This window comes from Heterodontus francisci, chromosome 1 (assembly GCF_036365525.1).
Source record: "Heterodontus francisci isolate sHetFra1 chromosome 1, sHetFra1.hap1, whole genome shotgun sequence".
In the NCBI taxonomy this organism is placed as follows: Eukaryota; Metazoa; Chordata; class Chondrichthyes; order Heterodontiformes; family Heterodontidae; genus Heterodontus; species Heterodontus francisci.
In genome coordinates, this window is record NC_090371.1 from 41336645 (window position 1) to 41408733 (window position 72089).

Below are 72089 nucleotides of genomic sequence, written 5' to 3' on the forward strand. Positions count from 1 at the left end.
GCAGAGTCAGCATGGATTTACGAAACGGAAATCATGCTTGACAAATCTACTAGAATTCTTCGAGGATGTAACTAGTAGAGTTGATGAGGGGGAGCCAGTGGATGTGGTTTATTTGGACTTTCAGAAGGCTTTCAACAAAGTCCCACATAAGTGATTAGCGTGTAAAATTAAAGTGCATGGGATTGGGAGTAGTGTATTGCGATGGATAGAAAATTGGTTGGCAGACAGGAAACAAAAAGTAGGGATAAATGGGTCTTTTAATGAATGGCAGGCAATGACTAGTGGGGTACCGCAGGGATCGGTGCTAGGACCCCAGCTATTCACAATATATGTTAATGATTTAGATGAGGGAACTAAACGTAATATCGCCAAATTTGCAGATGACACAAAACTGGGTGGGAGGGTGAGTTGTGAGGGGGATGCAGAGAGGCTTCAAGGTGATTTGGACAAGTTGAGTGAGTGGGCTAATGCACAGCAGATGCAGTATAATGTGGATAAATGTGAGGTTATCCACTTTGGTAGCAAAAACAGGAAGGCAGATTATTATCTGAACGGCTATAAACCGAGAGAGGGGAATATGCAGCGAGACCTGGGTGTCCTCGTATACCAGTCGCTGAAGGTAAGCATGCAGGTGCAACAGGTGGTAAAAAAGGCAAATGGTATGTTGGCCTTCATTGCAAGAGGATTCAAGTACAGGAGCAGGGATGTCTTGCTGCAATTATACAGGGCCTTGGTGAGGCCACACCTGTGTGCAATTTTGGTCTCCTTATCTGAGGAATCTTCCTTATCTTGCTATAAAGGGAGTGCAGCGAAGGTTTACCAAACTGATTCCCGGGATAGCAGGACTGATGTATAAGGGGAGATTGAGTCGGTTAGGATTATATTCGCTGGAGTTCAGAAGAGTGAGGGAGATCTCATAGAAACCTATAAAATTTTAACAGGCCTTGACAGGGTAGATGCAGGAAGGATGTTCCCGATGGAGGGGGCGGGTGTCCAGAACCTGGGGTCATAGACTCAGGATACGGAGTAAACCTTTCAGGACTGAGTTGAGGAGAAATTTCTTCACCCAGAGAGTGGTGAGCCTGTGGAATTCGCTACCACAGAAAGCAGTTGAGGCCAAGACATTGTCTGTTTTCAAGAAGGAGTTAGATATAACTCTTGGGTCTAAAGGGATCAAAGGATATTGGGGGAAAGCAGGAACAGGTTACTGAGTTGAATGATCAACCAGGATCATAATGAATGGTGGAGCAGACTTTAAGAGCCGAATGGCCTACTCCTGCTCCTATTTTCTATGTTTCTATGTTTTTCATCACCCTATGCTAGTTTCTAAAATTTTCCCAATCTTCTGGCCTACCACTAATCTTCACAGCAATTTGATGCCATCCTTAACTTCCTTAGTTATCCATGAATGGTGCATCCTTCTCATAGAGTCTTTCTTTCTCCATGGAATATATCTTTGTTGTGAGTTATAAAGTATCTCCTTAAATGTCTGCCACTGTTTCTATACCATCATAACTTTTGACCTATTTTCCCAGTCCACTTCAGCCAACTCTGTCTTCATACGCTTGTAATTGCCTTTATTTAAGTTTAAGGCACTAGTTTCAGACCCACATTTCTCACCCTCAAACTGAATGTAAAATTCTATCATGTTATGATCACTCTTGCCTAAATGATCCTTTACTGTGAGGTCATTAATTAATCCTGTCTCATACCAGGTCTAAAATAGCCTTCCCCCTGGTTGGTTCCAGAATGTATTGTTCAATGAAACTGTCCTGAATACTCTCTACGAACTCATCCACCAGGCTACCTCTGCCAATTTGATTTGGCCAATCTATATGAAGATTAAAATTGCCCCGATTATTGCAGTACCTTTCCTACAAGCCTTCATTATTTAGAACATAGAACATAGAACATAGAACAGTACAGCACAGGACAGGCCCTTCAGCCCACGATGTTGTGCCGAACCTTTAACCTACTCTAAGATCAAACTAACTACCTACCCTTCATTCTACTATCATCCATGTACCTATCCAAGAGTCGCTTAAATGCCCCTAATGTATCTGCTTCTACTACCACCGCTGGCAGCGCATTTCACGCACCCACCACTCTCTGTGTAAAGAACCTACCTCTGACATCTCCCCGAAACCTTCCTCCAATCACCCTAAAATTATGCCCCCTGGTGATAGCCCTTTCCACCCTGGGAAAAAGTCTCTGACTATCCACTCTATCTATGCCTCTCATCATCTTGTACCCCTCTATCAAGTCACCTCTCATCCTTCTTCGTTCCAATGAGAAAAGCCCTAGCTCCCTCAATCTTTCTTCGTAGGACATGCCCTCCAGTCCAGGCAGCATCCTGGTAAATCTCCTCTGCACCCTCTCTAAAGCTTCCACATCCTTCCTATAATGAGGCGACCAGAACTGAACACAATATTCCAAGTGTGGTCGAACCAGGGCTTTATAGAGCTGCAGCATAACCTCGCGGCTCTTAAACCCAATCCCCCTGTTAATGAAAGCCAACACACCATACGCCTTCTTAACAACCGTATCAACTTGGGTGGCAACTTTGAGCAATCTATGGACATGGACCCCAAGATCCCTCTGTTCCTCCACACTACCAAGAATCCTGTCTTTAAGCCTGTATTCTGCATTCAAATTCGACCTTCCAAAATGAATCACTTCACACTTTTCCAGGTTGAACTCCACCTGCCACTTCTCAGCCCAGCTCTGCATCCTGTCAATGTCCCGTTGCAACCTACAACAGCCTTCCACACTATCCACAACTCCAGCAACCTTCGTGTCATCGGCAAACTTGCTAACCCAGCCTTCCACTTCCTCATCCAAGTCATTTATAAAAATCACAAAGAGCAGAGGTCCCAGAACAGATCCATGTAGAACACCACTGGTCACCGAGCTCCATGCTGAATACTTTTCATCTACTACCACCCTCTGATTTCTATGGGCCAGCCAATTTTGTATCCAGACAGCCAACTTTCCCTGAATCCCATGCCTCCTTACTTTCTGAATGAGCCTACCATGGGGAATCTTATCAAACGCCTTGCTAAAATCCATATACACCACATCCACTACTCTTCCTTCATCAATGTGTTTTGTCACATCTTCAAAGAATTCAATAAGGCTTGTGAGGCATGACCTGCCCCTCACAAAGCCATGCTGACTGTCTCTAATCAAACCATGCTTTTCCAAATAATCATAAATCCTGTCTCTCAGAATCCTCTCCAATAATTTTCCCACTACCGACGTAAGACTGACTGGTCTATAATTCCCAGGGTTATCCCTATTCCCTTTCTTGAACAAGGGAACAACATTTGCCACCCTCCAATCATCCGGTACTACTCCAGTGGACAGTGAAGACGCAAAGATCATCGGCAAAGGCGCAACAATCTCTTCCCGCGCTTCCCGTAATATCCTTGGGTATATCCCGTCTGGCCCCGGGGACATATCTGTCCTCATATCATTCAAAATTTCCAGCACATCCTCCTTCTTAACCTCAACCTGTTCGAGCATATCAGCCTGTTCCATGCTGTCCTCACAAACGACCAGGTCCCTCTCACTGGTGAATACTGAAGCAAAGTATTCATTTAGGACCTCCCCTACCTCCTCCAACTTCAGGCACAAGTTCCCTCCACTATCCCTGATCGGCCCTACCCTCACTCTGGCCATCCTCTTGTTCCTCACATAAGTGTAGAACGCCTTGGGATTTTCCTTAATCCTACCCGCCAAGACTTTTTCATGTCCCCTTCTAGCTCTCCTAAGTCCATTCTTCAGTTCCTTCCTGGCTACCTTGTAACCCTCTAGAGCCCTGTCTGATCCTTTGCTTCCTCAACCTTAAGTAAGCTTCCTTCTTCCTCTTGACTAGCTGTTCCACATCTCTTGTCATCCAAGGTTCCTTCACCCTACCATCCCTTCCCTGCCTCATCGGGACAAACCTATCCAGCAGTCGCAGCAAGTGCTCCCTAAACAACCTCCACATTTCTGTCATGCATTTCCCTGAGAACATCTGTTCCCAATTTATGCTCCCCAGTTCCTGCTTAATCACATTGTAATTCCCCCTCCCCCAATTAAATATTTTCCCATCCCGTCTTCTCCTGTCCCTCTCCATGACTATAGTAAAGGTCAGGGAGTTGTGATCACTATCACCGAAATGATCTCCCAGCGAGAGATCTGCCACCTGGCCTGGTTCATTGCAAAGCACCAAGTCCAACATAGTCTCCCCTCTAGTCGGCCTATCTACATATTGAGTCAGGAAACCTTCCTGGACACACCTGACAAAAACTGCTCCATCCAAACTATTTGCACTAAGGAGGTTCCATTCAATATTAGGGAAGTTGAAGTCGCCCATGACAACAACCCTGTTACTTCTGCACCTTTCCAAAATCTGCCTCCCAATCTGTTCCTCCGTGTCTCTGTTGCTATTGGGGGGTCTATAGAAAACTCCCAACAAAGTGACTGCTCCTTTCCTGTTTCTGACTTCCACCCATAATGACACAGTAGACAAACCCTCCTCGACGACCTCCCTTTCTGCAGCTGTGATACTATCCCTGATTAACAATGCCACTCCCCCACCTTTTTTACCTCCCTCCCTATTCCTTTTGAAACATCTAAACCCCGAAACATCCAACATCCATTCCTGCCCCTGTGATATCCACGTCTCCGTAATGGCCACAACATCGTAGCTCCAAGTACTGATCCATGCTCTAAGTTCATCACCCTTATTCCTGACACTTCTTGCGTTAAAATAGACACACTTCAACCCATCATACTGGCTGCAACTTTGCCCTGTCAACTGTCTAACCTTCCTCACAGACTCTCTGCACTCGGTATCTGCCTGTTCAACAGCTACCCCATCCACTGATCCATGGCTCCGGTTCCCATCCCCCTGCCAAACTAGTTCTTGATTTATACTCTGTCCTGCAGTGTAGATACTGTTAGGGGGCCTATGAATTACTTCCACCAGTGGCATCTCTCCTTTGCTATTTCTTATCTCCACCCAAACTGATTCTACATCTTGATATTCCGAGCCACGATCATTTCTCACTACTGTACTGATCTCATCCTTTATTTGCAGAGCTACCCCACCTCATTTTCCTTTCTTCCTATGCTTCCGAAATGTCAAATACTCTTGAATATTCAGGGCCCAGCCTTAGTCACCTTGCAACCACATCTCTATAATGGCTATCGTATCACACCCATTTATTTCTATTTGTGCTATCAATTCATCCATCTTGTTATGAATGTGTGCATTCAGATAAAGAGCCTTTTATTCTGTCTTTTTATCATTTTCTCCTACTCTGACCTTATTGGCTGGTGCTCTCTTATATTTGTATGCTCTGTCCCTTCTTATCATACTCTGCTTATCATTACCTGTATTGCTACCTTTCATTATTGCCTTGCCCTTTCTCATTAACCTTCTAAATTTCCCCTCACCTGAACCTCCCCCCCACTATTTAGTTTAAAGTCCTCTCTATAGCCCTAGTTATATGATTTGCCATGCCATCCCAATGGCACAGCTCCCTCTTTCCCCAGTACTGGTGCCAGTGCCCCATGAATCAAAATCCATTTCTCCCACACCAATATTTGAGCCATGTATTCAACACTCTAATCTTATTTACCCTATGCCAATTTGCTCGTGGCTCAGGTAGTAATCCACAGATTATTACCTTTGTGGCTCTGCTTTATAAATTTAACCCCGAGCTGCTCATATTCCCTCAGCAGAACCTCTTTCTCAGTCCTACCTATGCCGTTGGTACCCACATGGACCATGATAGCTGGATCCTTCCCGTCCCACCCATTTCCTCTCTCGCCCAAGGAAATGTCTTTAATCCTGGCACCGGGCAGGCAACACAGTCTTCAGGACTCACACTCTAGTCTACAGAGAACCGTATCTATTCCCTTAACTGTACTGCCCCCTACTACTACTACATTCCTTTTTACTCCACCCACGGTGCTGTGGTCAGTTTGCTCATCCTTCCCACAGTCCATATTAATTTCCTGCTTCTTGAACTCCCTCAAATCACTAATTTCACTTTCCAAACTTTAGCATATTTTTAGTCTCTCCCAATTGTTCCAGGCTTCAGTAACATTTTCTCAAAGCTCAATCTTCTTTATGTTTCCCACAACTCTTTGCAGGATCTCAACATGTCCTCTTCATCCCTCAACATATCTTCTCAACCCTTCAAAGTATTTGTTGCTTCTATGAAGTCTTTGCAGCATTGGGACTGAGTCTTCTGATACCCTTCAACAAGACCACAGGTCTTTACTCTTCCCCACATCAGAAATTTAATGGATTCCACGTCTTATTGTACTAGGAGGAGCAGTTGGAATATGTCCACAAGAACAGACTATTCTTGTAAATAAGGTGAAATAACATCTGGAATGAAAAAACTTCAAATATTGTGTTTTTGGCATTTTCCAGGAATGTAGTCTTACTGGTATTAAGATGTTGAATATATATTATATTATATGTTAATTATATTATTCAAATTGGTACAAGCATGCCTGAGTCGGAGCTGACATAGAATGTGGCTTGTGTGCCTGCAGAGATCAAAGTTATAGTTTGAACAATCATCATCTGCAAGCAGTTAATTCAAAGCTTGTTCAACTGAGTCAAAACCAACTCAGAGTAAATCCAGATTATAGACACCTATTATAAGATAATCATCATCTTAATGGCGCTGAAAGTGCAAAGGCTTTGAACAATTACATTCTATCCTGATTCCACCTTCCAACATTGTACTATTTCCAAACAGGGAATTTGCTTTTAAGTAACATACTTGTTGCCAATCGTACTTTGTCTTGTCGAGACAACTGTGACAATCTGATAAAATTAGATATGGTGAGTTACATTGTCTTGCTTCATACTTAAGGGCTGATTTTCCTCCCCCACCTCTGGGCAGAACAGCACCTGAAGCTTGGTCTGCCTGACCTGACCTAAACTTGTCTGCATTTCTGGGTTCAGATTAGTTTAATGGGCTAGAACCTTCCCAGAGCACTGGCCCACTTCTTGGCAGGGCCTTGCACCTGAAAGTAGGGGTGTAAGCTCAAGTGCTGTTGGAAGCCCAAAAGGTCTGCAGCAACAGCAGTAACGACTGTTGGCTCAAAGGCTTTCTGGCTGCTATCCACCAACTGGATCCAACCCCAAAGGTCTTCCTGCTGGCTTGAAAAAAGGTGCAGTACTTACATTTTTGGGCTTTACAATCTGAGTGCTGGAGATAAGCAGCAAGGCCCACTCCAATGGAGCATTAGGCAAGCAGAGACCCAGGAAGGCGAAGCAGGAGACATGGACAATATCACCTGTCTCATGACATACAATTTTGCTACTTGCTCCTCTTGTGGATGTAGATAGTCCACTTAAGGTAAACTCTGTAAGTAAGGGAGAAAGATAAAGGTGATAGCAACTGGACAGCATGGGTCTCCATGCCTTTTATCTCTGCCCAGAAAGTAAGCATTATGTGGTGTAAGGCAGGAACAGTTTGGGCTGTATAGTTTTCTCAAACTTGCTAAGTTGTGACTTTCCTACTCAAATTTTGTGGCTTCAAAGATGAAAGAGAATGCCAAAACTTTTTTAAAAGGCATTCAGAGGGATTTTGGTGTCCTTGTACATGAATTACAGAAAGTAAACATGCAGGTGCAGCAGGCAATTAGAAAGGCAAATGGATGTTACCCTTTATTCCATGGGGATTGAAGTATAAGAGTAAGGAAGTCTTGCTGCAATTATATAGGGCTTTGGAGAGACCACAGCTGGAGTACTGTGTACAGTCTTGGAACGGAATTTTATGGGCTCCCGGGAGACAGGCTAGGAGGCAGGGGGGCCCTATAGAACTGCAATGGAAGGTGAGGATGGAGGGCCTGTCACCTTCCCTTCACACTGCAGTTAAGTTTCACTAGATTGATTCTTGGATTAGAGGGTTGTCATATGAGTAGAATGGCTGCATATTCTCTGAAGTTTAGAAGAATGAGAGCTGATCTCAATGAAACATGTAAGATTCTGAGAGGGCTAGACAGGGTAGATGCTGAGAAGCAGTTTTCCCTAGTCTGGAAATAGAGTCATATGATCAAGGGGAGTCGGTGGTGTATTGGTAATGTCACTGAGCTAGTAGTCCGGAGGCCCAGGCTAATGCATGGGGGGATGGGTTCAAATCCCACCATGGCAGCTAGTGGAATTTAAGTTTAATTAATTAATTAAAATCTGAACTTGAAAGCTAGTTTCAGTAATGGCGCCATGAAACTATCAGCGATTGTTGTAAACACCCATCTGGTTCACTAATGTCCTCTAGGTAAGAAAATTACCTGGTCTGGCTTACATCTGACTCCAGACCCACAGCAATATGGTTGACTCTTAACTGCCCTCTGAAACAGCCTAATTGTCAAGGGAAATTAGATATGGGCAATAAATGCTGGCCTTGCCAGTGTCGCCCACATCTGATGAAAGAATTTTTTTTAAAAGGTTGGCCTTTTAGGACTGAGATGAGAGGAAAATTCTTCAGTCAGAGGATTGTGAATCTCAAGAATTCTCACCCCAAAGAGTTGGATGCTCAGTCGTTGATAATATGCAAGACAGAGACGGGTAGATTTTTGGACACTAAGAGAATCAAGCAATATGGGGATAGGGCGGGAAAGTGGAGTTGAGGTAGAAGTTCAGCCATGATCTTATTGAATGGCGGAGCAGGTTTGAGGGGCTGAATGGCCTACTCCTGCTCCTATTTCTTATGTTCTTATGAGCCCAATCCTTACCATCCATCCATATTGTACAGATGCTTTTCAGCAATCATAAATGTGGCTATGGCTGCTTTTCCCTTTCTCTAGCCTCAGAGCACTGAAATTAACTGTAGCAGTTAAAATCAGTTAACCTAGAACAAAGTAGGCAGGGCATCCACCCACTAAGATTAAGAAAGGGAAAATAACTTAAATACAGTGAAAGCTTGGCAGGGAGTTATAGTACAGTTGAAAGGGAAAATAATGCAAGACCATCTCTGGTTGATAGCCTCAGTTGAGTCAATGTGGACTGATATTAGCAGTGCTTTTTTTGCTATCATCAAGTTGATAATCTTAGAACAATGCCAGCACCAAAAGACACGTATAAAGACATAGGAACAGGAGTAGGCCATTCAGGCCCTCAAATCTGTTCCTCCATTTGGGATACTTGCCTTTATTAGCCTAGGCATAGAATATAAGAGCAGGGAGGTTATGATGGAGCTGTATAAAACACTAGTTAGGCCACACTTGGAGTACTGTGTACAGTTCTGGTCATCACACTATAGGAAGGATGTGATTGCACTGGAGATTGTGCAGAGGAGATTCACCAGGATGTTGCCTGGGCTGGAGCATTTCAGCTATGAAGAGAAAATGTAAAGGCTAGGGTTGTTTTCCTTAGAGCAGAGAAGGCTGAGGGGGATATGTTTGAGGTATACAAAATTATGAGGGGCATTGATAGATTAAATCGGAAGGCTCTTTTTCCCTTCGCGGAGGGGGCATCGATTTAAGGTAAGGGACAGGAGGTTTAGAGGGGATTTGAGGAAAAACAAATTTCACCCAGAAGGTGGTTGGAATCTGGAACATACTGCCTGAAGAGGTGGTAGAGGCAGGAACCCTCACAACATTGAAGAAGTATTTAGATGAGCATTTGAAATGCCATAGCATATAATGCTACGGGCCAAGTGCTGGAAAATGGGATTCGAATAGGTAGGTGCTTGATGGCTGGCACAGACACGATGGGCCGAAGAGCCTTTTTCTCTGCAGTATAACTATGACTCTATGACTCCATTTGATTATAGTATGGCTAATCTGTACCTCAATGCTATTTATCCATCTTTATTCCATATCCCTCACACCCTTACCTAAAAAAAATCTATCAATCTCAGTCTTGATAATATTGATTGATCCAGCATCTTGGGAACAAAGTACCAAAAGTTTCACTACACATTGTGTGAAAAATTATTTCTTGATTTCACTCCTAAATGACCAATTCTAATTTTAAGATTGTACCCTCTTGTTCCCGATTCTCCCACCAGAGGAATTAGTTTCTCTGTATGTTTAGTTTAATTTAGTGATACAGCACTGAAACAGGCCCTTCAGCCCACCGAGTCTGTGCTGACCATCAACCACCCATTTATACTAATCCTACACGAATTCCATATTCCTACCACATCCCCACCTGTCCCTATATTTCCCTACCACCTACCTATACTAGGGGCAATTGCTAATGGCCAATTTACCTATCAACCTGCAAGTCTTTAGCATGTGGGAGGAAACCAGAGCATCCGAAGGAAACCCACGCAGCCACAGAGAGAACTTGCAAACTCCACACAGGCAGTACCCAGAATTGAACCCGGGTCGCTGGAGCTGTGGTGCTAACCACTGCGCCACTGTGCCACTATTCTCAAGAATTCCGTTACCATGTTACAGACCTAAATTCGGTCATCCCCCAACTTTCTAAATTCAAAGGAATGCAAACCAGGTTTGTGTAATTGGCCCTGATAATCTGACCCTTTACTCTGGGATCATTTTGGTGAATCTGTGTTGTACATGTGTCGTACCTCCTTCCTGAGGTGTGGTGCCCAAATGTGATTGCAGTACATCAGATTAAGCCTGACCAAGGCTCTAGACAACTGAAGCATCACTTCCTCACTTTTATATTCATGCCATTTAAAATAAAGGCCAACATTCCATTATATATTTTTGATTTTTTATATCTATGCACTCGCTTTTAGTGATCTGTTCACATGGTCATTTAAATCTCTTTGCTCCTCCACTGCTCCAATTTGCCTTTCTCAGATCCAAGGTGGGCAACCTCACACAATTCCACATTGACCTCATCTGTTATAGTCTTGCCTACTCACTATGTTCCTTTGTTATGTCCTGCTTTGTTAGCCCCCATGAGAGAACAGTCTGATGACACTCTTTCTCAAGGCTCGCAGGTGGCAAAAGAAAGAACAAAAGAAAGACAGACTTGCATTTATATAACACCTTTCAGAACCTCAGGATGTCCCAAAACGCTTTACAGACAATGAAGTACTTTTAAAGTGTAGTGGTCGTTGTAACATAGGAAACATAGATTTTGTCCTCAAGTCCCTGGATTGGGGCCATTTAGCCAGACGGTGCTCCCACCTACTGAACTGATCTACAACAATTTGATTCAATAACCTTTGAGAGAGGACAGATGAAGAAAATAGGTGGAGAAAACACAATAAAATACACACTGAAGGCAATGTCTACTTTCTAACTATTACAGATTTCAATGAAAACAAAAATATTTTGTCTCTCCTTTCCTGCCTACCACACACATAGCAGAACAGAAACTGCAAGAACAGTTGTACTGGGCCCTGACATCAAGACGCCTCCGAAACTATGTTTGATTAAAAAAAAGAAATGCATAACATAATGCAACTCAAAGGTACATTCCAGCATGGTTATCATCAATCAAGGAAAAAGCTTACATTTTGTTGGCAGTGCATGTAGAAGCCAATGAACAGCCCTTTTGATAAGAATGTTTTCACATGCCTGAGGGGATGAGGTATTTGGAGATTAAACGCAAGCACTGATTTTTCTGTGCACCATGCAACATGTGAAGATGTTTTCACTTCTACATTTTAAAAGATATAAACTTTTTTTTCTGAATTAGCATACCCCTCCCCTGCCCTGAGAGTCTCCTGCTGGGGTATGGTGCCCTGTGCCACAGTGTTTATGCCTCAACAGCGATTGTTGGCAGCAGGCAAGGAAGGGGAATCAGGAACAAACCCAATTGTGTCCTCATTTGACGAGAACACATTTTGCAGCAGGGGTCAATAAATAGCAACCATAAATGGCAACCATGGTTGTTTTTTCCTTCCCCAGGTCAGGACAATTATAGCACAACATCCTAGCTCAATTCACTCAACACAGGCCTGTTGGGTGGTGGGAGGGGTGGTTTCTGCAATGCCTGGCCGAATTACTCACTGACTTTACCAACTGAGGCAGCAGGGGAACTCTCAAAATGTTCTAAAGTGTGAATACTAATAATAAATGAAATAAAAGCAAAATACTGCGGATGCTGGAAATCTGAAATAAAAACAGAAAGTGCTGGAAAAACTCAGCAGGTCTGGCAGCATCTGTGGAGAGAGAAGCAGAGTTAACGTTTCAGGTCAGTGACCCTTCTTCAGAACCGGCAGATATAAGAAATGTAAAAGATTTTAAGCAAGTAAGGTGGGGGTGGGGCAAGAGATAACAAAAAAGAAGGTATTGATAGGACAAGGTCACAGAATAGCTGACCTTCTGTGAGACTCTTTGAGACGCCTGGTGGTCGTGCAAAGCACTATATAAATGCAAGTCTTTCTTTTTCTTCTTTAATCTCTACAAACTCCTCCCAGGTATGTCCCATGACACACCTTCTGCTCCTCCAACACCAGATTGCTTCTCAATCCTCATTGCCCCCACTCAATCATCAGCACCCAGTCATTCGGCCATGATGCTGTCCTGCAGATTTTCTTCATTAAACTCATATGCTTCACCAACTTTCAGAAGCCTCCTTAGAATTCTTCTCTTTGACTATTTTTGTGTACTCACCCTAACTGGTTTTTCTTTGTTTTTCTTCTGCTTGGAGATCTCTACATTTTTTTTCCTTCTCTTCACGCTAAAGAAAGAAAGTCTTACATTTGTATAGCCCCCTTCACAATCTGAGGACATCCCAAAGTATTTTACAGCCAATGAAGTACTTCTGAAGTGTAGTCACTGTTGTAATGTAGGTGCTGTCCTGTAAAGTGCTCTGCAACATTGTCCGTTGTCCGAGGAGAGTTAGAGAAGTATAAAGGGGAGATTCTGCACTCTGATATGTTGCAATTCCCAGTCCATGATTTTCTGCCCATTAATGTTAGAAAATGGAAAAATCTCAGCTTGAGGTATGTGCAGTTTCTCGATATGTGACAGAGCTGGAAAATCTCCCCGTTAAACTGCTGAGTATTTTACTAGAAACAAAGAAAACTATGATCTTAACAGGTGATAAATGTCACATCTGAAAGTACTACAAGGAATTAGCTGTGGAAACTTTTGTAGTTAAAAATAAGAGACATATTAATGAGTAGAGAACACAAGCTTGTTATTTGCCTCCTTTGCTGATAAATGGCCTCAAGTGTGGAATATTTTCAGGTTTTATTACCTACACATGAATAAGCCTTCATTTAAACTACCCAAAAACAGACACATACAAAGTATATTTCCAAGGCATACTGTGTGAGCTCGGAACATTCCTTCATTCAAAGCTAAGTATTTCTTGATCATATAATTAGGTGCTTAAACTAATTAGTGAAATTGCCAGTTCCGTCAGTAGAATGGAGAAATATTTTTCTTTAAATTAAAGGCCCCCAAATCTCTTTCTCTTGCTGCCAGATACAGCCGTGCTAAGTGAGTAGATTTGATTGTTCTCTTGTTTACTTTTAACAGCATCAATAAAGTTTTGTTGAATTGTGCCCATCCGTCATAACTATGATCAATGCTAGTCTGCTTCAGACAGATGACTAGACAGCTGTGCACAGCTGAATAATTGATAATGATCCCTAGAAGCTCACAAGTATTTCATGTCATTAATCACAAAGACAAAGGGGCCCATTTTCAGACAACACGACCCGCTCACACATGTGCTTCGCGTCAACACCCCCAATTGTGCAAAGTAAGTTCCAAAATTCCTGAATTAGAGATTAGATTAGAGATACAGCACTGAAACAGGCCCTTCGGCCCACCGAGTCCGTGCCGAACATCAACCACCCATTTATACTAATCCTACACTAATCCCATATTCCTACCAAACATCCCCACCTGTCCCTATATTTCCCTACCACCTACCTATACTAGTGACAATTTATAATGGCCAATTTACCTATCAGCCTGCAAGTCTTTTGGCTTGTGGGAGGAAACCGGAGCACCCGGAGAAAACCCACGCAGACACAGGGAGAACTTGCAAACTCCACACAGGCAGTACCCGGAATCGAACCCGGGTCCCTGGAGCTGTGAGGCTGCAGTGCTAACCACTGCGCCACTGTGCCGCCCTTCTTCCATTGAAAGCAGTTTGGCTTCAAGACTAAGGGTGGTGATCTCTGCTGCATGCTGTTTCAAGTGATTATGGGCTGGATTTTCATTGCGGAGGCGGGAAACAGGAACCGAATCTGGTTTTGGGTCTGAAACCTGCCTCCTCTGGGAAGCTGATTCAGATTGCATTTTTCAAGTGGGAAAGCCCTCCTCTCTTAGCTCCTACTCCTTCCCCTCACTGTCCTCAAGGTCCACACCTCTCTGGAGGATCATATTATGGAGAGCGCAGCAGACCACTACAATGACTGAGACCCTTGCTGGAGGATATTGGAGGGCACCAGCCAACCGGTCCAGCACTGGAATTGCATCTTCATAAACCCAATGGCCTTCTCAATGGTTGGACTGCTGAGCAGATGGCATTGGTTCTTTCGCCTCTGTGCCTCTGTCTGGGGCTCCCATAGAGAGGTCAGTAGCCATGTTTTCAAGGGATTTCCCTTGCTCCCTTGGAGCCAGCCATGATGGAGTGAAGGACAGAGGCTTCCTGGACTGATGGAGGATGAAAGAATCATGGACAGGAAAGTGAGCGCACACATAGAGGAAGCTCCTGTTGTGGCCACAGAACAGTTGGACGTTGAGAGAGTCGAAGCCCTTCCTGTTGATGGATCTCACTTGCCGGTCGCTGGGTGCTTTGATGGCCATGTGGGTGTAAGCAATGATCCTGGGGGAATCCAGCAATGGAATCTGAACCCAATGCCCTCTGTGCCAACAGTGTTGTCCCTTCCCTCTCCAATATGGCATCCATAACCTGTCAGTTGACTAATGAGATGCCAACTGAAGATGCCACCTGGAACTACCTGGTTGATTAGACGTTCAGGGTGATGGAGACCTTTGCAGCTGCAGGTAGGGGATTGCCAGTGTGGGAGCCATGAGGCTTCAGGTTATTGTAGATCAGAGCACACAAGTTTGAGACCATCTGCCTAGATAGGCGCAGCCTCCTTTGGTGCTATGTCATTTGCAACTAGCTGACTCGGGCTGTGCACCTGATGTCTTGGTAGCACTTTCCTCCCCTTGCAGCCCCCCGCTGTGCTCCTCTGGCCTCCTGATGTTCAGGAGGTTACATCTGCTGCAGCTCATCCTGACTGCTCTGTCCAATGTCAGAGTAGCCTGTTCCCATCTGACCTCCCTCAGCTGGGCCTTCCCCTGCCAACCCCAGCTGTCCCAGTGATACCAGCAGCCTCACATCCCTCTCCAGTTTCTTGCCACTTAGCAATGAGAAATTCAACTCTTCCAGCTGCAGCAATAGCCACACTGAGGCAAATCTGAAGTGGCTGAGCTTTATTTGCTGCCTCTGCAGTATTTCAATCAGCCCTTCCCATAGCCCTCATGGCCCTCCACATTGTTCATGTATTCACAACCCTGTTATTTTCCTTCCATGGATCTTCCCCATTCCCAGCCTTCAAAAACTGCTTACTGATATTGACAAGACTATTAATGAGCTCTTTGATGAGCTCAACAGGCAGTTAATTGGAGGCCCGACCCCTTCCCTCGCTGCCGGCATCCCTTTAAACATGTCGTCACATTCCAGAGGTGGCGGGTCCCAGTGCCGACCTCCGAACACACAATCTTCAAATCGCGCTCACACCCGCACTCTACGGGCTTTAAAAATCCAGCCCGATGAGTCTGTGAATAAAGAGCACCATGGCTGGGATTTCATAGGATCTGGTGGGAAAGGAAAGACAGAAGTGAAAGTGGGTGGGGGAGGTTCTGCTATTCAGACTTTCATTCCCATGGCAACCTTGCACTGGCCAGCCAATTAACAGCCGGCCGTTGGGTGGCCATCCACTAAGTGGCTGAAGGTGGGTTTTCAGGCAGCGGCTGTGTTGTCATCTGACATGGAAGGAATTGTTGCTGCCATGTTTGAAAGGCCGCCAGCACACGAGGTCTGATGTACACACACGTCACTGCAGCTCCCAAACCTACAAGCATTCTCTAAGGACTCAGGTCTGCCAGCATCCAGTAAACCCTCCAACATCCAGCTTCCAGTGACCCCCTCCACCATTCAGCTTCCAGTGACCCCCTCCAGCATCCAGCTGCCAGTGAACCCTCCAGCATCCAGCTGCCTGTGAACCCTCCAGCATCCAGCTTCCAGTGACCCCCTCCATCATCCAGCTGCCAGTGACCCCCTCCAGCTGCCAGCTTCCAGTGACCCCCTCCAGAATCCAGCTGCCAGTGAACCCTCCAGCATCCAGCTGCCATTGAACCCTCCAGCATCCAGCTTCCAGTGAACCCCTCCATCATCCAGCTGCCAGTGAACCCTCCAGCATCCAGCTTCCAGTGAACCCCTCCATTATCCAGCTGCCAGTGACTCCCTCCATCATCCAGCTTCCAGTGACCCCTCCAGCATCCAGCTGCCATTGAACCCTCCAGCATCCAGCTGCCAGTGAACCCTCCAGCATCCAGCTTCCAGTGACCCCTCCAGCATCCAGTGACCCCTCCAGCATCCAGCATCCAGTAAATCCTCCAGCATCCAGCTGCCAGTGACCCCCTCCAGCATGCAGCTGCCAGTGACTCCCTCCAGCACCCAGCTGCCAGTGACTCCCTCCAGCATACAGCTGCGTGACCCTCCCCAGTATCCAGTTGCCAGTGACCCCTTCCAGTATCCAGCTGCCAGTGACCCTCTCCAGCATCTTCTGAAGAAACGCACAGGAGAAATATACTTGAAGGCATGGCAGAAGCAAAATGCCAGGCCTCCCAGTTCAGAGATAACTCCCAGCGTGTTCTCCTCCAGGCTACTCGGACAAGGTGGGAAGTCCTCCTCCTCAGGGACAGAAGGAGGAGCCTCCCTGCCTAACCAAGCAAGCCTGGACAAAGTTTGCAGAGGAGGTCATCAGCCGTGAGGGTCATCTGGAGAACCTGGCTGAAGTGCCGCAAGCGTGTCAATGACCTTGTCTGCTCTGCAAGTGTGAGAACCCCATTCGATGCCCTTTGCAAGGCAGTAAATGGATAAATGTGAGTGCACGGCTAATGGGGATGGAGAGCCCACCATGTCAGTAGTAAAGAGTATAAGCTGCAGCATCTCCTTCATAAGGAATGGCTGCAACTCTGTCTATGGGATTGAGCCTCGCAGTACTGACCCTCGCTGGGTGGCTCAAGGGAAACCTAATGGCACATGCATGCCATTGGCACCAGACACAGCAGCAAGGGGAGACAATGGTGTAGTGGTAATATCACTGAATTGGAATCCAGAGGCCCGGGGTAATAGTTTGGAGACAGGGGTTCAAATTCATTTGATTAATTAATTTAAAAAATCTGGACTTGAATGCCCCTCTCAGTAATGGTGTCATGAAAATATCATTGATTGTCAAAAAAACCCATTTAGTTCACTAATGCCCTTTAGGGAAGGAAATCTGCCATCCTCACCCAGTCTGGCCTACATGTGACTCCAGACCTTGACTCTGAAATGGCCTAGCAAACCATTCAGTTGTCATGGGCATTTAGATATGGACAACAAATCCTGGCTTTGCCAGTGATGCCCACATCCCATGAAGGAATGAAAAAAAGTCGATTGTGCATTGTGTTTGCTTAAGTGCGGCAAATACCATTCTACTTCCGTGTTCGCACAGAAGAAGAGGGCAGAGATCGGGAGCAATCACCATCCTGATTCCCATGGAGGAGGAGGCTTGACAGTTGGCTGGTTATCATGGCGGCCGCTCCATCATGGACAGTGAGGCCGGGATGCACTCGCAGGACGGTGAGCCGCCTCATCAGAAGCAAGTCTCAGGTGAGCATGAGGGATGGTGTTCCTGTGTCCTCCAATGTACAAACATTGATGTGTGATGAAGACTACTCTGTGGGCTCCTGTCTGGAGGGGCGAGGGGTGCTTATTATTCTGTTCCCTCTCGCCGGTCAATCACAGGAACAAAGAGATGCTGTTTCCGGGGGATAGAAGGTGGAGGCGACCTCAGAGGGTGCAACTTCACAACATTCCCCTGCACCCTCCACCAGTGCAGATACTTGCATTTCAGTTGGTATGCGTGCGTGAGTAGAATTTGGGTCACAACCTGTTGAGAGCACCACAAACGCACCTGACCAGCTGTTGGAAGCTGTGACAGCCGAGGCCACTGACACTCGGATGAGTGTGGGAGGCCTGGCCCATGCTGAGCTTGAGGCTGATGATGTGCCTCTGGAGTCATCCGTGAGGCAGCAGATGCTGGAAGTCCAGTATGAGGTGTGTGAAGTGTATATGGCGGAGATTCCAGGGGGTATGTGCACCTTGGTTCTGACAGTGCAGGACTCCATTCAAGCAATGAGTGCTGCGATCTCCCACCTATCTGAGCATGTGACCTCCTCTATCGAGAGATTGGTGACTCGAGTGGAGAGCCACATCCAGCAGGCCAGTCAGTGTATATGATTGACCATCGATAACTGGGTACACACTTAAATGCTTGTGATGTGTGGAGAAGTGCAACTAGAAAAGACAGTGCATTCGTCCACCTACACATTCTCCAGTGAGCCTCTGGAATAAACCTGAGGCATAGAAATTCAGGGCTACGGTGACAATGATGGCCACTGGCATCAGATAACTATGGCTGCAATCAGAGCTCACCTCCTCCGCCATCATGGCACACAGAGCAGTCACAGCCTCTCAGGAGAGGCTGTACCCTTGCTGCGGGGTACCAGCGTCTCTGAGCTGGTGCCTGCTCGCAGTCCCCTTTGCGGCCTCTTGCCACTTCCCCATCAGGAGGCTGCTGCTGCAGATGGCCAGGAGCTCTCCATGTCCTGATCAGTGAGCCCTGAAATCCCTCACCACCCCGTTCACGTTCTCCTCCTCGCTAGAAGACCCTCCTCCGGAATGAACGGTGTGCATGGCACATGGGCACTGTCACCCCGACTTGCACACCCTGCTCCAACACTCCCACCTCTCCAGCCCCTCTCTAGTGAGACCCCTGCCAGAAGCATAATCTCATCAAAGGGGCCTCAACCGCAAATCAATTGGCTGTCCCACTCCTTTCAACGGAATAAAGTGAAAAGCCATTACTCCACATTCACCAGGTACAGCAAGGACAACAGCTGCAGCCTCTTTGCTGCCCTTTAAAGGCGGCCAAGGCTCCGACACCAGTGTCCTCTTGCGCTTACCATTAAATCCAGACAGGCCCATTAAGTCACGGCCAATTGCCTCATTAACAATATAATAAAAGCAAAATACTGCGGATGCTGGAAATCTGAAATAAAAACAAGAAATGCTGGAGCCACTCAGCAGGCCTGGCAGCATCTGTGAAAAGAGAAGCAGAGTTAACGTTTCAGGTCAGTGACCCTTCTTCGGAACTGACAAATATTAGAAAAGTCACAGGTTATAAGCAAGTGAGGTGGGGGTGGGGCAAGATTAACCTATCTGCCTGTCAACTGTTCATTTTTAAAATGTGACTTTCTATTCTTTCTTTCTATTCACAACTCATAAAATTCAGTCAAGGTGAGATGACATCGGGGGGCTGTGCCGACACCATCCTAAGCAGTTTTACAGCCCACCCACCCCCTCCCACCTCCATTGCCGTCCACTCTGCGTCGTTAAATCCAGCCCCATAAATCAGGAACTGATCTCTCGTGATTTAACAGCCAGTTGCTAACTAGTGAAATAAACATTATATTCTCGTTCTGATGAAGGGTCCCTTTCTAAATGTTAATCTATCTTTCACTAAGCAAATAGAGAGCTGAGCTACATAGTCAGAAGAGTAAATTAAAACATGGAGGAAAGTGTTCTTAAACCACACAGTGCTGTAGTCAGAAGGCGCTGTGAATACAGTTTCGAGTTCTGGACGTTGAGACACGGTGGAAACATTCAAGCTCTGGAGGCAAATCTCTAATTGAAAGGAGAAAGATTGGATAAACTTGGACAAGTTGGGTAAGAGAGGAGGATATTGAAAACTGATGAGGGTATATATGATTTTAAATGTTATAAAAATGTTACTTCAGATCAAAATCAGAATTGACCTCCCGACATGAATATGGAGGATCATTTTAAGTGGCGGATTGCCACGTACACAGCAAGGCTTTAATCGACAGCACCTACCAAACCTGCGACCTCTACCACCTGAAAGAACAACAGCAACAGATGCATGGGAACACCAGCACCTGCAAGTTCCCCTCCAAGTCACACACCATCCTGACTTGGAACTATATCGTCCGCCGTTCCTTCACTGTCGCACAAATTGAAGAATACTGCTCCATCAAATGATCATGTGGAAGTACCTTAAATAGGCTCCAGTTTCCAGTAGCACTGGAGAGAGTTGAACCTCTTAAATTCTGCAATATGTGTGAGTGTAATAGGGAGGGTTTTATAAAAATCTTTCAAACTATAAGTTATTCTTATCTCCTCATACACACACTAGCAATATGAGGCAGACATGTAGGAAAATATTACAAAGCTGTAGAGATTGAAAGATTTTTAGAAATAGTACCTTTTTCCACAATCATACCCTGTGTAGTCACGCCACTGGGGAGGCTTCCCAGCAGCGAGCTGCATGCCAGAAGGGCAGCCCTCCCCTGTGGATTTGGGCAGCCAATTTGAATAATTAAAGACCCAATTTAAGGCCATTTTCCTGGGCCACTGACATTTTGTTGGCAGCAGAGCGGCCCAGCACCCTCCGCTACATGGGGAGGCTGCCAGCTTCATGGAGGTGGTCTCCCTGGGGCTTTCTGCAGCCCCAAAGTTGCATCCAGAGGGGTCTCCCCTCTGATCAGTGAGGCCTACTACCCTCAGCCACCAAATTTTTTAAAATTCAGGTTACCTCTCCAAGGATGCCTCCATGTTGAGGTGCCCTCATGTTCTCTGGCATGCCTCAGCAGTGCCCACCTCTCCCAGTGGCGCTGCCGAGACTCCAGAGCTGCTGGCTTTTTGATTGGGCTGACAGCATCAGCAGCCTGCCTACCATCCTGAATAGGCCTTGGCGGAGGCCAATTAAGAGACCACCTGTGAGAAAATTGCTGATGCGGTTCCACTGTCCACCCATGCGGGCTCAGGACCCACATATAATCCTGACATCAGGACTTCTTCCATTCGGATAAAATTCCACCCAAGGTTTCAGATCTATAACCTTCCATCAGAACGTTTTTGAGCTGAAACATTGCGTGGAATTTTATCAGCCCTCCATGGATGGGGAGGGTGGTCTGGGGCCCATAATATCACGAGGGAAGTCAAGGAGTGCAGTGCTTGTCGCCTTCCCGACACGTCGCGCATGGCCTTCCTGCCCAGAAGCCAATTGAGGCCCTAAAATGGCCAATTAACAGCCAGTTAAGGGTCTCATCCTGGCGCCACTGACAATTTTCCATGTGCAGAGGCTGCCCAGTAACTCTAGGCGGCATCCATGTGGGCTGGGGGGGGGAAGGGCCCTCCTCCATGGACAACCTGTGGCCCTCGGAGGCCCCCCCGGTGGCAAAGGCTGCTCCTGTGCCACCACCCGACTCCTGCCCTTAACAACCCATCCGCCCCACCTCTCGCCTGAATGACCTTGGCGAGCCCGCCCACTTACCTTCTCACCGAGGCTCCATGGCTGCTCCTGGTCTCGGGCCTGCTGCAGTTCCAGCAGTGGCCACCACTCCTAGTGGTGCTGCTGGGACTACTGAGCGGCTGGCCCTCTGATTGGCTGGCAGCTCTTGGAGGCAGGATCCGCATCCTTAAAGGCATGGAATCCCTGTGCGAATCTCAGGCAGTTAATTGCCTGAGCGTTGTAAAATGCAGCCGATGGTCCCCAAAATCACCAAGGCGGGCTTCCCCTTACCTTTTGGGCCAGGCGTTGGGATCCTGCCAGCTGCATAAAGTTCATCCTGTTAACTCTGTTTCCCTCTCCACAGATGCCGCTTGACCTGTTGAGTATTTCTAGCATTTTCTGCTTTTATTTACTTTGTACATGCACTGGTACTGACACCTAAGCTGAATGGAATTGTTCTGTGCTGAAGTTTCCAAGAATCTGGAAATCCCTGTTGATGATTTCAGATCTAAGTGTTATTAGAGGGGCAAAGAGATACTTGCATTTTTATAGCACCTATCATGGTCTCAGGACATCCCAAAACATTTTACGGCCAATGAAGTACTTTTGAAGTGGAGTCACTATTGTAACCTAGCCAATTTATATTCAGCAAGCTCCCAGAAACAGCAATGTGATAATGAACAGATAAATTGTTTTAGTGATGTTGGTTGAGGAATAAATATTGACCAGGAGACTAGGGAGAACTCACCTACTCTTCCTCGAATAGTGCCATGGAATCTTTTACACACATGAGAAGTCAGGCAGGGCCTTGGATTCAGGTCCTCCAAGAGATGGCATCACTGCCAGTGCAGCACTCCCTTGGTACTTCACTGGCATTGCAAGCCTGAATTATGTGTTCCGATCTCTGGAGTGGGACTTGACCCCACAACCTCTCTGGCTTAGAGAAGAGAGAGCGCTATCACTGAGCCACAGTTAACAGCTAGTTGTATCATAAATTGTTCATTCCTTATGTGCATGATTTTGGTTTAGAAGGAAGAATCAGAAAAAAAATCAAGTGTCATTTTTGGCAAGAAGATGAAATGTGCCAATTCAGTGGCTCATCCCACCCTGTCTAGCATCTCATCTGTGGGGGCAGCGGATGTACTAAGTGTGCTAGTAAGGCAGTTAAAACTGTCCTGATTGAATTAACACAGTCAAACCTCCTACCACTTTATACAAACTTACTTGCACAGAGCGTTCAGTCACACTGATTAATTTTTCTCACAATCATTTATACGTTCAGAAAAATCCCCTCTCCAGTCTCTCAGGAAGAGGCTTTACTGACTGTGAGTAACCTGGAACAGAGCGGTCTTCTGTCAAGGAAATTTCACACACTGAATCCTCAAATAAACATAGCTGGCACTGAGGTTTATTTTTCTTTTACGGTAGGTTATTTTATGAAATTCCAGTGTGGCTAGCTGACTAACCTTCACCGGTTTCAGGTTCACTTGAAGTACAAGGTGGGAGTCAGACCTCATCTGCCTCCGGTCATGAGAGATCGAACAGAGAATAAAAGAAAGTTCTGTTCTCGTTTTCCACCAGTGCACTGATAAACTTATTGCATTCTAAATTGTTCCTGCAATGCCATTTGTTCCAGTCTTTAAAATCCGAGGAATTAAAAAAAAGTTTTGAAAACGACTCTTTGATAGGTACAAGGAGGATGACTGCAAATTAAGCTTCAAGGCTCAAAACTCCAGATGCAGGAGAAGCCACTAATTAACAACTGGTACCAAGTTACTGTACTCCCTGGTTTCTGTACCTGTGCCACACAAACATTTTTAAATTGTTTGTTACTGGTGAGCACGCACCTCCTGACAGTACAAGGGTTCAGGGTCAGAATCCTCACACTATCTCAGACAGTGATGGAAGTGCGCAGTAGGGCTATCAACTTCTGTGAAGACAGCTTAACACTTCTGGTATGAACTCTTCAACAGAACTTTGAGGAGGGAGTGCCCGTGAAGGGTCTGCACTGGAAACATCAAACTGTGTTTCTTTCTTTGACATGGTGATGAACCCACTGCGCACTTTCTGTTTTTAATTCAGTTGTGCAGCATTCCTTCTTTTCAATGTATTGGTGAAGAAATTTAACCGTGCGGTTTTCAAGGCAAGAGGGCCGGCGCGATCCGCATTGTGACCTAGTGCACTGGAGAGAAGCCTGAGCCAGATTCTGAATCAGGCCTCAATCGAATAAAACCAGTGAACTGCAGACGTCAATCAGGCACCCCAACGTAGCTCGCTAGTTACGGCCTTAAGGACTTTACTCTCTGCCACATCAAGCTGGACCGCAGGTAGTTTCTAGGAGTGATGGGGGAGGCGCAGTGGAGAGAAGCGAGCATGAGCTCACCCAGCTCCACAGAAATTAAACGATTGAAATATCTTTGTACCTTTTTTGTGGGCAGCCTCTGGCGATCCTTTTAAAGACTTCTGGTTACTCTGCTAAAGATCCATAACAACTGGGCAGAAAATGCACCACACAAGCTCCAATCATTTGGTGACCAATTTTGCAAACACATTAGGAACCCAATTTGCATATGCAAAGCACCAGGCATCTGTTTCAGGTGGGTGCCCTGCAGATATCACTCCTTCCAGTTAAGCAGCCAGAGAACTTCTGGCGAGATTGAGCATGGGAGACCGCAACTCAAAATTCATCTTCGCAACATTGTTTTATCACCTGAAAAATAGTGCAATAATATCCAGTTTCTCCTCCATTATGTCTATCTAAAGATGAAATTACATAAGGGGGCTTATAGAGTCATAGAGAGATACAGCATTGAAACAGGCCCTTCAGCCCACCGAGTCTGTGCCAACCAACAACCACCCATTTATACTATTCCTACATTAATCCCATATTCCCTTCCACCTACCTACACTAGGGGCAATTTACAATGGCCAATTTACCTATCAACCTGCAAGTCTTTGGCTGTGGGAGGAAACCGGAGCACCGGCTGGAAACCCATGCAGTCAGAGGGAGATCTTGCAAACTCCGCACAGGCAGTACCCAGAACCAAACCCGGGTCGCTGGAGCTGTGAGGCTGCGGTGCTAACCACTGCACCACTGTGCCGCCCAATGTACAAATGCAAGGCTCATAATACAGTAGAGAACAAAGTTGAATACAGAGGGTCTAAGAGAGACTAGGAGCATAGATTAGCGGAGAACATAAAAGGGAATCCAAAAGTCTTTTCTGAACATACAAATAGTAAAAGAGCAGTCCTCTCAAAGGCAGAGCTCCCAAGTGCGTTGACACTAATCAAACAGGCGGCTTCGGTGGTTTGGACACGTCCGCAGATGAAAGACGGTCAAACTTCCATCCATGCTAATATATTACCCCAACTCCAGAGCCCTTATCTTGTGTATTAACCTTTTATTTGGCATCTTATTGAATGCTTTTTGGAAATCCAAATAAACCACAATTACTGGCTCCCCTTTATCTACCCTACTAGTTGCTCAAAAAACTCTTCTTAAATTTGTCAAACATGATTTCCCTTCCATAAAACCATTTTGACTCTCTCTGATCATACTATTATTTTCTAAGTGCATTGCTAAGACTTCCTTAATAATAGATTCCAGCACTTTCCTGAAAACTGATGTCAGGCTAACTGGCCTATAGATCTCTGCTTTCTCTCTTCCTCCTTTCCTGAATAGCAGTGATACATTTACTAACTTCCAATCTGCTGGGACCCTTCTAGAATATAGGAAATTTTGGAATTTCATAACCAGTGCATCCACTATCTTTTTTAGCATCCTGGGACATGGGCCATCAGGTCCTGGGGATCTGTCAGATTTTAGTCCCTTTAGTCAAGAGGCATCTTGACAAATACATAAATAGGATGGGAATAGAGGAATACGGTCCCCAGAAGTGCAGAAGGTTTTAGTTTAGGCAGGCATCAAGATCGGCGCAGGCTTGGAGGGCTGAATGGCCTGTTCCTGTGCTGTACTGTTCTTTGTTCTCCAATATTTTCTCTCTGCTGATATTAAGTACGTTAAGTTTCTCGCTCTTATTAGCCCCTTGGTTACTCTCTATTTCTGGTATGTAATTTGTGTCTTCTCCTGTCAAGACAGACACAAAATATTTCTTCAATATCTCTGCTATTTCCTCCTGTCTTTGCCTTTACATTTATTTAGAGATACAGCACTGAAACAGGCCCTTCAGCCCACTGGGTCTGTGCTGATCAACAACCACCCATTTTTACACTAATCTTACATTAATCTCACATTCCCTACCACATCCCCACAATTCTCCTACCACCTACCTACACTAGGGGCAATTTACAATGGCCAATTCGCCTATCAACATGCAAGTCTTTAGCTGTGGGAGGAAACCGGAGCACCCGGCAGAAACCCATGTGGTCACAGGGAGAACTTGCAAACTCTGCACAGGCAGTACCCAGAACTGAAACCGGGTCGCTGGAGCTTTGAGGCTGCAGTGCTAACCACTGCGCCACTGTGCCACCCTGTTTACTTTAGTTATTCTCCTTTTTATGTATTTGTAAAAGCTCCTCCAATCTTTTTTTTTACTCCTGGCTAGTTTACTCTCATTCTATTTTTTTCCATTTTATCAAAGTTTGGTTGCCCTTTGCAGATTTCTTAAACACTCCCAATCCTCAGGCTATGGATGATCATAAAAATACCAGATTTTCATAAAACCCTTCATGGTCCGGTTCACTTATGTCCTTCAGGGAAGGACATCTGTCCTCCTTACCCTGGTTGACTCTTAACTGTCCTCTGAAATGGCCGAGCAAGCCACTCAGTTGTATCAAACAGCTACAGAAAATTCAAATAAGAAAACATCCTGCCAGACCACCCAGCATTGACAAAGGCACACCCTGCTAAGTTGACACTGCAACGTCCTCCTCACTAACATCTGGGGACTTGTGCCAAAATTGGGAGAGTTGTCCCACAGACTAGTCAAGCAACAGCCTGACATAGTCATACTCACTAAGTCATACCTTACAGTTAATGTCCCAGATTCCTCTATCACCACCCTTGGGTATGTCCTGTTCGAACGGCAGGAGAAACTCACCAGAGGTGGAGACATAGTGAGGTACAATTGGGAGGGGGTTGCCCTGGGAGACCTCAACATTTACTCCGGACCATGAAATATCAAGGCATCAGGTCAAAAATGGGTAAAGAAACCTCCTGCTGATTTCCACCTACTGCATGACAATATTGGTAGGAGTGACCACCGTATAGTCCTTGTGGAGACCAAGTCCCGTCTTCACACTGAGGATGCTTTCCACAGTGTTGTGTGGCACTACCAACTTGCTAAATGGGATAGATTGAGAACACCTTTGGCAGCTCAAAACTGTCCATGAGGTGCCGTGGGCCATCAAAAGCAGCAGAATTGATTTCAACCTGTCTGTAACCTCATAGTCCAGTATATCCCTCACTCTACCATTACTGTCAAGTGGGAGGACCAAACCTGGTTCAAAGGTGAGAAAGGATCTTGGCTCAGACAATCAGGATGTAGAATCAGTATGGGAGTATGGGTGGAGATTAGGAATAAAAAGGATCAGAACATTCCGGTGGGATTAGTTTATAGGCTCCCACATAATAGTTATACCATTGAACAAAACATAAAGCAAGAAATAATTGGAGCTTTCTGCATATGGACATGGACTGCTTCAGTATCTGAGGAGTCGCAAATGGTGCTGAACATTGTACCATCACCAGCGAACATCCCCACTTCTGACCTTATGATGGAGGGAAGGTCATTGATGAAGCAGCTAAAGATAGTTGGGCCTAGGACATTACGCTGCGGAACACCTGCAGTGATGTTCTGGGACTGAGATGATTGACCTCCAACAACCACAACCATCTTCCTCTGCACTAGGTATGATTCCCATTGACTCCAGTTTTGCTAGGACTCCTTGATGCCATACTCAGTCAAATGCTGCCTTGATGTCAAGGGCAATCATCCTCACCTCACCTCTTGAGTTCAGCTCTTTTGTCCATGTTTGGACCAAGGCTGTAATGAGGTCAGGAGCTGGATGTTGCTGGCAGAAACAAAACTAAGCATCGATGAGCAGGTTGTTGCTGTTTAAGTGCCACTTCATAGCACTGGCGATGACACCTTCCATCACTTTGTCCATTGAGAGTAGACTGATGGGACGAGAATTGGCTGGATTTGAGAGATAGGGGGAAATGAAGCCATGGAGGGATTTGAAAACAAGGATGAGAATTTTAAATCGAGACGTTGCCAGACTGGGTGCCAATGTAGGTCAATAAGTACAGCAGTGATGGGTGGTGTTTGAACAGGATTTGGTGCTAATTAGGATATTGTCAGCAGAATTTTGGATGAGCTCAAGTTTACAGAGAGTGCAAGGTTGGAGACCGACCAGGAGAGCATTCGTATATTTGAATCTAGAGGTAACAAAGACATTAACGAGGGTTTCAGAAGTAGGTGCGCCGAGGCAGGGCAGAGACTGGTGATATTACAGAACTGGAATTAGACTATTTTGAGGACATCCATCTGAGATGGCAGACAGGGCTTCAGTTTAATGCCTCATCTGAAAGTGAACACCTTCGACAGTGTAGCACTCCTTCAGAATTGCACTGAAATTACAGCCTGGATTATACGCTTAACTCTCTGAAGTGGGACTGGAGTCTTCAACTTTCTGACTCAATGATGAATGTACTGCGACTGAGCTACACAATTTGGAGTAACCACGACCTCTTGGAGCTTAGGTCTCTGTGGGGATAACTGATAATGGTAGCATTGGGAAAAGTTAATCTTTTAGCATCCTACAAACATGACTAAACAACCTGCATTTTCATCGATGCAGGATAATATTGGAACCACTTGGCACTCTTTTGATTGAGATAGTTTAATTACATTAGCTTCATTAATGATTTTCCTTAGGAGGAACTTGCATGTCTATAGCAGCTATCATGTCTTTAGAATGCCCCAAAACACTTTATAGCCAATGAATTACTTTTGAAATGCAGGGCTGGATTTTTAGGTCCCGGTGGGACGAGCACAGAGGTGGGCGGGTGTGAAATTTCCTGCTGCCTGCCGGAGTGTTGGTTTGCCAGCACCATCCCGCCTTTAGGCCATTTTCCCAGAGGCGGGTTGGGGCAGGGAGCACGGATGCAGAGTAGTGGGAGATGGCAGGGCTACCTGTCCACAAGCAGCAGGTAGCCAATTAGGCTGACAACAGCTTTGACCTCCCCTCCTCTGTGAATCTGGTGAATGATGTTCCCATTCCATAAATCAGGGCTGATACCATATTTGCATTGTAGATCAGCACTTTAAAATACTGTCTGCAGGTAATAATATATTCCAAGTGCTAATGGTGGCAGCTACTTTTCCATTTCTGCTGGAGAAATTTATATACTGTAGATGGCACCATTGCCAACAATATTGCTGCCCAAATAAGTAAAACCTTCCACAATCCCAAGAAAATTATGTTTGCTGGGAGTGATGTTTATGGTTGTGTTAGCAGTGGCCAATACTGCAGCATTGACTTTATAGATAAACCCTGCTGAAAATTGGCCTCAAGTACTTCCTCACTCTCTGCTTCAACCAAAAGGAGGGTTGGGAGTTTGGAGAGAGAAATCTAAAAGAAATTGAAATCTACCTTAGAAGTTGACAGGATTGGTAGTAAGAATTGTAAGAATCAGAAGTTATCACAAGTGGAGAACTTTGTTAGGTTACTTTATCTCTTATTATTGCCTCTTGAACCCCTTCAAAATGCAATGTTAAAGTTATCAATGTGGAAATGGAGAGAAATTACTTACTTTTATACCATCTCCATGAGAAGATCCCAAGTTAGTTTGTCGCAATCTGTAATGAGTTGCTAAAATATTTCATTGCCATGTTCACAAGATCCTTACAGATGAGGAAGGCCATTGGACAATTTTACCTCATCCATCTGGAACAACCCTTCATCCCCCTCCCCATTTCTGCATCTAGTTGTTTCTGAAACAGTTCCAGGATTTTTAGCTCCATCATTCTGCCAGAAAGTCCATTCCAAATCTTGATCACTCTGTATGCAAAAGAACTTCCTCATATGAATCTTAAAGTTACCTTTTATTGTATTGAACCTCTGTTCCTTTGTCCTGCTCCCACAGTTTAATATCAAGTTGTATTACAGATTAACCTTTTCCATACTATTTTCTGTCTTATATACATCTACATGCTCACCTTTCAGACACTTCCTTTCCACACTGAAAGGTCCAAGACCCTCCAGTCTTTTTTTCATAACTTAGACCCCTGCGACTGGAGATCTGCCTCATGCCTCTTCTCTGCACTTCCTCCAGTATTTGAATGTCTCCCTTGTGTCTTGGCGGCCAGATCTTGATATAATACTGGAGGTGTTCTCTGACCAGAATGCTGTTCCATTTGAACATAACTTACTCTGACTTGTACTCCACTATTTTGGTGAAACAAAAGCAAAACATATTCTTTTAGAAGACTGGGTGAGATAACAACAACAACTTATATTTATATAGCACCTTTAAGAACATAAGAAATAGGAGCAGGAGTAGGCCATAGAGCCCTTCGAGCCTGTTCCACCATTCCATGAGATCATGGCTGATCTTCTACTTCAACACCATTTTCCTGCACTATCCTCATATCCCTTGATATTTTTAATATGTAGAAATCTATCGATCTCAGTCTTGAACATACTCAACGATTGAGCCTCCACAGCCCTCTGGGGCAGAGAATTCCAAAGATTCACAACCCTCTGAGTGAAGAAATTCCTTCCTATCTCTGTCCTAAATGGCTCGCCTTTTATTCTGAGACTGCGTCCCCTGGTTCTGGACTCCCCAGCCAGGGGAAAGAAAATGCTACTGTTCAGTAATGTAATAAAATATCCCAAAGTCCTTCACAGGAGCATTATAAAACAAATTATAACACTGAGACACAAAAGGAGATATTAGGTCAGATGACCAAAAGCTTGGTCAAAGAGGTAGGTTTTAAGGAATGTCTTAAAGGAGGAAACTGAAGTGGAGAGGCAGAGAGGTGTAGGGAGGGCATTCCAGAGCTTGGGGCCGAGGCAACTGTAGGCATGGCCACCAATGGTAGAGCAATTAAAATCAGGGATGCACAAGAGGCCACAATTAGAGTGCAGATATCTTGGAGGCTGGAGGAAATTATTGAGATAGAGAGGGGCGAAACCATGGAGGGATTTAAAAACAAGGATGAGAATCAAGATGTTGCTTGACTGGGAGCCAATGTAGGTCAATGAGCACAGGGCTGATAGGGGAATGGGACTTGGTGCGAGGCAGTCCAGCTTTGGATGACCTCAAGTTTATGGAGGAAAGAATTTGGGAGACCAGCCAGGAATGCATTGGAATAGTCAAGTCTAGAGACAATGAAGGCATGAATGAGGGTTTCAGCAGCAGATGAACTGAGACAGGAGTGAAGTTGGGCAATGTTACAGAGGTGGAAATAGACGGTCTTAGTGATGGCACGAATATGAAGCCAGAGGTTCATCTCAGGGCCAAATGTGACACCAAGGTTGCAAACAGACTGGCTTCACCTTAGACTGTCGCCAGGGAGAGGGATGGAGTAGGTAACTAGGGAATGGAATTTGGAGCGGAGGCTGTAAACAATAGCTTCAGTCTTTCCAATATTTAATTGGAGGAAATTACTACTCATCCATCTGATAAGCAGTCTGACAATTTAGCAACAGTGGGTGAGTCAAGAGAAGAGGTGGTGACGTAAAACTGGGTGTTGGCAGCATACTTGTAAAAACTAACGCTGTGCTTTCAGATGATGCCGTCGAGGAGCAGCATGTAGACGAAAAATAGGAGCGGACCAAGGATAGATATTTGAGGGACACCAGAGATTAGGTGCGGGAGTAGGAAGAGAAGCCATTACAAGTGGTTCTCTGGCTACAATTAGATAGATAAAAATGGAACCAGGTGAGAGCAGTCCCACCCAGCTAGACTACAGTGTAGAGGCTGGTGTGGTCAATAGTGTCAAAGGCTGAAGACAGGTCGAGAAGGACGTAGACATAGACTAATATTGACTGAAAATTAGGTTAAGACTGCTCAACTCTTTTCACTGAAGACCTTCAAAATCTTCAGAGAAATTAGACTTTCAACTTCTCTGTGTTTCTGGTAATTCAAAGTCATGTTCCAAATTGAATCACTCGGTCCCTTCTTGCTGATGATATTACAAATGTTTAGGTATAGCCATTTTAAAAAAATTGCACAAGTTAAAGAGTCAAGGCAAAATACATTAAAACTGTGGAATAGTCACATACCATGATGTAAGAAGTTAATGTCTAGGTGAGGAATACACTGAATGTTAATATTGTGTGATTTCCTCCTTCCTATTCCCCCCAATTAACCTACAATTTAGGTTCTCACTGTAGAAATAATCTACTTGACAGCAGCTGAAAACCATAGCAGATTTTGGTAGTAAGTGGTTAGCGTGATAGCTACAAGAGTGATCAATCGGGCATTATAATGCCCAAAGCTTTTATCTAGTTATAGCTGGTCAATCTGAGGCTTCTCAGCCTCCTTCCAACTCCAGAATATTACCAGACTCCGCCCCTGCTTTAACTCATCTGCTATCCTAATGATCTCCTGGTTGGCCTTCCATGTTCTACCCTCCTTTAACTTGAGCTCATCCAAAATGCTGCTGCCCACCTCCTAACTCGCACCAAGTCCCACTCACCCATCATCCCTGTGCTCATGAACACAAACCAGCAAAACCTCAATTTTAAAATTGTAATCCTTGTTTTCAATTCCCGCCATGGCCTTGCCCCTTTCTATTCTCATAACTTCCTGCAGTCCTACAAACTCCGACATCTGTGCACTCCTCCAATTCTGGCCTATTCTGCATCCCCCATTTTAATCGCTCCACCATTGGCAGCCTGGGCCCTAAGCTCTGGAATTCACTTCCTAAACCTCTCCGACTCTCTCCCTCTCGCTCCTCTTTTAAGATGCTCCTTAAAACCTACTTTTTGACCAAGCTTTTGGTCATCTATCCTAACATCTCCTTATGGGGCTCAGTGTCAAATTGTGCTTGCTGATGCTCCTGTGAAGCACCCTTAGGATGTTGTACAAGTGTACAAAATTGAAGTAAATGCATTGGATCAATTTTCTTTTAGTTTCGATGTTACTGTGCAAATTTTAGAGTGATTTGGAGCCACGTAGAATGTTCATAGATCTACACAGTATGTAAAGTGACATTGGTGAGGGCAAGGGAGACAGCGTGTAAGAACTTAGTGCAGGACAGAAAATATGTGGTTCAAGTTGGAGTTGACCTAAAGAGTCTTCTGATGAAAGGTCACTGGCCTGAAATATTAACTCTGCTTCTCTCTCCACAGATGCTGCCAGACCTGCTGAGTATTTCCAGCATTTCTTGTTTTTATTCCAGAAATGAGAGTGTTGGAATAGTTGAGCCTTGAATCAGTGGCAAAGAGGCAGAGATTGCAGTAGAAGATGATTACGTTGCCAAGGTGTAAGTGACAGGTTTTTGTGATGGAGAAAATATGGGATGTGAAGCTAAGCTGAAGTTTGAACAGGGTCCCAAGGCTGTAGATGGCCTGGCTGAGCCTGAGACAGTGACTGATTAGAGGAAAGAAATCAGTGACAAGGGTGCAAAACTTATGGCAGGAGCTGAAGATAAAGATTTTGGTGTTCTTGATATTGAGCTGAAGGAAGTTGTAGCTCATCCAAGACCGGAACCAATGCATTAGCAGGTTTTTTTTTATTTTAACAACATACATTTACTTTGTGGTCCTCAAGCAGAAAAATGACCCAGGGTGCTTTACAAATTAGCTCAAGTGAATTAAATGGCAATACTGCAGTGAACTGTTTTTCTGCGTAATGGCTTTTCAGCAAACCACATTTATTATTTAGACCCAGGGTATAATGTATACATGACATGCTCCAAATTATTGCAAAAAATGGATTTATAATATATTGTTCACAAATTATTTCCCAGCAGTTGTTTTTTAAAAATATCACTCAAACTGCAGCAGCAACCATGAGGTAATGACATATACCATCAGATTATATGTCAATTCCTATTATTACCCTTCATCTCTATTATACCTCCTCTACCACATTCAGCACCTCATGAAAAGTAAAATACTTTTTGAAAACAACAGTGAGCTTGAGGTAGTGATTCATCCTGAGGGGTTCTGCTAATCTTTATAAACCGCTCAAACTTCTTTAATGTGGTTTATGGCCATTTTTCAAACTGTTTATGACTTAATTACTAGCTTACTGCCAGTCATTTATCAGATCATAATGTGTAATAGCCTTCAGTGAATCAGGTGAAAGCATGATCCTCCAGAATGTGCATATCACTCAGGAACTTTTTTTTTATTCATTCATGGGATGTGGGCATCACTGGTCAGGCCAGCATTTATTGCCCATCCCTAATTGCCCTTGAGAAGGTGGTGGTGAGCTGCCTTCTTGAACCGCTGCAGTCATTTGGGGTAGGCATACCAACAGTGCTGTTAGGAAGGGAGTTCCAGGATTTTGACTCAGCGACAGCGAAGGAACGGCAATATAGTTCCAAGTCAGGATGGTGTGTGACTTGGAGGGCAACTGGCAGGTGGTGGTGTTCCCAGGTAATAACTGCCCTTGTCCTTCTAGTTGGTTGAGGTCGCGGGTTTGGAAGGTGCTGTCTAAGGAGCCTTGGTGCATTGCTGCAGTGCATCTTGTAGATGGTACACACTGCTGCCACTGTGCGTCGGTGGTAGAGGGAGTGAATGTTTGTGGATGGGGTGCCAATCAAGCGGGCTGCTTTGTCCTGGATGGTGTCGAGCTTCTTGAGTGTTGTTGGAGCTGCACCAATCCAGGCAAGTGGAGAGTATTCCATCACACTCCTGACTTGTGCCTTGTAGATGGTGGACAGGCTTTGGTGAGTTAGGAGGTGAGTTACTCGCCGCAGGATTCCTAGCCTCTGACCTGCTCTTGTAGCCACGGTATTTATATGGCTACTCCAGTTCAGTTTCTGGTGAATGGTAGCCCCTAGGATGTTGATAGTGGGGGATTCAGCAATGGTAATGCCATGAATGTCAAGGGGAGTTGGTTAGATTCTCTCTTGTTGGAGATGGTCATTGCCTGGCACTTGTGTGGTGCGAATGTTACTTGCCACTTATCAGCCCAAGCCTGGATATTGTCCAGGTCTTGCTGCATTTCGACACGGACTGCTTCAGTATCTGAGGAGTCACGAATGGTGCTGAACATTGTGCAATCATCAGCGAACATTCCCATTGATGAAGGATTACACCTGAACTGCTAATCTACTCTTATAGATAGGATATAGGTAGGTTACGTGAGTGTCAAAGATCTGGCAAATGGAGTATAATGTGGGAAAATGTGAAATTGTCCATTTTGGCAGGAAAAATAAAAAAAGAAGCATATTATCTAAATGGTGAGAGATTGCAGAGCTCTGAGATGCAGAGGGATCTGGGTATCCTAGAGCATGAATCGCAAAAGGTTAGTCTGCAGGTATAGCAAGTAGTTAGGAGAGCTAATAGAATGTTATAGTTTATTGTGAGGTGAATTGAATACAAAAGTAGGGTGGTTATGCTTCAGTTATACAGGGCATTGGTGAGACCACATCTGGAGTATTGTGTCCCGTATTGGTCTCCTTATTTAAGGAAGGATGAACTGCATTGGAAGCAGTTGAAAGGTTTATTGGGCAAATACATGGAATGGGTGGGTTGTCTTATGAGGAAAGGTTGGACAGGCTAGGCTTGTATCTGTTGGAGTTTAAAAGAGTAAGAGGTGACTTGACAGAAACATATATGATTCTGAGGGGTCTTGACAGGGTGAATGTAGAAAGGTTGTTTCCCCTTTTGGGAGAATCTGGGGATCACTGTTTAAAAATAAGGGGTCGCCCATTTAAGACAGGGATGAGGAGAATGTTTTTGTCTTAGAGGGTCGTGTGTCTTTGGAACTCTCTTCCTCAAAAGGCAGTGGAAGCTGAGTCTTTGAATATTTCTAATGCAGGGATAGATAGATTTTTGACAAGCAAGGGGATGACAGATTATTGGGGGCAGGTGGGGATGTGGGTTTAAGATTACAATCAGATCAGCCATGATCTTATTGAATGGCGGAGCAGGCTCGAGGGGCCGAGTGGCCTACTCCTGTTCCTAATTCGTATGTTTGTAGCTGATTGATCTGCTGTGTATTTCCAGTTTCTACACCTGAGGAATTGCAGTTATTCTGCTCCTTCAGGGATTGCAACAGGAATGTTTGGCATTCTATTCTGTTTGGCATTCATAATCTATCATTAGCAAATGAATCAAACACTGTAGGCCTGCTTGACAGGCAAAGAAAAACCATGTCTTGACGCTGGATTCTGAACAAGCAATGCTACGCACACCCGTGAACTTTGTGAGGTATATCTTTTCCATAGAAAAGCCCACACTCAGAATTGAGGAGGTGTGGGTGGGCTATCAGTCCTGTACAAGGTTGTGACTGTAGTAGCACCACAGCAGCTGCTGGCACATAAACCAGACCATTGTGTTTTTTATCAGGAACATGCAAGAGCTTCTGCAGTTGCAGATTAACAACTCATGTCAATTCAAAGCATTTGTGTGGAATACCGGGTTTACAGAGCTGCACACGTTAATTCTCCTATTTGTGCCGCTCTCTTCCAGTGTCTTCACCTGGAGCTCTGGAGTAAAGTGCTCCTGGGAAGAGCTTGGTGCAATGCAACTGCCAACCAGGGATTCACGCATGGAGGTCAGCACTCTTAATTTACTGGCTTCATAACTTTTGATTGCTGTGTATTCGGGAAATTTGGTCGCAGGTTATACACAAATTTCTGACGGTTAATCTTGATGCCCAAATTTCCAATATGCACCACCAATGGACATGGCATCTTGCACTTAGCATGGCCTAGTAATACGGGCTGAGAAACTCAACTGGGTGCAGAGTTGGCGAAGGGGAAGCTTTTCTTGATAGATAGTGTCAACTTCAAGCCCAAGCCAAATACGACATTGGGCTTCAAAGAACAAAGAACAAAGAACAAATAACAGTACAGCACAGGAACAGGCCATTCGGCCCTCCACGCCTGTGCCGATCTTGATGCCTGCCGAAACTAACACCTTCTGTACTTCCGGGGCCCATATCCCTCTATTCCCTTCCTATTCATATATTTGTCAAGATGTCTCTTAAACGTTGCTATCGTATCTGCTTCCACCACCTCCCCTGGCAGCAAGTTCCAGGCACTCACCACCCTCTGTGTAAAAAACTTGCCTCGCACATCCCCTCTAAACTTTGCCCCTCGCACCTTAAACCTATGTCCCCTAGTAACTGACTCTCCCACCCTGGGAAAAAGCTTCTGACTAACCACTCTGTCCATGCCGCTCATAACTTTGTAAACCTCTATCATGTCGCCTCTCCACCTCCGTCGTTCCAGTGAAAACAATCCAAGTTTTTCCAACCTCTCCTCATAGTTAATGCCCTCCAGCCCAGGCAACATCCTGGTAAACCTCCTCTGTACCCTCTCCAAAGCCTCCACATCCTTCTGGTAGTGTGGCGACCAGAATTGCACGCAATATTCTAAGTGTGGCCTAACTAAGTTCCTGTACAACTGCAACATGCCTTGCCAATTTTTATACTCTATGCCCCGACCGATGAAGGCAAGCATGCTATATGCCTTCTTGACTACCTTATGCACCTGCGTTGCCACTTTCAATGACCTGTGGACCTGTACGCCCAGATCGCTCTGCCTGTCAATACTCCTAAGGGTTCTGCCATTTACTGTATACCTCCCACCTGCATTAGACCTTCCAAAATGCATTACCTCACATTTGTCCGGATTAAACTCCATCTGCCATTTCTCCGCCCAAGTCTCCAACCGATCTATATCCTGCTGTATCCTCTGACAATCCTCATCATTATCCGCAACTCCACCAACCTTTGTGTCGTCCGCAAACTTACTAATCAGACCAGCTACATTTTTCTCCAAATCATTTATATATACTACAAACAGCAAAGGTCCCAGCACTGATCCCTGCGGAACACCACTAGTCACATCCCTCCATTCAGAAAAACACCCATCCACTGTTACCCTCTGTCTCCTGTGACTGAGCCAGTTCTGTATCCATCTTGCCAGCTCATCTCTGATCCTGTGTGACTTCACCTTTTGCACCAGTCTGCCATGCGGGACCTTATCAAAGGCTTTACTAAAGTCCATATAGACAACATCCACCACCCTTCCCTCATCAATCATCTTCGTCACTTCCTCAAAAAACTCAATCAAATTAGTAAGACACGAGCTCCCCTTCGCAAAACCATGCTGTCTCTCACTAATAAGTTCCTTTGTTTCCAAATGGGAGTAAATCCTGTTCTGAAGAATCCTCTCTAATAGTTTCCCTACCACTGACATAAGGTTCACCGGCCTATAATTTCCTGGATTATCCTTGCCACCCTTCTTAAACAAAGGAACAACATTGGCTATTCTCCAGTCCTCTGGGACCTCACCTGTAGCCAATGAGGATGCAAAGATTTCTGTCAAGGCCCCAGCAATTTCTTCCCTTGCCTCCCTCAGTATTCTAGGGTAGATCCCATCAGGCCCTGGGGACTTATCTACCTTAATGCTTTGCAAGACACCCAACACCTCCTCCTTTTTGATAATGAGATGACTGAGACTATCTGCACTCCCTTCCCTAGGCTCATCATCCAGCAAGTCCTTCTCCTTGGTGAATACTGATGCAAAGTACTCATTTTGCACCTCACCCATTTCCTCTGGCTCCACGCATAGAATCCCATCTCTGTCCTGTCCTGTTAAACATTAACAGTGAGTGGCGGGGAACAAACAGTGTGGTCTGTGTGGGGAGGTTAATCCCAGGGTGGACCTGCAAGCATCAGCAATGAGCCTGAATTTATTTTTCTAGGCCCTGCTAACTCTTCGACCCATGACAATAAGAGAGACAATTTTAGCCCTGCATCACAATGAAAACCAAGTGGGTGGGCAGTTGAAATTGCCTATAGGATTTGCCTGCTGATGTCTTGCTCTTTTCTTGCAGGTTCCAAATTTAACCTTTGATAGGTGGAAAATTTTGTCTGGCAAGCACAGAAGTGGAAAATCTTTGATGTGACATTGCTTTGTGGCTAAAATACTAATTTTTATGCTTCAGTTAGTTGTCTGAATATCAATTTAATACACAAGTCTCTCATGCCTCATAATAAGGATCGGAAAAATCATTTCGGAAACATTCTGTGTGAAGCAAACAGCACCGCAGCAGCCTGGTCACATCTAGATTGAAGCTATTAGGCATCTTACAGAACTGCATGCCTGAGTATCATGGGGCCTGAATGATGTAATTTAGCTAGAAAAGGAAACTGATGTAATACATGATTCCAGAGAGAATCACATGCCTCGATTCTGCTGCACAAGAATGTTTTTCAGAGTAAATGTCAATTAAATCAAATGACTTGAGATTAACTTTTCATGACTTAATTGACCATAAAATGGCAATGCTTCAAAAAAAATTCCAATCAGAAACAAAAACGATCTGCATATGTGGAAAATAAAAGGAAAATTCCAGAATTACACAGCAGGTCTGTCAGCACCTGTAAAGATACTGGATGGGTTAATCTACTGAGTAAACAACCTGAGCTCGATCTTGACATTCTGGGATACCGACTGGCACAGCTTGATGGCCGATTGCCATGGCAACCAAATGGCCGTCATAATGCAGCTCACCCGATTCAGATCCACCAATAGCAGGCTGCTTCAGCCGCTAGCGAGAAATGTGCAGGGATGGAGGCCAAGGGCGGCAGCGGCCCAGTTTATTTTGTAAGGCCTGGAGGAGCACTCCGGCCCAATTGTATATTAAAAGGGCCCTACTGCATGAGACAGGAAAGCACTTCAGGCACACAGCTGTAAGCCCCCTTTCAAAATGCCTTTATTAGTGACAATGGGGTGATAAGGATACGGACCCCATTTTGAGGCTGCTACTGCAATAGAAGTTGATCCTACCACCTTCCCACCTGCCCCCTACATCAAAAATGAGCTGGACAGAAACAGCCTCAGATCTGGTAACGGCAGAGTAATTCTCCTATTTTGTTCCTCTTTGGGGATCCTCCTGAGTGCCTATCAGAAATTCACAATTTTTCAGCTGTTATTTTAAATGGTTAAATGATTTCAACCTGCCTGAATTTCCAGTGCTTTCTTCCCCAAGCCAAGATCACAAGGTCAGAAAATGACAAACACTCAAAAAAGGGGAAAAGGTGCAAAGAGTAGGGACTAATTGGATAATAAAAACAAGAAATGCTGGAAATACTCAGTAAGTCTGGCAGTATCTGTGGAGAAAGAAGCAGAGTTAATGTTTCAGGTCAGTGACGTTTCATCAGAACTATTTGGATAGCTCTTTTAAAGAACCAACACAGACATGATGGACTGAATGGCCTTCTTATGAGCTGTATCATTCTAATAATCCTAAGGATTTCTATCTGTCTCTTCCATTTTTATATACTGAGGGATCTGTTGCATATTTCCTGAATTTTCTGTCTTATATCACTGTTGGAAGAGTTTGGGAGGTGGGGTTGGAAAAATGAGATTAGCATTATTTCTTGATCAATATATTTTGTTCCTTGTTAGTAAGTAGCTCTAACAATCTGGTAGGTTTCTTTGAATTATTTACCAAGTCTGTCTGCAGCCTTAGCAGACCTAAAACAAAGAACGATTTTCGACTGAAGCTCAGGTACTCCATTTGCGTTTTGATTTTAATGCTTGAAAAATTCAACCAAAACACATTAACATTTCAGCCTATTTTGGGTTGCTCTATTTTGATTCAACAAACTGGAACAATGGTAGATCTGGGCTATATTTAAGTATAAGTTAAATATAAGTTATCTTAAAATATAATTATAATATAATTTTAAGATAATTGGCAAAAGAACCAGAGATGAGGAGAATTATTTTTTATGCAGCGATTTGATATGATCGGGAACCTATAAGGGTGGTGGAAGACGATTCAATAGTAACTTTCAAAAGTAATTGAATATGTACTTGTAAAGGAAAAATGTGCATGGCTATGGGAATAGAACAGGGAAGTGGGACTCTATGAACAAGCAGTCAATGGGCTGAATGGCCTCCGTCTGTGCTGTATAATTCTATGATTTTACATAGCATGAATGTTACAGAATGCTTCAACACTGGAACATTTTCCAGTTCAGAGTCAAAAACCTTGAATTAACATTGCAAAATCAATGGCCATTAACACCTTTATTAGAATAGTAGGCAAAGAAATGATATGATTAATGATTATGAGATGATTATAAAGAGATGATTAAGCGTTCATAAGATAATGTTCATAGGTAGTAATTTCAAGGCCAAAAGCCCTAAATTAAGGGAGCAAGGTCTTTATGAAAGTATTTGGCAAGCAATTTTTTTCGTATATGAAGCGAAAAGTATCAAAGGATCATGTGCACATCTATGATGATGCCACATCAGAGATAAGATTTCAACACACTCTAAGCCAGCACACCATTTGTTCATCAAAGATTTGGCAAATACTCTTCCATGAAGGCAATCATGTCAGTCATGTAACTTAAGTTATGTCACACACAGTGTCACAGACCAGCAGGACACTGGGTTATAGACAATTCCCCAAAAGGTAGGCTTCTAATTTGTTAGATAAAAGAAAATGAATACACCTGAATTTTATCCTTTTACAAATTCAATTTTATTGATTCATAAGCTAGAATAAGTCACAAGTACACACACAACATGCAAGCAGGCCTGCGACAAAGAACTGATAAATCAAACTGCACTTTAACTCTGACCCCAACCACCAAACCACCAGACCACCACACTCACATTTACTTGCCAGCGGGGGTTACCCTCCATACCCTAAGGGCACTGAGTTTAATAGAGGCCCACTTTGGATCCCAGCTAAGCACAATGTATCAAGTAAACCATTGAGGCCACAATACTGTTTCAATTTCAGTTAATAGGGCATGAAGTATCCAGCGCATTAGTGCAATGCATGTATCAGGAAGTTAAGCACACCCCAATTCTCTTCCAAGAGTTAATTTTAATGGCTGAAAAATCATGGAGGCTGTAAGTCAGGCATCTGTCTTTATTCATAATTTGCATTCCCAAAGCTTGAAGCTCCAAGTCAGGCACTAAACACAAAAATTCCCCTCTATAGTTTTTAGTCTGTTTTATTTTTCACTCTTTAGTGCCTCCTGGCATCACACATGCTCTTCCGACCAGCCAGGTAGGATAATCTAGTGTATGAAATCCTCAAAGGTTGCCTTCAGCAATGCTTAGTGATTGGCAAGCAAAAAGGAGTCCTGTGGGGGTTAAACTGATGCTGTCAACCTTTCCCTTCCCTTGAGATAGATCACAATTAATACCAAGCATTTATCAGCCTAGCCAGAAAATATTATGCCAGGCAAATCAGTTAATCAAGGATGCATGATAGGAACATAGGAACATAGGAGCAGGAGTAGGCCATCCAGCCTATCGAGAATGCTCCGCCATTCAATACGATCATGGATGATCATCTACTTCAGTGCCTTTTTCCTACACTATCCCCATATCCCTTTATGTCATTGGTATTTAGAAATCTGTCAATCTCTACTTTAAACACACGCAATGACTGAGCTTCCACAGCCTTCTAGGGTACAGAATTCCAAAGATTCACAACCCTCTGACTAAAGAAATTCTCTTCATCTCTGTCCTATGTGGCTTCCCCCTTATTTTGAAATTGTGTCCCCTGGCTCTAGATGCCCCAACCAGGGGAAACATCTTAGCTGCATCTACCCTGTCTATCTCTTTAAGTATTTTGTAGGTTTCAATGAGATCACCTCTCATTCTTTGAAATTCTAGAGAATACAGACCTAGTTTCCCCAATCTCTCTTCATAGGACAGTCCCGCCATCCTGGGAACAAGTCTGGTGAACCTTCGTTGCACTCCCTTTGTGGCAGTAATATCCTTCCTAAGGTAAGGGGACCAAAATTGCACACAGTACTCCAGGTGCGGTCTAACCAAGGTTCTGTACAATTGAAGCAAGACTTCACTACTCCTGCACTTAAATCCTCCTGTGATAAAAGCTAACATACCATTAGCCTTCTTAATTGCTTGCTGCACTTGCATGTTAGCTTTCAGTGACTTATTGACGAGGACACCCAGGTCCCTTTGTACATCTACACTTTCTAATCTTGTACCATTTAAGAAATAGTCTGAACATTTATTCCTCCTACCAAAATAGATAACCTCACATTTTTTCACATTATATTCCATCTGCCACGTTCTTACCCACTCACTATGTCTGTCCAAATCCCCTTGAAGCCGCTTTGCATCTTCCTCACAACACACATTCCCACCAAGTTTTGTGTCATCTGTGAGCTTGGAAATATTACATAGCTGGGGAAAAGTACTGATCCTTGGGGTACCCCACGAGTCACAGCCTGCCAATGTGAGAATAACCCATTTATTCCTAGTCTCTGTTTTCTGTTATTAACTAATCCTTAATCCATGCCAGTATATTACCTCCTATCCCATGTGCTTTAATTTTGCTAACTAATCTCCTGTAGGGGACTTTATCAAAAGCCTTCTGAAAATCCATGTATCCACCAACTCCCCTTTATCAGTTCCATCAGCAACATTCTCAAAAAACTCCAACAGGTTCGTTAAACATGATTTCTCATTCATAAATCCATGTTGACTATACCCAATCATATCATTATTATCCAAGTGTCCATTTATAACATCCTTTAAAATAGATTCTAACATTTTCCCAACGACTGATATAAGGCTAACAAGTCTGTAGTTCCCTGTTTTCACTCTCCCTCCCTTCTTAAATAGTGAGGTGACATTTGTTACCTTCCAATCTGCAGGAACCATTCCAGAATCTATAGAATTTTGGAAGGTGATCACCAATGCATCCACTATCTCCATAGCTACCTCTTTGAACACTCTGGGATGTACAATATCAGGTCCTGGGAACTTATCAACCTTCAGCCTCACTAATTTCTCCAATACAATCTTCTTACTAATATTAATTTCCTTCAATTTCTCATTCTCCTTTGTCCCTTGGATCTCTAATTCTGGGAGATTTCTCGTATCTTCCTCAGTGAAGACAGAGCCATTTCTCTATTCCTCATTATAAATTCTCCCGACTCTGCCTGTAATGGACCCATATTTGGCTTAGCCAAACGTATCCTTTTTACGTACCTATTGAAGCTTTTACAGTCCATTTTTATATATTTTTTATTTTTATTTAGAGATACAGCACTGAAACAGGCCCTTCGGCCCACCGAGTCTGCGCCGACCAACACACCCATCTATACTAACCCCACAGTAATCCCATATGCCCTACCACCTACCTACACTAGGGGCAATTTGTAACAGCCAATTTACCTATCACCTGCAAGTCTTTGGCGGTGGGAGGAAACCGGAACACCCGGAGGAAACCCACGCAGACACAGGGAGAACTTGCAAACTCCACACAGACAGTACCCAGAATTGAACCCGGGTCCCTCGAGCTGTGAGGCTGTGGTGCTAACCACTGCTTATGTTTTTTGCTCGTTTACATTCATATTCTATTCTCCCTTTCTTTATCAGTTCTTGGTCCTTCTTTGTCCTGTTCTAAAATCCTCCCAATCCTCAGGTTTATTACTATTTCTGGCAACTTTATAGGCTTTTTCTTTTAATCTTATATAATCCTTAACTTCCTTTGTTAGCCACAGTTGGCTGCCTTTACTTTTGGGGTTTTTGTACCTTGAAGCATAGTTGCTGTAAACTATGTAAAAATTCATTGAAGACTATCCATTGTCTATGCACTGGCATACCTTTCATTGCGTTTTCCCAATCCACTTCGCCAATTTGCCCCTCATACCTTCATAATTTCCTTTGTTCAAATTTACCACCCTGGCTTCAGATTGAACTACCTCATTTTCAAACATAATGTAAAATTCTTACATGTTATGGTCACTCATCCCTAAAGATTCTTTTACAACAGGATTATTAATTAACCCTTTCTTATTACATAATGCTAGATCTAAAATAGCCTGTTCTCTAGTTGGTTCCTCAACATACTGCTCTAGAAAACCATCCCTAACACACGCCAGAAACTCATCCTCCACAGCATCAGTGCTCATTAGGTTTACCCAGTCTATCTGCAGATTGAAGTCACCCATAATTAATGTATTACCAATGCTACATGCTTCTCTAATCTCCTGATTAATACCATGCCCCACACTACCACTACTGTTTGGTGGCCTATAAACAACTCCCAGCAATGTTTGCTGCCCCTTGCTGTTTCTTAGCTCCACCCAAACAGATTCCACATTTTGTTCTTCCGATCTGAGATCCTCCCTTACTAATGTACTGATCCCATCCCTTATTATCAGAGCAATGCCACCTCCTTTTCCTATTTTCCTGTCCTTCCTAAATGTCAAATATCCTTGAATATTCAGTTCCCAGTCTTGGTCACCCTGTAGCCACGTTTCCGTAATGGCAATTAGATCATACCCATTTACCTCTATTTGTGCCTTTAAATCATCTACCTTGTTGCAGATGCTGCGTGCATTCAGGTAGAGTGACCTTAACCTTGTCTTCTTGACAGTATTCTGCATTCTAAACCTAGCTGATGCTTGCCTTTGTTTCGCCTGCCTTCCAATTTCGCTTGCTACTTTTCTACCTCCTGTTACCAGCTTTACTTCCTTCCAATTTGAGCTACCCCTGACAAGCTAATTTAAACCCTCCCCAACAGCACTAGCAAATCTTCCTGCGAGGATATTAGTTCCGGTCCTGTTAAGGTGCAGCCCGTCCATCTTGTACAGGTCCCACCTGCCGCAGAACTGATCCCAATGCCTCAGAAATCTGATGCCCTCCCTCCTACACCAATTCTCCAGCTACGTGTTCAATCGATCAATCCTCCTATTCCTATGCTCACTAGCACGTGGCACGGGGAATAATCCTGAGATTACTGCTTTTTTAATTTCCTTCCTAATTCCCTAACTTCTGCTTTTAGGCCCTCATCCCTCTTCCTACCTATGTCATTGGTACTAATGTGGACCATGACCTCTGGCTGTTCACCGTCCCCCAGAAAGATGTCCTGCAGCCATTCCGTGACATCCTTGAGTCTGGCACCAGGAGGCAACACGCCAACCTGCAATCACGTTTACTGCCACAGAAATGCCTGTCTGATCCCCTGAATATGGAATCCCCTATCACGATTGCTCTTCCATGCTTCTTCCTCCCCTTCTGTGCAGCTGAGCCACCAGTGATGCCATGCCTCTGCTGCACTTCCCTGAGAAACCATCACCCTCACCAGTATCCAAAATGGAAAACCGATTAGCAAACAAGATAGAATCGGGGGACTCCTGTACTGCCTGCCTGGTTCTCCTATACTGCCTGGCGATCACCCATTCCCTTTCTGCCTGCATGCTCCTAACCTGCAGTGTGACCATTTCCCTAAATGTGCTATCCACAATATATGTCATGCTGATGTACTTTTGAGGAAGAGTATGAGGAACTTTTCAGAACTTTTCCTCAGAGATTAAATGTGTTAGATACAGTCCCTGATGGACTAAACTGTACATGATCTGTAAAAACAATGGTCTTAATAGGAGTCTTCTCATTTCTTAATGCTGATGCCACTTGCTCATTAGTGACTTGATGACCATGAAACCATTGTCGATTGTCATAAAAACCCATCACTAATGTTCTTTAGGGAAGGAAATCTGCTGTCCTAAATTGGTCTGGCCTACATATGACTCCAACCGACAGCAATGTGATTGACTCTTAAATGCCCTCTGAACCGGCCTAGCAAGCCACTCAGTTGTAACAAAACCGCTAGAGAAAAGTTTAAATGGAATGCAACCAGACGGACCACCCAGCATCGACCTAGGCACCGGAAACGACAACAGCAAACCCAGCCTTGTCGTCCCTGCAAAGTTCTCTTGAGGAACAAGTTGTTCACCAATTCAAATTGCAGTCCTGCCACATTGTGGAGGCAATGCTGCCTTGGAGCTTTCCCGCCACTGACGAAATCCAGAACCAAAGTCATGACGTTGGGTTTTTGGACAAGCGATTTTACGACCCCCCCCCACCCCCACCACACCTCCAGTCACACTCCTGCTGACCGGATAAAGTTCTGCCCAGAAAGTCTACATTTTCTCTGCCATCATGCAACTTCTAACACCTTACACATAAATAAATTGACAGCATCAGATCATCAGCTATCTCTACTTTAAGTAACAATATTCACCAGAAAATGCCAACAAAATCTGTTTTCCTTTTCTTTGACTATTTCTCGTGCCAGCTAACGTCACTTGCTGTAGTTTCTAATCAACTACTCCTATGCAGTGCTACATAAGTCAGATGAGATTGAGTGCTGGTTGGCCAAGATGGTTCCCTGGGGCCTTATAGACCTCAGGTGACTCTCTTCTCTGGATTTCTGCTGTCCCAAAGGGAGTCACTTCCAGCATCCTTGTGCTTGCAGTAGCAAGGAATGTAGAGCCTGTGTCTAAGACTCCCTCATGTGAAGGCATTGGGGGAGCTATTAGGAAAGCAGGTTCATTGACACTCTCCATCCTTACTGCCCATTGGTTCTTGCAACAGGCTCAGAGGTGCTACTGCTCAGTGTCATCACAGACTAAATAGTCCTAATAAGGTTTTGGAAAACCAGTGCAATTTTGAGACTCATGTTGTCCTTCAAGGTATCTACTGAAGCACTGATAGCTGCCACTGTGTCGTGTTCTTTGAAGCTCTTCTTGGCATGTTCATCTTGTAAGAATCTTGCAGGCTGTCACAGTCTCCAAGGTGAACAGAAGAACGTTACATGTTCAATTGATAAACCTTTAGTCAATTCTAAGCCCTGACTCTTAAATTGGATCTTATGGAAACTATTTCTATTGGATAACCCAGTATTGTGTTTATATTTCAGATATATTTTCAAGAAATACAAATTGATGTACTTTTCATTCATAATGAAAAGTAATTTTATTTGCAAATATAAGGGGCTGAATTTTATGGACCCCTCAAGACAGGAGCTTAGGTGGGGGGGGGGGGGGCATATAAAATTGCATTTAGAAGGTGGTGGAGGTGAGGGGTGGGGTGCAGAGTGCTCGTCACCTTCCCAATGCCTTCCAACTTAGTCTGGGGCGGGGAAGGCCGCCCCAAGCTAATTGAGGCTCTCAAGTGGCCAATTAATGGCCACTTAAGAGCCACATCCCACCTCTGCCTCAATTTAATAGAAGGCGGAGGAGCCTGCCACGGTGGAAGATGCTGCCAGGTAAAACCTGGCGGCTACCGAACGGGGTCAGGGCTGTTCCTCCTTTGGGGACAAATCCAGGGCCCTTGGAGGGGTCCCAAGGCAGCAAGCGTTACCCTCCTCCCACAGGAAGACCCCTCCCACCCTCAATAACCCCACCCCCTCCCTTCATTGGGTCCTCCAAGAATAGCCCGATGACCCCAACCCCACTCATCTCTCCCGGGGTCTCCTGACTCTTTAGTGTTGCAGGGCCTCCTGCAGTGCCAGCAGTCACTGCTCCCAGTAGTGCTGCTGATACTCCAGAGCTGCCAGCCTTCCAATTGGTCAGCAGCTGTTAGAGGCAAGAGCTTGTCCCTTAAAGGGACGGTGTCCCAGTCGGTAGGCAGTTAATTGCCTGCCCACCGTTAAGTAGCACCAGGGGTCCAATGAAGGGCAGAGGCAGGATCTCCAACCATCTTCCAGCCCACCATCAGGACCTCCATCTTCAGAACAAAATTTGGTCCAAGTAGTCCAAGGAGAAGAGTGTGTGTTAACATGAACACAATTAGCTGTACAGAAATATATTTCGACTTTGCTGTTTTCTTTAGCATCAATTTTAGAAACTGATTTCAGGATATTTCAAAACAGGAACTGCACTTCAGGCAGATGTCAACCTTCTCAAGAAGAAAAACATAATTTAGAAGAAAAGGATGTGCCCCATCAGTGTACACGCAGGGTGGATATGAGGCAATGCAATACACACACTTGAAGGCAACAATCAAATGGTTATTTTTAGGTGAAGAAACAATTGGTGTAAGAAACCTTCCATCAATCAGAGATTTTAAAACATAGTTTGCAGGAGGACCTGTTGATAACAATCAAACTGGGAAGGGCTTGGAAACAGAACAAGAGCCGAGCTTCGGACCAAAACATTCACTCATCATTATGCTTATTTTATCCTCTTTATGTTTTTAATGTTCGCTTTTTGACTTGTCCATTTCACATACCTGCTGAGATTTCAGACTAAAAAAGGAGTGTAAGGTTTTATGATCAGGTGAGGAGGGGTCAAAGGGCTCACCTCTTGTCCTTCTCCTTGTTTGACTGCAACAGGGTTTATTACTTGTCAGTTCAGTGATTGTTTAACTATTTACGTGCTATGATCATAAAAGGACCAATCGAACAGGTTTTCTTGAGTTTTACAAAGAAGTTAGCTTTATTGTACTTAAACCAATCTAAGTAAAATAATAAACTACGCTCCAACTTTCACACACACACACACACACACTCGAGGTTCACACACACACACACACAAATAGATTACAGAGTGGTCTAATTAGAGTCAGGAGTAATAAAAAGGGGTGTTCAGACTGTGGGGTTTGGTGGCCCGGTTGTCTTCTGGCTGAACTCAGTGGTCCTGAGACTTCCGGTTTGCAGATGTGGACAGCAGATTCAGTGGTTCTCCTGGAAACAGCATTGTGGATGACTTCCTTCCTGTCTGCAGCAGTGATAGGCCTTGATGGAAAAGGCCAGCAAGTAGAGTTTGAAACTTGCAAGGTGGGGTGGAGAGAGAGAGAGTTAGAGAGAGACAGGGATCCCATGTGGGTCTTTGGTTAGTGTCTTGTTGCCTGTCTGGTCTGCAGAGAAAAAACCCAGCTTAAACAGACAGATGGTGAGGATGGTCACATGACCATCACCCAGTGCGTATTTCCTCTTACAACTTAATCAGTTCATGTCTAGGAATTTCTTTCTTTCAACCAGGGTCCCATTGTTCAAATTGCCTTTGAGTGGTTCATCTCCAACAGTTTAATGTCCCAAGTGATTGCCTTTAATGTCTTGTTAATGGGGACAGGACAGGTAGTTCATTCAAAATTCCCAGGTCAATGTTCTGGCTGGGGACTGAGCAGACACTATGTCTCCACCTTAATGCATTGGAATTTAGGGCAGTTTGATGCAAATTGCGGTGGCCATTTTAGCTGCTAGCAGTCACCTTTCATCCCTTTTTAAAAAATTTAATTCAGGTTTCCAGCCAGTGGAATAAAAAAAATAATCATTCGGCATAGCAAACTTTCGTGACAGAGACATAGGTGGTGTGTTTAATTAGACATATTTGGAAAAGAATTTCTTGGGTCATTTTGTGGTAAGTTTTCTAAGTTAGTGCGGGCTTTTTTACAGTGGGAGCGTGTATTAGGGAGTTCAGGTGCTGAGACCAGCTGGGAGGATTTTCCATGCTGTTCTCAATATGCACTCATGCAAAGCTGCGAGTCCTAAATCATAAAATTTATCCCTATATGCTAATTTCATTGGAATATTGTGAGGAAATTTGCACCAAATACCATTGCTACTAAAAGTCTAAACTCTTTAGAAATTTTTTATGATTTTTCTAGTTATAGCAATCAGAGAAATTGCAATATTCCTGGGCTTTGATCATGCAAAGCCACCATTAGCTGGGCAGGCATGGGAGACATCTGAGGCAAATCCCCTTCCCTTTTTTTTCGACCTATTCAAAATGAAAGCAGAAGTAGCAGCAGCTGCTTCTTGCATCTGCCCATTCTATGTGGATGGTTCACATTGGTTATAATGGACTTGATAGTCCATTCTTCCTGTTGGGATCACTTATATGTCTGTTTTTGTGTAGGTTACACATCTAAGAATTTGACTTATCCTTTGTCAATCAGTTTGTATTTGATACTTTTGCAATGCTTTTGCAATGGGGAGGCGGTGGCCTCGTGGTATTATTACTGGACTAGTAACCCATAGACCCAGGAAATTGACCTGGGGACATGGGTTCGAATCCCACCACAGCAGAAGGTGGAATTTGAATTTAATTAATAAATCTGGAATTAAAAGCTAGTCTAATGATGGCCATGAAACCATTGTCAATTGTTGAAAAAACCCATCTGGTTACTCATGCCCGATAGGGAAGAAAATCTGCTGTCCTTACCTGGTCCGGCCTACATGTGACTCCAGACCCACAGAAATGTGGTTAACTGTTACATGCCCTCTGAAATGGCTTAGCAAGCCACTCAGTTGTATCAAACCGCTACGAAGTCAATAAAACGGAATGAAACCGAATGGACCACCCGGCACTGACCTAGGCACCGGAAACGACAATGGCAAAACCAGCCCTGTCGACCTTGCAAAGTCCTCCTTACTAACATCTGGGGGTTGTGCCAAAGTTGGGAGAGCTGTCCCACAGACTAGTCAAGCAACAGCCTGACATAGTCATACTCACGGAATCCTACCTTACAGACAATGTCCCAGACACTGCAATCACTATCCCTGGGTATGTCCTGGGACAGTGGTCTACAGTAGGGAGGGAGTTGCCCTGGGAGTCCTCAATATCAACTCCGGACCCCATGAAGTCTCATGACATCAGGCCAAACATGGGCAAGGTAACCTCCTACTGATTACCAACTACCGCCCTCCCTCAGCTGATGAGTAGGTACTCCTCCATGTTGAACACCACTTGGAGGAAGCACTGAGGGTGGCAAGGGCACAAAATGTACTCTGGGTGGGGGACTTCAATGTCCATCACCAAGAGTGGCTCGGTAGCACCAAGCTGGCCGAGCAGTAAAGGACAGAGCTGCTAGACAGGGTCTGCGGCAGGTGGTGGAGGAACCAACACGAGGGAAAAACATACTTGCCCTCGTCCTCACCAATCTTCCTGCCGCACATGCATCTGTCCATGACTGTATTGGTAGGAGTGACCACCACACAGTCCTTGTGGAGACGGAGTCCCGCCTTCACATTGAGGATACCGTCCATCGTGCTATGTGGCACTATCACCGTGCTAAATGGGATAGATTTCGAACAAATTTAGCAATGCAAAACTGGGCATCCATGAGGTGCTGTGGGCCATCAGCAGCAGCAGAATTGTACTCAACCACAATCTGCAACCTCATGGCCCGGCATATCCGCCACTCTACCATTACCATCAAGCCAGGAGACCAACCCTGGTTCAATGAAGAGTGCAGGAGGGCATGCCAGGAGCAGCACCAGGCATACCTCAAAATGAGGTGTCAACCTGGTGAAGCTACAACCCAGGACTACATGCATGCCAAATTGCATAAGCAGCATGCAATAGACAGAGCTAAGCGATCCCATAACCAACGGATCAGATCTAAGCTCTGCAGTTCTGCCACATCCAGCCATGAATGGTGGTGGACAATTAAACAACTAACTGGAAGAGGTGGCTCCACAAATATCCCCATCCTCAATGATGGGGGAGCCCAGCACATCAGTGTGAAAGATAAAGCAGAAGCATTTGCAACAATCTTCAGCCAGAAGTGCCAAGTTGATGATTCATCTCGGCCCCCTCCTGAAGTCCCCAGCATCACAAATGCCAGTCTTCAGCCAATTCAATTCACTCCGCGTGATATCAAGAAACGACTGAAGGCACGGGATACTGCAAAGGCTATGGGTCCTGACAATATTCCGGCAATAGTACTGAAGACCCATGCTCCAGAACGTGCCGCACCACTCGCCAAGCTGTTCCAGTATAGCTACAACACTGGCATCTACCCGGCAATGTGGAAAATTGCCCAGGTCTGTCCTGTACACAAATAGCAGGACAAGTCCAACCCGGCCAATTACCGCCCCATCAGTCTACTCTCAATCATCAGCAAAGTGATGGAAGGTGTCATCAACAGTGCCATCAAGCAGCACTTGCTTAGCAATAACCTGCTCAGAGATACCCAGTTTGAGTTCCGACAGGGCCACTCAGCACCTGACCTCATTACAGCCTTGGTTCAAACATGGACAAAACAGCTGAACTCAAGAGGTGAGGTGAGAGTGATTGCCCTTGACATCAAGGCAGCATTTGACCGGGTATGGCATCAAGCAGCTCTAGCAAAACTAGGGTCAATGGAAATCAGGGGGAAACTCTCTGCTGGTTGGAGTCATACCTAGCGCAAAGGAAGATGGTTGTGGTTGTTGGAGGTCAATCATCTGAGCTCCAGGACATCACTGCAGGAGTACCTCAGGGTAGTGTCCTAGGTCCAACCATCTTCAGCTGCCTCATTAATGACCGTCCTTCAATCATAAGGTCAGAAGTGGAGCTGTTCACTGGTGCTTGCACAAGGTTCACCACAATTCATGACTCCTAAAATACTGAAGCAGTCCGTATAGAAATGCAGCAAGACTTGGACAATATCCAGGCTTGGGCTGATAAGTGGCAAGTGACATTTGCACCACACAAGTGCCAGGTAATGACCATCTGCCACAAGAGAGAATCCAACCATCTCCCCTTGATATTCAATGGCATTACCATTGCTGAATCCCCCACTATCAACATCCTAGGGGCTACCATTGACCAGAAACTGAACTGGAGTAGCCATCTAAATACCGTGGCTACAAGAGCAGGTCAGAGGCTAGGAATCCTGAGGCGAGTAACTCACCTCCTGACTCGCCAAAGCCTGTCCATCATCTACAAGGCACAAGTCAGGAGTGTGATGGAATACTCTCCACTTGCCTGGATGGGTGCAGCTCCAACAACACTCAAGAAGCTTGACACCATCCAGGACAAAGCAGCCCGCGTGATTGGCACCCCATCCATTCATTCATGGGATGTGGGCGTCACTGGCCAGGCCAGCATTTATTGCCCATCACTAATTGCTCTTGAGAAGCTGCCTTCTTGAACCGCTGCAGTCCATTTGGGGTAGGTATACCCACAGTGCTGTTAGGAAGGGAGTTCCAGGATTTTGACCCAGTGACAGTGAAGGAACAGCAATATAGTTTCAAGTCAGGATGGTGTGTGACTTGGAGGGGAACTTGCAGGTGGTGATGTTCCCATGCATTTGCTGCCTTTGTCCTTCTAGTTGGTAGAGGTCGTGGGTTTGGAAGGTGCTGTCTAAGGAGCCTTGGTGCATTGCTACAGTGCATCTTGTGGATGGTACACATTGCTGTCACTGTGCGTCGGTGGTGGAGGGAGTGAATGTTTGTAGATGGGGTGCCAATCAAGTGGGCTGCTTTGTCCTGGATGGTGTTCGGCTTCTTGAGTGTTGTTGGAGCTGCATCCATCCAGGCAAGTCGAGAGTATTCCATCACACTCCTGACTTGTGCCTTGTAGATGGTGGACAGGCTTTGGGGAGTCAGGAGATGAGTTACTCGCCGCAGGATTCCTAACCCCTGACCTGCTCTTGTAGCCATGGTATTTATATGGCTGCTCCAGTTCAGTTTCTGGTCAATGGTAGCCCCTAGGATGTTGATAGAGGGGGATTCAGCGATGGTACTGCCGTTGAATGTAAAGGGAGGTGGTTAGATTCTCTCTTGTTGGAGATGGTCATTGCCTGGCACTTGTGTGGCATGAATCTTACTTGCCACTTATCAGCCCAAGCTTGGATATTGTCCAGGTCTTGCTGCATTTCTACACGGACTGCTTCAGTATCTGAGGAGTCACGAATGGTGCTGAACATTGTGCAATCATCAGCGAACATCCCCACTTCTCACCTTATGACTGAAGGAAGGTCATTGATGAAGCAGCTGAAGATGGTTGGGCCAAGGACACTACCCTGAGGAGCTCCTGCAGTGATGTCCTGGAGCTCAGATGATTGACCTCCAACAACCACAAGCATCTTCCTTTGCGCTAGGTATGACTCCAGCCAGCGGAGGGTTTTCCCCCAGATTCCCATTGACTCCAGTTTTGCGAGGGCTCTTTGATGTCATACTCCAGAGGTCTCTGTATCAAGCTAATACAATGTATGTAAAAGATTGTGAAGTAGCAACAGAAGCACAGCCATTTGTTGGTGAAACGAAACTGGGATGAGTGTGGTTGGGGTGAGGGGGTGTTGAATGACAAAGAAAGAAGGATTCGGAAAGATTAGCAACTTGGGCTGACAAGTGGCAGATGCCGTTTAATGTTGACCAATGCAAGGTGATTAAGTCTGGGAAAGGGAATAAGCAGGGAGAATATGAAAGATACCAATGATAATCTGAAAGATGCAGAAGAATGATCAGGACTGCTCATGGTTAACAACTGAAATATTAAGCACCGTATGAGGCAGCAGTAAAGAAAACAAACATGATCTTAGAGTCTATAGCCAAAGGGATAAAACATAAGTCCCATAATAAACCTACATAATAGGCTCATTCAGCGCCACCTGGAGTACTGCGTATTATCAAACATTAAACAGGAAATTAGAGATGCATGTGATAAAGGAACAGCTGTAATTATGGGTGACTTTAATTTCCATATAGATTGGACAAATCAAATTAGTCACAATACCATAGAGGAGGAATTCTTGGAGTGTGTAGGGGATGGTTTTCTGGACCAATACGTTGAGGAACCAACTAGAGAACAGGCCATTCTAGACTGGGTATTGTGTAATGAGAGAGGAATAATTGACAATCTAGTGGTGCGAGACCCCTTGGGGATGAGCGACCATAATATGATAGAATTCTTCATCAAGATGGAGAGTGACGTAGTTGATTCTGAGACGAGGGTCCTGAATCTTAGTAAAGGAATCTACAAAGGTATGAGGCACGAGTTGGCTATGATGGACTGGGAAATGTTACTTAAAGGGATGATGGTGGATAGGCAATGGCATACATTTAAAGAGCGCATGGATGAACTGCAACAATTGCTTATTCCTGTCTGGCACAAAAGTAAAACGGGGAAGATAGCCAAACCATGGCTTACAAGGAAAATTAGAGATAGCATTAGAAAAAACAAAGAACAAAGAACAAAGCACAGTACAGCACAGGAACAGGCCATTCGGCCCTCCAAGCCTGCGCTGATCTTGATGCCTGTCTAAACTAAAACCTTCTGCACTTCCGGGGACCGTATCCCTCTATTCCCATCCTATTCATGTATTTGTCAAGATGCCTCTTAAACGTCATTAATGTACCTGCTTCCACCACCTCCCCCAGCAGCAGGTTCCAGGCACTCACCACCCTCTGTGTAAACAACTTGCCTCGCACATCCCCTCTAAACTTTGCTCCTCTCGCCTTAAACCTATGTCGTCTAGTAACTGACTCTTCCACCCTGGGAAAAAGCTTCTGACTTCCACTCTGTCCATGCCACTCATAACTTTGTAGACCTCTATCATGTCGCCCCTCCACCTCCGTCGTTCCAGTGAAAACAATCCGAGTTTATCCAACCTGGATCGGCGCAGGCTTGGAGGGCCGAAGGGCCTGTTCCTATGCTGTAATTTTCTTTGTTCTTTGTTCTAACCTCTCCTCATAGCTAATGCCCTCCAGACCAGGCAACATTCTGGTAAACTTCTTCTGTACCCTCTCCAAAGCCTCCACATCCTTCTGGTAGTGTGGCGACAAAAATTGCACGTAATATTCCAAGTGTGGCCTAACTAAGGTTCTGTACAGCTGCAGCATGACTTGCCAATTTTTATACTCTATGCCCCGACCGCTGAAGGCAAGCATGCTGTATGCCTTCTTGACTACCTTATCCGCCTGCGTTGCCATTTTCAGTGACCTGTGGACCTGTACACCCAGATCTCTTTGCCTGTCAATACTCCGAAGGGTTCTGCCATTTACTGTATACTTCCCACCTGTATTAGATCTTTCAAAGTGCATTACCTCACATTTGTCCGGATTAAACTCCATCTGCCATTTCTCCGCCCAAGTCTCCAACCGATCTATATCCTACTGTATCCTCTGACAATCCTCATAATTAACCGCAACTACACCAACCTTTGTGTCGTCCGCAAACTTACTAATCAGACCAGCTACATTTTCCTCCAAATCATTTATATATAATACAAACAGCAAAGGTCCCAGCACTAATCCCTTAAGAACACCACTAGTCACATCCCTCCATTCAGAAAAGCACCCTTCCACTGCTACCCTCTGTCTTCTATGACCGAGCCAGTTCTGTATCCATCTTGCCAGCTCACCTCTGATCCCGTGTGACTTCACCTTTTGTACCAGTCTGCCATGAGGGACCTTGTCAAAGGCTTTACTGAAGTCCATATAGACAACATCCACTACCCTTCCTTCATCAATCATCTTTGTCACTTCCTCAAAAAACTCAATCAAGTTAGTGAGACACGACCTCCCCTTCACAAAACCATGCTGCATCTCGCTAATAAGTTCATTTGTTTCCAAATGGGAGTAAATCCTGTCCCAAAGAATCCTCTCTAATAATTTCCCTATCACTGAATTAAAGCTCACCAGCCGATAATTTCTTGGATTATCCTTGCTACCCTTCTTAAACAAAGGATCAACATTGGCTATTCTCCAGTCCTCTGGGACCTCACCTGTAGCCAATGAGGATACAAAGATTTCTGTCAAGGCCCCAGCAATTTCCTCCATTGCCTCCCTCAGATCCAAGGAAGAGGCATATAAATCTGCCAGAAAAAACAACAGACCTGAGGATTGGGAGCAGTTTAGAATTCAGCAAAGGAGGACCAAGGGATTAATTAAGAAGGGGAAAATAGAGTACGAGAGCAAGCTTGCGGGGAACATAAAAACTGACTGTAAAGGTTTCTATAGGTATGTGAAGAGAAAAAGATTGGTGAAGACAAATGTAGGCCCCTTACAGTCAGAAACAGGGGAATTTATTATGGGGAATAAAGAAATGGCTGACCAACTAAATGCATACTTTGGTTCTGTCTTCACAATAGAGGACATAAATATTATACCAGAAATGTTGGGGAACACAGGGCTTAGTGAGAGAGAGGAACTGAAAGAAATCAGTATTAGTAGAGAAATGATGTTGGGGAAATTGATGGGATTGAAGGCCCATAAATCCCAGGGCCTGATGGTCTGCATCCCAGAGTACTTAAGGAAGTGGCCCTAGAAATAGTGGATGCATTGGTGGTCATCTTCCAAGATTCTATAGACTCTGGAACAGTTCCTACTGATTGGAGGGTCGCGAATGTAACCCCACTATTTAAAAAGGGAGGTAGAGAGAAAACAGGTAATTATCGACCAGTCAGCCTGACGTCGGTAGTGGGGAAAATTCTCGAGTCCATTATCAAAGATTTTATAGCAGAGCACTTAGAGAACAGTGGCAGAATCAGTCAGAGTCAGCATGGATTTACGAAAGGGAAATCATGCTTGACAAATGTACTAGAATTCTTTGAGAATGTAACTAGTAGAGTTGATGAGGGGGAGCCAGTGGATGTGGTTTATTTGGACTTTCAGAAGGCTTTCGACAAGGTCCCATATAAGAGATTAGCGTGTAAAATTAAAGCGCATGGGATTGGGGGCAGTGTATTACGATGGATAGAAAATTGGCTGGCAGACAGGAAACAAAGAGTAGGGATAAATGGGTCTTTTTCTGAATGGCAGGCAGTGACTAGTGGAGTACCACAGGGATTGGTGCTAGGACCCCAGGTTTCACAATATACATTAATGATTTAGATGAGGGAACTAAATGTAATATCTCCAAATTTGCAAATGACACAAAACTGGGTGGGAGGGCGAGTTGTGAGGAGGATGCAGAGAGGCTTCAGGGTGACTTGGACAAGTAGAGCTAATGCATGGCAGATGCAGTATAATGTGGATAAATGTGAGGTTATCCACTTTGGTAGCAAAAACAGGAAGGTAGATTATTATCTGAATGGTTATCAACTGAGAGAGGGGAATATGCAGCGAGACCTGGTTGTTCTCGTACACCAGTCGCTGAAGGTAAGCATGCAGGTCCAATAGGCGGTAAAAAAGGCAAATGGTATGTTGTCCTTCATAGCGAGAGGATTCAAGTACAGGAGCAGGGATGTCTTGCTGCAATTAATTATACAAGACCTTGGTGAGGCCACACCTGGAATATTGTGTGCAGTTTTGGTCTCCTTATCTGAGGAAGGATGTTCTTGCTATAGAGCGAGTGCAGCGAAGGTTTACCAGACTGATTCCTGGGATGGCGGGACTGACGTATGAGGAGAGATTGAGTCAGTTAGGATTATATTCACTGGAGTTCAGAAGAGTGAGGGGGAGCTCATAGAAACCTATAAAATTCTAACAGGACTTGACAGGGTATATGCAGGAAGGATGTTCCCGATGCTGGGGGAGTCCAGAACCAGGGGTCATAGTCTAAGGATATGGGGTAAACCTTTCAGGGCTAAGATGAGGAGAAATTTCTTCACCCAGAGAGTGGTGAACCTGTGAATTCGCTACCACAGAAAGCAGTTGAGGCCAAAACATTGTATGTTTTCAAAAAGGTGTTAGATGTAGCTCTTGGGTCTAAAGGGATCAAAGGGTATGGGGAGAAAGCGGGAACAGGTTACTGAGTTGGATCATCAGCCATGATCATAATGAATGGTGGAGCAGGCTTGAAGGGCTGAATGGCCTTCTCCTGCTCCTATTTTCTATGTTTCTATGCAAAAACCTGAGCTATGAGGAGAGGGTAGGGAAAGAGGTTTTATTGAGGTCGTCAAGATTCTAAGGAGCAGAGATTAAACAAATCCTAATATGTCTGACAGAACCAGAACTTACACAAGGGGATAGGATCAAAAGAAGAAAGGTGATTCGACAGTTTAACTTTAGTTACTTTACACAGAGAATAATGAATACATGGAACTGCCTGGGGAGTGTTACCAGGACAAACCTTTCAATATCAGAATGTGTTTTTCACAGTAATATCCTGTTTTTCTTACATAGGAAGAGACTCTGAAAATGTTGACCTTAAGAACTCTGCTAAAGCAGATCTGCTTCAATTATAAATATAGGGCCAATTTTTTCCACAGAATGTATGTTGTAGGAAAACAAGTGATTTGAATCAAATTTTCTGTCTAAGGCCAATAAAGATAACATTGTTTCTGCAGCAGAATCATTTCATGCAGCCGCTATCATCCAGTTTTATTCAAAATTGCAGCTTTCCAATTCTACCATGGAAGCAATGACCTGATTACAAAGTAGTTCAGATATATACTTAAGAATGTAAAAAGCATGGAATAAGGAAAGGCCATTTAGCCCATTAAGGCTGCACCCTCTAGCAATCAGTGTATAATACACACTTTCATTAGATAACAGATTCAGAGAGATGAAAAGACATAGGTAAACTTCTAAAGGATAAAACACTCCAATAATGCCTCTCTGACCCCAATTGCAATTGATGAGAAGGAACTCCAGAACATTGCTCTAAAATTTCCATGTTATATATTTCTGGTCAATGATATTCTGCAGATAGCATCTCCATTAGAACTATACATAAAATTTAGTAATCTTGAGTTCCCTGCTCGCAGTCTACATTACCATTATCTTCAAACTTGGATAAACATGCCCTTGCAATCTTGTCTTAAGTGGGAACAATTCCATCATTTAGTCCCTCATTTCTAAGAGTCTTAAACCCTGGATTTATCCTCAAATCATCTCTTGAGACATGAGATAGCAGTGTGGTGTAAAATTTAGCTTCAGCAGAGGCACAGGAGGCCTAAAATTATGCTTCAGAGGTAAACCAGTAAGTGATTGTATTTGATTTTATTATGTTCATCATGGTGGGGGGGTGAAGGGGGAGGTGTTTGAGGCATCTGAAGCCTGTGATGTGTGATATTTATGCAATTGCATCTTAGGTACTTTCTGTGCCTGAGTTGGCCACCATGTAAGAGGGTTTTCTGGCTTCTTGTCTTCAAGTTCAAAATTGCTGAGCTTCAGGAGCAACTGATGCCGCACCATCCTATCCAAGAGGATGAAGGATTCTTGGAGTACATGCTCCTAGAGTTGGTCACCAGAGGAACCAGACTGAATAGGAAGGGGAGACATCATGTAGTGATGGAATCTTTTGAGAGTGTTGAATTGACAAACATGCATTGAGTACCAAATAATTGTGACAATGATCAAAATACAGATTGGGGGAAACCGTAAGCAAATCTATGAAACTGTGGAACAACCGAATGCAAAGGAGGGGTAAAATTAAGTGTATGAATGTAGTCCTTCTGTATGTTGTGTGCTGCCTTAGGGTAGGTCCTATCTTGTGTCACACATGAGATTCTTGAGCTGCTTACAGGAAAGAATAGCTGAGGTAGTCTCCCACTGCTTTTCCCAAGGTTTTTTTTATATTTTTGTGGGGCCAGGCGGAGCAGGAGACCAGCATGTTTTTAACCAAACAACAAAAGAGGCAGCTCTGGATCAAGTCTTCGGAAATGAAATGGGGTAAGTAGGAAATGTAAGGGGAAGGGAACATCTAGGCAACAGGATATCAACACTACAAGGGAAAGGGAACAGTCAAAGATAATTAAAAATAAACAATTTTAATGAGATAAAAAGGGAATCACCCCAGATAAAGTCGAATGGAAAATTGGCAAATAAAACAGAATGCAAATAATTGGAAATGTTCAAGAAGATAATTAGGGTACAGTCTAGATATATTCCCACACGGAATAAAGGGGATGCAGCAAAAGTTGGAGTTCTTTGGATTAGTGGAGAAAAGAAAATTAAAATGAAAAAAGTGGTACATGAGAAACCCAGGCCTAACAATCATAGAATCACAGAATACTACTGCAAAGAAAGAGAGCATTTGGCCCATCATAACTGTCTGCTCTTTGAAAGAGCTATCTAATTAGTCCTACTCCCCTGCTCTTTCGCCATACATCTGCAATTTTTTTCCACCGCAAGTATTTATCAAATTCCCTTTTGAAATGTATTGCTGAATCTGCTTCCTCCACCCTTTCAGGCAGTACATTCCAGATCATAACAACTTGCTACATAAAAACATTTCTCCTCATCCCCTCTCTGGTTCTTTTGTCAATTATCCTGCAAAGGTAAGTATGAAAGAAAATCAAAGCTAAACATGGAAACTATATAGACATGTAGGAAAAGAAAAAAATTAGAAAAGCTAAGAGGGGTTATGAAGGGAATCTGACAGGTACCAATGGATTTTACATGCACATGACAAAAATAGAAGAATAAATCAATTAACTTCAGGCCACTCTGTCTAACATCGATAGTGGATAAGCTTCTAAAGGTAACAATGCAGGATAAAGTTAATACTGACATAGAAAGACATGGGTTAATTAAGGGCACCCAGCATAGATCTGACACATTTAATAGCACCCTTTGAGAAAATACCAGACTATACTGATAAAGGAAACGTAGTGGATTTTTACAGTACTGTCTAAGAGCCATGCTACACAGGCGGCTCAGTGGCGCAGTGGTTAGCACCGCAGCCTCACAGCTCCAGGGACCCGGGTTCGATTCCGGGTACTGCCTGTGTGGAGTTTGCAAGTTCTCCCTGTGTCTGCGTGGGTTTTCTCCGGGTGCTCTGGTTTCCTCCCACAAGCCAAAAGACTTGCAGGTTGATAGGTAAATTGGCCATTATAAATTGTCACTAGTATAGGTAGGTGGTAGGGAAATATAGGAACAGGTGGGGATGTTTGGTAGGAATATGGGGTTAGTGTAGGATTAGTATAAATGGGTGGTTGATGTTCGACACAGACTCGGTGGGCTGAAGGGCCTGTTTCAGTGCTGTATATCTAATCTAATAAAATTAAAGCAAAAAGCATTAAAGAGAGCGCAGCATCACGGATAGTAAGTTACAGGACAGAAGAAACAAAGTAGGGTTTAATGGAGGGATAATCATTAACATCACCCAGAGCTCTCTATTAGGACCAATGCTCTTTTCAATGCATATAAATGATCTGCACTGGGGTATAGGGGGCAAAATAGCACAAAAGTAGGGAGAGTGGTTAACTGTGAAGAGGACTGCAGACTGTGACTTATTTATTTAGAGTTACAGCACTGAAACAGGCCCTTCAGCCCACCAAGTCTGTGGCAACCATAACCACCTGTTTATACTAATCCTACATTCCCCTCCCACCTACCTACACTAGGGGCAATTTACAATGGCCAATTTACTTATCATCGTGCAAGTCTTTGGCTGTGGGAGAAAACCAGAGCACCCGGATGAAACCCACACAGTCACAGGGAGAACTTGCAAACTCCACACAGGCAGTACCCAGATTGCTGGAGCTGTGAGGCTACAGTGCTAACCACTGCGCCACTGTGGCTTCTAGAGGATAGAGACAATAAATTGAGCAGGTAGATAGTTGAACTTTAATGAGGAGAATTGTGAGGTGATACGTATTGAATGGAAGAATAAGGAGATGAAACTTGCATTAAATGGTGAAACTTTATAAGGAGCAGAGGGTTTTAGGGATTCAGGTACATAAGAGCAGACATTTCAACTTCAACTGGGGCATAAAATTGACGATATCAGATCAACTATTATTCATGATATACCTTATTGATTTTTCATTGACTGCATAACTAGAAATATGGGATCCTTGGTATTATAAACAGAAGTATAGAGTATAAACTCAAAGAGATCATGCTAAAGCTATAAAAATCATTGACTAGACTACAGTTAAAAATATTATATGCAGTGTTGTATGCCTTACTTTAAGAAGAATGTCAACACCATGGAGACGGTACAAAAGCAATTCACCAGAATGATGCCAGGGATAGATATTTTTAGGAAAGAGAGACTAGAGAAACTGAGGCTTTTTTTCATTAAAGCAGAGAAAGTTAAAAGATTGGAAAGAAGTGTTTTGAAAAGGTAAATAGGGAAAAAACTATATCCATTAATTGGTGAGAGGGTACCGGGAGGACATAAATTTAAGATCATTGTCAAAGGAATTAATGGAAACTTAAGAGGCAATTTTTTTTTACACAGAGGGTTGTTAGAATTTAGAATGTCCTACCAGAAGCGAAAGCAAAATCCATAATAGTTTTTAAAAGGGAAATGGGTAAATATTTGAAAGAAAAGGTGTGGAGAAAGGACAGGGGAATGGGACTAAGTGGATCGGCCTTAAAATTCTATGATTTTATTCCTGATGAGAAAAATTGACAGTATCATATGAATGGCAGGTTCTAAACAATTACTCAACAAGAGACTGATGAAGTGTGTCTAATGAGCTGACCACCAATTGGTGCTGGAATCTGAACCAGTGACAAATGAAAATTCTTACTTGTATAATTAAGAAATCACGTTTCAGTAGTAGCTACTGGGCATATTCACTTCATCAACAGAATTAACAAGTTTCCTCATTTTTCTATTGATTCTTTGGGCCTCATAATATACAGGAATGGGTAAACCAACTCATATAGGAATGATATCTACTCTATCCATGTGGGTGTTATATGATACCATGAATTTCATCAGAGACATATGCATTCATTACTCAAATCAAAAATTAATTTATCTTTTCCAATTTCAGACTAGGCAGGAACCTTAAAGAAGAAGAATTGATTGGTCTTTGGCTTCGATGAAATACATTAAACTGTAATGTGACCTCAGTGGCTGTGTTATGGATCTGTCTTTTTTTCAACTTATATTTTATTCTGACAGATAAGAACATTTACAATACACTTAAAAACGTTTATTGCTTCAATAACCAATACAGTTTAGCAAACTACACATTTTACAACATTAAAGAAAACAGCCTGAGGACAATGGGATGCTGTTGGAGCCTACAAGGATTTTCTGAAAAGTCATTCAGTTACAGGTCACAGTACATACAGCCTATTTGAATGAATTGTGTCATGGCTAGTAAGGTAAGGAATGCCACCCACATTGACCAAACTGGGAGTCAACTGTCTCAGCCATTGGAGGTATGTAGCACAGTGGTTGTTACTGGACTAGCAATCCAGAAGCCTGGACAAATGATCCAGAGACTGTGTTCATTCCACTGGGGAATTCAAATTCAATTAATTAAATAAATTTGTAATTAGAAAAAACAATATCAGTAGTGGTGACCATGAAACTACTGGATTTTCATAAAAACCCATCCAGTTCAGTAATGTCCTTTAGGTCCTTATCTGGTTTGGCCTTTATTTGACTCCAGAACAGCAATGTGGTTGACTCCTAGTTGCCTTATGAAATGGACCAACAAGCCATTAAGTTGTATTCAAGAAGGTACACGAGAGCAGAACTTCCAAGAGCCTTCTTAAGGGCAATTAAGAGTAGACAATAAATGCCGACCTTGCAAGCGACACCCACATCCCATGAATGAAATAAAAATATACCATCAGAGGATGCTGAACACATCCTCTAGATATGTAAAATAAGTGAGAGTGAAGTCATCTGAGCCACTCTCACACATCCTAGCTATCTCAAGCCATCCAGATGTAGTGAATGCCAAATAAGAATGAATAGGGTGTTCTTCAACTATTATTACTCTGAGAAAGAAGTGATATTGAATGGACATGGCCTCATTCATTATTATTGCTATAACATGATGGTTTAGAGAATCCAGCTATCATTTATTAAGCATGATTTATTAAACATTTCTAGGCATTTGCTTGGTCACCGAAGGCATATGAGTGTTTTGACTCTCGACCATGAAGATGTGCCGAGGGCTACCTGTTACCGTACCTTACTGAACTGACATCAGTTCCTGATATAGCAACAGAGGAACATGAAGATAGACACAAGATGCTTTGTCTTGCATTGCAAGAAAAACTAACATATCATAGAATCATAGAATGATTCCAGGACAGAAGGAGGCCATTCGGCCTGTCATATCTGTGCCAGGTCTCTGCAAGAGCAATTCACCTAGTCCCACTCCCCACCTTTTCCCTGTAGCCCTGCAAATTTTTGCTCTTCAGATAATTATCCAGTTCATTTTAAAGGCCTCAATTGAATCTGCCTCCACCACACTTTCAGGCAGTGCATTCCAGATCTGAACCACTCGCAGCGTAAAAAACTTTTTTCCTCATGTCGTTGTTGCTTCTTTTGCTAATCACCTTAAATCGGTGTCCTCTGGTTGTGGATCCTTTGGCTAATGGGAACAGTTTCTCCCTATCTACTCTGTCCCGACCCCTCATGATTCTGATATGATAGTGTCCTGTTGAACCTTACTTCTCTCTGGCCAACTACAGAGTGTTGCACTTTTCTGTCATTAAGTCATTATGCAGTAGGCATTCTGCATGGTTTGGGACAGAATGTTCAAAAAGTAGAGCCGCTACAATTGACCTCAGCTCCCCCCTGGATCAAGTAAGAGAAAACAATCAGCCAACATTGCCACTTTCCAACCAGAAAGATATGCATGCAAGGCAGGTGTGGCCTTGCTGCAAGGCCTCTGACAGTTGAACCATCCATTGATACTTGCTGCCTAGGCTCACAAAATCATAAGAGGCCATTTGGCTCATCACTCCTTGGGCAATACTAGCACTCCAACTAAAGCTGTCTACTTTAACCTCTTTACCCTACCCCTTTCCTTTTATATTGCTCCTGTTCAAATAGTTAAACAATTATGTTAGACACAACCTTTCCTTAACAAATCCATGCTGGCCGTTTTTACTTAATCTTTGTCTTTCCAAATTAAGATTTAGAGCCTACGTTATTTCCTTCCTTGGTTCCCTTAATAGCCTAGGATTTATTTTATACAGGGCTGGGGATTTATCCACTTTCAAAGATGTTAAACCCCTTAATACTTCCTCTTGCACTATGTTAATATCATCTAATATTTCAAACTCCTCCTCCCTGAATGCAACATCTGTATCTTATATGTGATGCTGATTTGTCACAAAACATTGGCCTGAATTTTGCTGCAATTATAATGGTGAGGCTATCAGTGCTTGCCACGATAATGGAGTAAATTGTACAGAAGCTTCTGGCATCCACACATGCACAGTTAACTGATGGAAATCTGGAAGTGCTGTCAGAGATGCCATTTGTTCTCCATTATGGAAAGATATTAGAGCATAAAAGGGGGTCAGTCAAGGATAACAAGAGTTGATGTATCATAATTATAAGGGAAAGCTTGAAAAATGGGTCATTTTAAACAGAACAGAAAGGTTAATGGGGGAATCTAATAAAGATTTTCAAAAGTCTGAAAGGTTCGATAGGGCAAATATCAAAAGAATTTGTTTCACGCATTTGTGAATTTATAACCATGAGGCATAGCCACAGGATTAAAGAAGAAACTTATGTAACATGTTTCATATCCTCAAGATGCCCCAAAACACTTTACAGTCAATAAATTAATTTTTAATAGTCACTGTTGTTTTAGGCAAACATGGCAGCCAGTCGACACAGATAGGCTCCACAAACAGTAGTGTTAAGTGGCCAGTTAATTTGGTATTGGTGCTGTTGGTTGAAGGATAAATATTGGCCAGGATGTGGGAATTACCTCCCCTGCTCTTCTTCCAAATGGATCTTTGATATCCACCTATTTCCCTTATTGAGGGTGGAAGAGTCAGTTACTAGGTGACATAGGTTTAAGGTGAGAGGGGCAAAGTTTAGAGGGGATGTGCGAGGCAAGTTCTTTACACAGAGGGTGGTGAGTGCCTGGAACTTGCTGTCGGGGGAGATGGTGGAAGCAGGTACGATAATGACGTTTAAGAGGCATCTTGACAAATACATGAATAGGATGGGAATAGAGGGATATGGTCCCCGGAAGTGCAGAAGGTGTTAGTTTAGGCAGGCATCAAGAGCGGCGCAGGCTTGGAGGGCCGAATGGCCTGTTCCTGTGCTGTACTGTTCTTTGTTCTTTGTTCTTTTCCAATATTCACAGTACTCACTCGATGCAGTGCACGTGGGAACAAGTCTAGGAAAGTCTTCCCTTATATCATGATTTGAAATGGAATTTTTTTGAGGAATTATCTAAAGTGGTAGACAGGGGAACATCTATAGATATAGATTATGTTGACTTTCAGAAGGCATTTAATAAGTTTCTACATAAGAGACTGTTAGCTAGAATTAAAGCTCATAAAATTGGGAGATTGGTTACGCAGTAGAACATAGACAGTCGCAATAATGGATAAGTACTCGAATTGAAAGGAAGTGACTCGTGATGTCCGACAAGGATCTGTACCGGGGTCTCAACTACTCATTATATTTATTAATGACCTCTATAATTTAATAGAGAGCCATATATCCAAGTTTGATGATGACACAAAGATTGGTGCTGTAGAAGATAGTGTAGTTGGGAGCATAAAATTATAAAGAGATATTGATAGATTAGTGAAGGGCCAAAGGTATTGCAGATAGATTTCAACACAGGTAAGTGTTTATTTTGGACTGAAAAAGGATAGATACAAGTATTTTTTAAATAGTGAAGACCTAGGAGCATTGGAGTTCCAAAGAGATTTTGGGGTCTGTGCACCAAGATTACTAAAAGTATTGGTCAGATGCAAAATAAAATTCAAAATGCAACTGGAATTTTAGCCTTTATAACTAAAAGGCTAGAATATAAAAGGGAGGAAGTTTTTTGACAGCTAAACAAAGCGTTGATTAGACAACATCTGGAGTACTATGTAGAGTTCTGGGCACCAAACTTTAGAAAGGATACACTGGAGGAGAAGGATTACAGCATAGATTCACAGGAATGTTACCAGGGCTCCAAGGGTTAGATTATAAGGAGAGATTACATAAACTAGGCTTATATTCTTTGGATCATAGAAGGTTAAGGGGTAATTTGATTGAGGCTTTTAGGATTTTGAAAGTATTTGGTAGGGTAGACTTTTTCTGCTTGTGGATGAGTCTAGGATAAAGGGGCACAACCATAAAATCAGAGCCTAGCCATTCAGGAGTGAAGTTAGGGAACACTTCTTCACAGAAAGGGTGGAAAGAAGAACTGGTAGGAAGGACTGTGATAGGATGGAGGGGGGAGAGATTAAATGACAGGGATGTCATGGATCAGAATGCAAATGGAATGCTAAATAGTTGTCGCGAAAGATGAAGCTTGAGTCCAGAGAGAGTGCTAATGGTAGAATAATGGACAGCTTTGTATGAAAGCAAAAACATGAAAATAAGTTTAAGACTAACACATGGTTAAAAAGTAAATCATTAAAAATGAAGAAAATATATTAAAAAAAAATAAAAACAAAAATAATAAATAAACAAAAAATAATGGGGCGTATGGTCTAAAATTATTGAACTCAATATTGATTCCAGAAGGCTGTAGAGTGCCTAATTGGAAGATGAGGTGATGCTGCTCGAGCTTGCGTTGATGTTCACTGGAGCACTGCAGCAGGCCGAGGACAGAAATGTTGGCATAAAAACAAGGTGGTGAATTAAAATGGCAAGCAACCGGAAGCTCAGGGTCATGCTTGTGGACCGATCGGAGGTGTTCTGCAAAGAGGTTACCCAATCTGCACTTGATCTCCCCAACGTAGAGGAAACCACACTGCGAGCAGCGAATACAGTATACTAAATTGAAAGTACCACTAGTAAATCACTACTTCACCTGGAAGGAGTGTTTGGGGCCTTGGATGGTGAGGAGAGAGAAGGAAAAAGGGCAGGTATTACACCTCCTGAAACTGCATGGGAAGGTGCCATGGGAAAGGGACGAGGTGTTGGGGGTAATGAAAGAGTGGACCAGGGTGTCGTGGAGAGAACAGTCCCTTCGGAATGCTGACAAGGGAAGGAGGGAAGATGTGTTTGGTGGTGGCATCACGCTGGAGGTGGCAGAAATGGCAGAGGATGATCCTTTGGATATGGAGGTTGGTGGGGTGGAAAGTGAGGACAAGGGGAATCCTGTCGCGGTTCTGGGAGGGAGGGGAAGGAGCAAGGGCAGAAGTGTGGGAAATGGGTCGGACACAGTTGAGGGCCCTGTCAACCACAGTGTAGAGGAATCCTCGGTTGAGGAAAAAGGAAGACATATTAGAGGTGCTGTTCTGGAAGGTTGCATCATCAGAGCAGGTGCATTGGAGACAGAGAAACTGGAAGAATGGAATGGAATTCTTACAGGGGGCAGGGTGTGAGGAAATGTAGTCAAGATAAAGTTAGGTTTCAGATCATCCATGATCTTGTTGAATAGTGGAACTGACTCAAGGGGCTGAATGGCTTACTCCTGTTGCAGTCCATGTGGTGCAGGCACACCAACAGCGCTGTGAGGAAGGGAGTTCCAGGATTTTGACCCAGCAACAATGAAAGAACAGCAATATAGTTCCAAAGCAGAATGGTGTGTGGCTTGGAGGGGAACTTGCAAGTGATGGCATTTCCATGCATCAGCTGCTCTTGTCCTTCTAGGTAGTAGAGGCCGCGGGTTTGGAAGTGCTATCGAAGGAGCATTGGAGAGTTGCTGCAATGCATCTTGTAGATGGTACACACTGCTGCCACTGTGCGTCAGTGATGGAGGGAGTGAATGTTGAAGGTGGTGGATGGTATGCCAATCAAGCGGGCTGCTTTGTCCTGGATGGTGACTTGTGTCTTGTAGATGGTGGACAGGTTTTGGGACGTCAGGAGTTGAGTTACTCGCCGCAGGATTCCTAGCCTCTGGCCTGCTCTTCGAGCCACGGTATTTATGTGGCTACTCCAGTTCAGTTTTTGGTCATGATTCCAACCAGAGGAGAGTTTTCCCCCCATTAAAGCGCTGCCAAATCCAGTCGTGAATGATGGTGGAAAATTAAACGACAAACTGGAGGAGGTGGCTCCACAAATATCCCCATCCTCAAAGATGGGGGAGCCAAGTACATTTGTGCGAAAGATAAAGCTGAAGCATCTACAACCATCGTCAACCAGAAGTGCCAAGTTGATGATCCATCTCAGCCTTCTCCTGAGATCCCCAGCATCACAGATGCCAGTCTTCAGCCAGTTCAAGTTACTCCACGTGATATCAAGAAACAGCTGAAGGCACTGGATATCGCAAAGGCTATGGGACCCGACAACATTCCGGCAATTGTACTGAAGACTTGTGCTCCAGAACTAGCCGTGCTCCTAGCCAAATTGTTCCAGGAGAGTTACAACATTGGCATCTACCCAACAATGTGGAAAATTACCCAGCTATGTCCTGTGCACGAAAAGCAGGATAATTTCAACCCGGTGAATTACTGCCCCATCAGTCTACTTTCGATTGTCAGCAAAGTGATGGAAGGTGTCGTTGACAGTGCTATCAAGTGGCATTCACTCAGCAATATCCTGCTCACTGACACTCAATTTGGGTTCTGCCAGGGCCAGTCAGCTCCTGATCTCATTACAACCTTGGTCCAAACATGGACAAAAGAGCTAAACTCAAGTGGTGCGGTGAGAGTGACTGACCTTGACATCCACACAGCATATGATTTAGTATGGCATCAAGGAACCCTAGCAAAACTGGAGTCAATGGGAATCGGGGGAAAACTCTCCACTGGTTGGAATCACACCTGGCACAAAGGAAGATGGTTGTGTTTGTTGGAGGTCAATCATCACAGCCCCAGGACATCACTGCAGGAGTTCTTCAGGGTAGTGTCCTAGGCCCAACCATCTTCAGCTGCTTCATCAATGACCTGCCTTCAATCATAAGGTCAGAAGTGGGCATGTTCGCTGATGATTGCACAATGTTCAGCACCATTCACGACTCTTCGAGGAGCTGGTGCATAGTGGTAATGTCACTGAACTAGTAATTCAGAGGCCCGGCTAATGGCCTGGGGACACGGGTTCAAATTCCTCCATGGCAGGTGGTGGAATTTAAATTCTAGTAATTAATAAATTGAAAGCTAGTCTCAGCAATGGTGCCATGAAACTATCATTGATCGCTATCGAAACCCATCTGGTTCACTAATGTCATTTAGGGAAGAAAATCTGCCGTCCTTACCTGGTCTGGCCTACATGTGATTCCAAACCCACAGCAATGTGGTTGACTTTTAACTGCTCTTCGAAATAGTCTAGCAAGTCATTCAGTTGTCAAGCACTATTAAGTATAGGTAACACATGCCTGCCTTGCCAGCGATGCTCATAACAACTGAAAGAACAAAATAAGGCCACAGAGGAAATTTTCGAGGATGTTGCCCGAACTGAAGAATTTTAATTATAAGGAAAGATTGGATAGGCTAGGGTTGTTTTCTTTGGAGCAGAGAAGGCTGAGGGGAGACCTACTTGAAATGTATGAAATTATGAGAGGTCTACATAGGGTGAATAGGAAGGCCCGATTCCCTTTAGTTGAGGGGTCCATAATGAGGGGACATAGATTTAGGGCAAGAGGTAGGAGGTTTAGAGGGGATCTGAGAGGAAATTGTTTCACTGCAAAGGTGGTCTGGATCTTCACTGCCTGAAAGGGTGGTAGAGGCAGAAATCCTCATTACATTTAAAAATTACTTGGATATGCACTTGAAGTGCCGTAACCGACAAGGCTACGGGCCAAGAACCGAAAAGGGGGATTAGGCTGCAAGGCTCCTTGTCGGCTAGCGTGGCCATGATGGGCCAAATGGCCTCCTTCCATGCTGTAAATTTCCACAAAATTCAGCATCACTTTTACAATCCAGAATTTCAATTGCCTTTTCTACCTGCACTCCCACTTTTAAAGATCTAAGTATTTGTACATATAAATCTCACAGTTTGCCAGGTTTGTTCGGAACCATAGTGAAGCATAGCCATTTATGGGAGGTATCAGAGGAGAACATAGGAACATAGGAAGATAGGAATATAGGAACAGGAGTAGGCCATTCAGCCCCTCAAGCCTGTCCCACCATTCAATGAGATCATGGCTGATCCACAGCCTAACTCCATATACCTGCCTTTGGCCCATATCTCTTAATATCTTTGCTTAACAAAAATCTATCTATCTCAGATTTAAAATTAACAACTGTTCTAGCTTC